Source organism: Alosa sapidissima, chromosome 20 (assembly GCF_018492685.1).
Source record: "Alosa sapidissima isolate fAloSap1 chromosome 20, fAloSap1.pri, whole genome shotgun sequence".
NCBI classification, from domain to species: Eukaryota; Metazoa; Chordata; class Actinopteri; order Clupeiformes; family Clupeidae; genus Alosa; species Alosa sapidissima.
The window spans coordinates 6243603-6315691 of record NC_055976.1 but is presented as its reverse complement, the minus strand read 5'-3'; the positions used below and the strand labels follow the sequence as shown (position 1 = coordinate 6315691).

Here is a 72089-nt window from a genome sequence, read left to right as displayed (position 1 = left end):
TGTGTGTGACTGTCTAATTCAGCACAGACATCACATTGTTTTTTTATGCACAAAATGCCCCTAAGAGCAGCAACCCCCCCCCCCCCCCCTTCCAATTACACGGTCAGGTGTTCCACTGCAGTGGCAAACAAGCATCTTCTGCTCATTCTGACCAGGGGCATTGTCAGATTAGAATGTCCAGGAAAGGTCAGTGATTATCTGCGCGGGTCTGAAATTGAGGTCCCGGCATGGTGGGCCTGCCAGGCAGTGTCCCGTTTCCGCAATGGAATTGGGCCACATTAAATGGTATGCAGCTTTGCACTGAGGGGTGAAACAATCAGATAGGAGCAGGCGGGGGGAGAAATAGCATGACAGCCATGGAGCAGATTTTTTGGCACAGTTAAACCGCACTGGAGAGTGCGGTCAGGATTGTCCTTTCTACGGGTTGTGCACAGGACCGCAAGGTCATTTCTCGGTGTTAAGCTGCTGTGTCTAGCATTTGACATGACAGACAAATACTCCAACGTGACCGTTTTTGACCCGCTGTCTGTCACAGCCACTGTGTGCGAAATGGTGCCGTGACAAAGGGCATTGTGGGAAACCCCCTATTACTGCTATCCTGTGGCAATGAATACCAAAACTACTGGAGAGGCCTGAGCCGGCGATAACAAGGGAATGATTTGTCTAATATGAGAGAGATATCGACACCAGCTGGACACTAAGATCAATGTCAACCAGTCAGCCGTCAACTGGTCAGCATGTTTAATGGTATCTGAATCACCCATGCATATGTATTTGTGTCGGGCAGTTTGTCACACTGTGATATAGACATAAATTAGATTAGGCCAGAGTACACAATGCCTATTTCATGGCATGGAAATTAGATTTACAGAAGCAGCAGTTGTATGGCTGGTGTCATAACAATGCGTTATTATGAGGGCTACACAACTGCAAATTCTCAAATCTATAGTGTTTGGAGGTGCTGAAATCCAATAATGCTGTTGCAAACAGTGATTCATCTGGCGGAGAGGAACTTGAATGATCCTCATTGGAACGGTGTCACTTGTTTTGGTGCCGGAGGCTCCTCGGGATGTTTCAGAGGAAAACTTAATTACTTCATAAATAATTACGGTTCTCCCCGACACCAAGACTGCTGCTGTTGTGTAAACCAGGATTCAAAGCTTGCAAAGTGAATAGCTGGAGCTGGGGGGGAGAAAAATGAACGCCTACCAGCATGGGGATTTTGACTGATGGTTAATTTGTGAACCGATGATGCTTGTACAATCAAGTGCCTGGAGGGCAATGTAAAGATATTGTCTATGGAAGGGAGAAAGAATAAAAACAGATCTGGGTGCCCCAGATTTATGATGCTGGTCTCAGTAGGAAGCAGTGGGTGGCTGCTTGACTTCCGCTGCCTGAAATATGGAGCAATTATGAGGCTGTCATCTCTCTGATGCCAAAAATTCATCTCTATGTGAAAAAAAGATACAACCGTGGCAGAGCAAATCCCTTTTGGAGGCTCTCATCACACCCAACATCAAGCGGGTTTGATCTTAGGGTCTCACCGAATCGCAGAGAGGAAGAGAGAAATTTGGATGACACTAACGGTTCCTTACTTAAGATAAAACACATTTCAGAGATGCAGGCAAACTACCTTTACTGTGCCTGTGCTGAATTCATCATAGTTACCAAAGCAGGGCTTGCCAAATTAGGCTGCTCAGTGAGATCAATGGCTTCAGAGTCAGATGAGGGCAATGCAGATTGGTTTTGCCCACCTACTGAGCTGGAGATGTTTCCCCAGCTCTGCCTGATTTAAACCTCATACAAATTCAGAGCTGCGTTATTGGTGTTGGTATGCACCCCGCTGAAGGACCTCAAAAGGACCCTCACAGAAAAGAGCAGAGAGAAGACATCCCCCTCCACATGCATGCACAAGACAGCGACTTGTCTTTTAAGACAAACACTCTGGGTTTATAAATAGACCGAAGAAGTGGGGAAGTGGAGGGCCAAATATACCTCATTGTTTGGTGCAGTCACTTCCGCCCACATCCAGTGGCAGGAGGGGCACATGTGTATAGGCTGCCCTGCTCCGATCAACTTGGGAGAGGCCTCCCAGGGGACAGGCTGGTCCCAGCACTAGGAGACTTTCTCACGGCAGCCTGGGAATCACTCCCTAGCATACTGCTGTGTGTCTCTCTGTGTGTGTGTGTGGGGGGAGGGGGGGGGGGGGGGGTGGACGGGCAGAAGTGGGTGCTGGATGACTGTCAACAGAGTGCCACAGACCACAGCCCTGTCTGAGTCTAATCCATAGCCACTGCAGTCTCACCAACAGCAGTAAACAGCATCTCTCTCTCTCTCACCTCCTGATGAGAGAGGAGTCACTGATTATGTGCACATAGCGCGCCAAAGCTGCCCTTCGGCACATTCGCTGAGTGGCAACGCCGCCTCTGACCCTGAGATGCAATCAATAAGTGTAGTGCTGCTGTTTAATGACATCAATTTGGCACCAGGGTCAGAGACCAGACAGAGCGGGCAGTGAGTAATCTGCAGAGTAAACTGTGACTGCTGTATAAACCCTGCTTTTGTTTCACAAATAGGAAATTAAGTAGGGGCTAATCAATAAGAGGGAGCAAAGTGATAGATGTGACTTTGGCCTGGTTTGGGGCGAGGTTAAAAAAAAGCCTCATCGTCGATGAGCGAGAGCATGTGCGGCGGATATCCTTTAAAGCACTACTAACTGGTCTCAGATCAGCTGTGGAATACTAAAGGGGTTTAATGAGAAGAACAAGAAAAGGCTCCACTTCAGTGGTGCTGAATGCGAGGCAGGCAAGCAGGCGATCGCTTCCCTTCCCTCCCCTCCCTGTTGGGGAACAAACAGATGTTCGGCCGCTCTCTTCTGAGCTCTGGGTGAAAATGAGAGTGGAATAACAAAACTCTCTGACGAGCCACTGGGAGATTCAAAGAGGAGATGAATTAAATATTTTAAAGCACTTCAGAGGGTGCAGAGACTGTTTCAGGTAAAAGCCAGTTTCAATCATTTTATTTTTTTATATGTTTTATTTTTTTATATTCTGAGCAAACCCAGATCAAAGTGTTTGTAGCTGGCACTGAAAATGGCATCCCCTAAAACTCTGCTGCAAGTGTATAGAGTGTTCACCCTTTAAGCCTAGTTTGTCAAATATCAAAGCATAGTTCAGTTCCAAACTTCCCCCAGCCCACTAATTTTTGCAATTGTCCTCACATTTCTTTTAGATTAATTTCAAATCAACTAAAGGAACTTGAGGGTGCAAAAATAACTTCTATTCAGCATCTATTCACAGTGGTGAACCCCAAGGCCAGAAACAGCTGGCTTTGAAGAGACACAAGGTGATTTACAATGAGCCTGTGTAGATGAGCAAAGCCAGAGGTCAAGCCATGACCCATGACCTTCACAGCATAAGTCCAAAACAGCATAAACAGGCTACTCAAAATCCAAGTTGTGGACTACATTTGCTTTCTCTTTTTGTTATGCTCATGTTATGCTACATCTCATGGGTTATGTCTTCACAACATTTTAAATTATTAATTCAAACACACACCGAGCAGAGAGTAAACAGATACAAACGAAGACTAGGTCGAGGAAGACAGATGTCCTGTTTACTTCAAATATTTCTGAAGTGGTCCAGCCCTACTGGAACACACACGTGATGTGTTGTGACTAGAGGTGTCCCAAACTTAGTGTCACGGTGGTCCCCTTATTTGAGTGTCCCCGGCATCTCAGCAATGCCAGTGCAGGGAGACCCCCCCTCAGCAGGGAATGCAGTGGGACTGTCTAAGCCTGACCCTGGGGGTTACACTCACACAAGATCTCCTCTGGACACCAGAGAGAGGGAGATGCTCCAGGTCATCATAGAGTTCCTAGGATAGCCACCAAGAAAGAGTAGCAAAACGATGAACGATAAACAATGAACGATGAATAGTTACAATGATAGTTATTTTCGAGAACTCATACGCTAGACAACTTTTTCTTAGTGACATTTTGCTGATGTGCATACATAATTCTCAATGACAGTGTATAGAGTATAGAGCTTTGAGACAAGAGTAAGGAGCTACAGTCTGAAGGTGCTTAAGTGTCTAAGAATAAGAGGTTAAGAATACACAAAGCCTCCCACTCTGGGCAACGCTCTCTGGGCAGTGGAGTTTTGCGTGCAACCGGCAGTGGGTCAGCGAGCTGTGCCTCTGGTGAGCTGCGGTTGGCATCCCGGGCGCATCTCCAGCAGCATCCTGTTTGTGTGCCAGTCGCCCCTGGGGCACTGCCATACGTGTCTGCCATGAAAGGTCCGCAGAGGGACTTCAAACGCACATGCCGACCGATTACACGGCTGCCAGTAAGCATATTAACATGCGTGCTACATGCTCCCTCCATGGAAGGAAAGGATTTTTTTCTCCAAACACTCTGTGCGAGGTAAACAGACCAGGCTGGGATATCTGAGGGCTCAGTTGCACGCAAAGGCTGGAGAAGTGCTTTGCAGCGGAACTAATCACAATGGAAGCCCTCAAATCTCAGAGGCAGAGAAACCCGTCCACTGAAACCGTCTCTCAGGTGGAAATAAAAGTGTTGCATGTGAGAGCAACCATGTATTTACAGTACAGCCGCTAAAGTGCTGACATACTTAGTCCAATAGTTAAGAGTGCGCAGTAAACATTTTTATTAATATGGAATGGAGGCTTATGGTTTTGAGATAAAATGTGATGTAAGGGGTTTAACATCTTTATCTGGAAGACCTGATGTTTTTGCCATGAATTATTCTCAACTTCACAACATGCAATCATGTTCCTGCACATTTCTCAAAATGCATTTTAATCATGTTTCACAAACTTTGGTTAAGCCATCTGTGACTTCACAGACAGATTTCCTATCTAAGGCCCTGGAATGGAACCATAGTGCGGCTTCATTTAGTCCTATCAAATTTTAACCCTCCATCCAGACTCATGGCTTGTTACTCTCATTACATTAAAAAAAAAACAGACGGTTGCATTGCATTGGAATCTGTATCCTCCTGCACGCCACAGACTGCAAAACAGGTTGAACATCAAACCCCCTGCTGTTGCGATTATGCGCTCATAATGGGAGTTGACAGAAGTGGAGAAGTGCACAGCCGTGGCACATCCGAGGGGAATTCATTAATACCGAGCTCACGGGCTGTACTTCACATGGCCATCTCTCTTAAAAAACCTCTCCATTATTCATAACAACACAAAAGACAAAAACATATTACAAAATGTGGCCTCCCATCCGCTCGGTTTAATTCCCTCGGCCTCGAGGGGGTTCTCATATATTCTCCTGTGCATACGATCAATCACTCAGCCATGTCACGATGCAGGCTTTTAAAATGGAAGGATAACACTATTAGCGAGAGTGAAAGAAACCACCTCCATTTTTTCCTCAGCAGTCAGCTCAGCACAAACCCAAACAGTATAAACAAAATAAAAGGCTAAAAGGGAGAGAAGGATAGCAGTGGAAGTAAATAAAGACATTCCCAGTGACCACCGCTTATTCTCAGTTTGGCTATTATTAGCGATGAGAAACTGTTAGCCTTGAGTGCCAAATGGCCAATCGATTTGTATCGCCTGCGGTAGCAGGGGGCCCCTCTGCTTTAAATGGCTCTCCATAATCTCAGGATGCCTCCCAATCAGGGAAAACAGCCTGCGCCCTTTTCAACACAGATGGATGAAGGGTCCGCGGGAAGCACAGAAACAAAGAGAGGTGTCGAGCTGAGAGGCATGTGTGGCCGTGTGGACAGGCAGAGGAAGGGTCAGTACAGAGGGGGGCTCGCTAAGTGTTTTTGCTGCAGGCATTAGTGGTAGGCCTAATGGTGTTTTTGAAACGTGCTCAGTGGATTCTCAGATCCCGCCATGCAAAAAAAAGAATTTTGCTGAATTAAATATATGAAGTCAGATGTTAATAGTTACTGATCGGTTTGAGCTTTCAGTTAATTGTATGAATAAAAAATTTACCGTATTTGCCCTTGAATGTCTTAATGCTATTATTTTTTAAACAAATTCAGCAATATAAAAAAAACCCTACAGGTGTATGATGCAATCTTAAAGTACTTTCTAAAGGTGAGGGCATCTTTGGATGAGTAGAAGAATGGTTGGTGAATAAGTTCTGTCTCACAATGCTGAAATTAAGAATGAAAAGTGAAAAATAAGTATCTGAAGGTAAACAACTTTAGGAAGCACAACTTCCAACAGAAAATTAATGTTAATCAAAGCCCAAAATATTCTTTAATGTGCTGTTTTGTTCACTATGCCTAATGACTGCAGGCAACAGACTTGACTTGACTTACAAACACCACCAAGAGCATAGCTGCCACTGATCAAATCAGGCTAGTCGTATTTCAGTTATAATTTGCAAGGCTGCACTGACAGAGCTGTTTTACATTTCAACATAGTGAATAGCCAGGGCAGCCTGCAGGTATAGCATATATGGGAAAAACAGTCTAGACCATCATGAATTATTAGACCGAAGAGTGAAACTGTGAAAAAGAAAAGATGATGCAGTCATTCAGCAGGCCGACATCACCAAGAGCAGAAGATAGGTCACTCTCATGAGAGATTAAGGAAAGAGAGCAAGGAAAGTTTCCTAGCCAGACTGAGGCAACGGTAAGTTCAGTTCATACCGCAGGGCCAGGCCTAGCCCTTCATCATCTTTTCTCCCAGTTGCCAAGGGAACATTCCTGTTTTCACATTTTGCCTGACATATTGTGTTACACAACAATGTCAAGAATCCTCGCCAAATATGGTTCAATTCAAGGAATGCTGAGCCTATTTTCCTGCAGTGTTCAAGGCAAAGCAGTTGGCACTTTGTTTGTAGGCTTATACTTAAAAGAAATGCACATGGTCACACAGAGAAGCCATTGCATTAGCTCACAACTTGTGGGCATATGATCGATGTGTTGGCTGTACAAATAATGAATGCAGTAGCAAGCTCTGTGACAGTGATGGCGTTACTCACTCTGAATAAAACACAAAGCAAACAGCCACGTAAAAGTTCCCCAGCAGCTCGGGAGGTGGTTTGGGCTGCAGGAAAGAGGCAGATAAAGGCTTTAGAAACACTATACTGTATAGGTATAGAGCAGTGAGCAATCTCTGTGCAGAAGTGGGGGAAAACTGAAACATGCTGGTCTGAATCCGAACAAAAGAAAAGGAAAAAGTGATCTGTACAGTATTGAATATGTGAATATATATATATGTGAATATGTGCTGTGCTATAGTGCTGTGATATAGAATTATTCATGAATTCTGTGGATCCACAGCGGTTCGACAACCTATGTCTTTTATGCAAGGTTGTAACATCAAGTTACAATCTCAGCTCCTTGTGAAACAGAATTTTACATCTTAAGACCTTTGAGGATATTCAGAATTTCTCCACTTTCACCTCTCACACCAAACATGAATTACATAACAGCATCCAAAGTAAGTAGTGTTGACATCAGACACTGATTTATGACACGAGATGTGACAGTCACATCATACTGAAAATAGTTGTGACAGCCAGATGAAAACAACTATGTTCCCTCTAAAGTTCAAAGGGAATGCATATCAAGACAACATACTGTTGTAGAGAGGTAGAATATAGCTACCTGTAGATCTCAAATAAAGATTTCCTTTGTGCATTTACATCATGAAATGTGTCAAGTGTTTTTTGAACATGCTTCTTACACGGATGGAGCGGAGTTTTTAAAACAGATGGAACGGAGTTTTTAAAACATTATTGATGGAGGGTTCAAATAGGAGCCTGGTTCATCTCCCCCACATCTCCTGCCGGCTCAGCCCTGCTTAGAGGCAGCACCGCTGCTCTCGGACCCAGAGGCTTTACTCCGCTCAAAAGTCGGACGGAACACAAGTGTCCATCAGTGGGTCTCATTGGCCTGCGGGGCTGACCGACCCAGGCCTCCACCTCTTCATCCTCAGCAGTGCCGAGGATTGGATGAGAGAAGAGGGGAGAACGACAGCCCTGGCCTCGGTGCCCCAGTCAAGCGCTGCCTTCGGAAAACTTCAGAGCCCGCTTGACTTTGAGAAGACACTGATCCTCGCTTCCCTCGTCCTCGACTGCCCTCCACACACTGCTCCGCTCTCCCCCATGCCTAACCCCCCCCCCCACCCCCGCGGCCCTCCCTCGGAGCGCTGCGACTGATCGAGCCGAAAATGGAAGTCTCCTGCCCCGGCTCCCAGCTTGACTTCAAAGCCCAGGCCTCAGGTAGCGCGGCTCGGCGGTCATCAGCCGCTCTTCCTGTGTCAGACGCCTAGCAGAGAGAGCAGGGAGGAAGGGATCGATGGGCCACAGAGGTGCCGCTGCCTGCAGTATCCAGGGCACTCAGTGGAGATATAGATTGAAGCACCTCCAGGGGGGAGAAAGAAAGGAGAGAGAGAGAGAGAGAGGGAGGAGAAACAGAGTGCTGAGTGTTTATTCTCTACTTATCAGGAATGCTTTGCTTGCTTTGCCCATTGATTGGGCTTCCTTGAAGACCGGCAACATGACAAAGTCTGTTCATGTACACGTTGCATACTAACCAATTCATTACATTCTCAATGAATTCCTTTGTCTTATCATATAGCACTATGGATTAAATTATACCAAGCACACTGATAGTTGTTTTGCCATGTTTATTTTCGCTGGCATAATTGGTTTGAACATATTATCAAATGCCAGGCTTTCTGCCAGCCTTTGGCACGTTGATGGTCTTGTAATGCACAGCATCTCACTACCTTCCTATTCAATTCAAGCCATTTAAATTACTGCATAGACAAACCACAACATTTTCTTGACTTTAATGGCTGATAAAAGTAAACTTTCCTCATGCTCAGGTAGTGCAGTGATGTTGCTCGTCTCATCACTCTCTGTGAAGACTTGCTCTTTGGAATGATTAGCCTCAGGGCTAAGTAATTTATTTGCGTTGTAACCTGTTCCATGGTGTCAAGTTTATCTGGGGATCTGGGGACAGTGTGTCTTGATTACCTCTCATAACACTGCCTTTTATATAACACCTCGACTAACTGGAATGTTAACAATGTACTTTCATGACCGTAGAGACAGTATATTTAAGGTACTCTTTATTGACCTGAGATAACTCTTCTCCTTCACTGAGGCAACTGGAAGCCCTTTCAGGTTATCAGTAGGGGAACAGCACCCTCTAATGTTCAAGGAAGCATCGAACTTATCTTATTTTTTAAAGTATTTTTCGGGGGCTTTTTTCCTTTTTGCAGAGGACAGTGAAGAGTGTGAGAGAGAGAGATGGGGTGGGATCAGGTAATGACCGCAGGTCAGATTCAAACCTGGGTCCCTGTGGGCATCTGGACCCGTACATGGCACAGGCGATGCAGCATGTTGCGCCACAGCGCCCCTTCATAGCTTTAATTATGTGAAGAAATAATTATTTAAATTCAGATTGTTTGTAATAAAACATTGATATGATATGATCTTGCTATTGATTGATTCAAGTTTGAATGGTTCTAGTGGTGTGTGGTGTTTATGTAGTCATCTATGGTTCAATGTCTATAGATATACATTTTGTGTTTGTATGTTTGTGTTTCCGTGTCATACATTTCATATATGTATATACATATATATTCATTCATTACTGAGAGGAGATTTGACATTAAATAAACATTCTTCATACTGAATGTTTGATATGTATTACTCAAACAGTTGCTCTAAAGAGAAGTTTGGAGTCCCTCGGCTCCTGCTGGTTTCTGTGGCAGTGATTTATGGGATGCCAGAGCAACCAGGGACAAGACTCACTTCAGCTGACATCAATGTCTGAGTGGCTCCTCTCTCTTCAGGACAGACAATTCATTCAAAGCATCAAAGAGCTACCTGGAGACAGTCCTCCAAAATTAAAATGGTTGGGGGCGATGGGGCAGTGACCGGGAGACCCTGCGAAGCAGTGCTTCAGCAAATTGAGTGCGCCGACTATTCCCGCAGAGGGACCCAGAACAAAGAAAAACAGGAAATGATCGATGGCTCCCTATCTGCACTGACCTACCTGTGAGCGCGTCGGCGTTTACCTCCGACTCTCCACGCCCTCTCGCACCATGCGCCAAAGCTCACTCCTGAGCCGGGCTGGCCCAGCAAAGAGACGGGGTCAACAGACACGCGCCCACGCACAGGGGCCAGGCTGCAGCAGAGCTATCAATCACTCACCTGGCGTGCAACACCAGAGGGCAGCGCTTCCGTGATTGGGCTGGACTTCAGAGCGACTACCCGGGGCCATGGAGCCGGAGCGAGCCCACTGCAGCTGTTGCCAGGGCCAGAGTGGTCAGTGATGCCAGGCCAACGGTGATGCGGACAGGGCTGGAGAGGACCGCCAGCAACACACACACACACACACAAACAGCACTGCAGCACAAACAGCCAGGGAAAGAAACCTACAATACAAGGTTAATCGCTTCCTGTTTATCAACAGAGAACACAAGGTGAATTACTTCTTCTTCATTAACAAAGACTAAGCAGACAATATTTTATTTTGTTCATGATTTAATTTATTAATAAAATGTATTCATATGTGTTCTTGTATTTTGTGTCATGTAATGTGTTGTGCTGTGTTGTATTGTTTTGTGTTGTGATAAATTGTGTTGTGTTGTGAGCATACCAAGGCACTTTCCTATCAACTATGTTACTGAAATGACAATAAACTTAAACTTGAACTTAGAAATACATTTATTCTCCACATGTATGTGTAGCAATCCCTCAGCTCTGGAGAGATGGACAGGCAGTGAAAGAAACACTGCCTTGATCTGATGTCACATGTCTAAAAAATGCCTGGACTGCCTCAGACTGTAGCTCAGCACTTTGTCTGAGACTGACAGTGTGTTCACGCACAGCAGGGCACGGTATGGCTAATTGACCACAGCTGTGGTCACAAACCATGTCATTAGTCAAAATAATTTATTCCATGGAGCTGGAAATGTAAGTAAAAGTGACAGCGAGTGTCTTTGGGTAAGAACTTGGGTCTCTGGGTTGCAGTTTCAGATGACAAGGACACACAGTATTTACTTTCATTCTTCATGCGTGTAATAAAGAAATAATAAAGAAAGATACTTGACATATTTTCACAGCATTATAAGGTATAGTACGTATTATATGACTATAGAGTAGGATGCAAGATGCTGTTCATGGAGGCTTAATATAATGAAAGCAACATATAATGAAAAAAGCTAAACCAATATATCTAGGTCAGGGACTAATGGATGAATCTTATGACTGTAGGACACTTACGTATTTTTCCCATTCACTGGCTCCTCTAACAAAGCAGGATGTTTCTGTAATAGGAATTTAAGGTAAGGCCACAATAGGTTCTCATCTGTGGTCTGTGGACTGTGGTCTGTGGACCACAATAGGTTCTCATCACAAAAGGTTCTCATCATGGCCATCCTCTCATTCAGCTGAATAGAGTGCACTTCCATTTCCAGCCAAAGGGGGGCAGCAGAGATCCATCTCTTGGAATTGTAGCAGCTGAGCAAAACAGCCCCCCCCCCCCTTCACTTTTCTCCTGTCTGTGACATGAAAAATCAAAAAGACTAGTCGAATGTTTCTCAAGTTTTGATGGGAAGTGGAACAGCTGTGCTCTCAGTTGTCAGTTGAAATATAGACGTGTGGTGTCTCCACACACAAAGCACTTCTCACCTGCACAGTAGTAGTAGTTTAATGCTGATAGGCAAACCAATGAGAACTGATGTGTGGAGGGGATCTTTGTATTGTGATAGGCTCACTTAAATGTGCTGAGAGGTAGTGTTTGCAATCGATTAAATGGGTATTCCAACCGCATTTACAGAAGCGTGATGGCTGATTACACCGTAACAAAATGATAATTTTCCCAAACAACTCCATCTCTTGCCATGTCAACTATGAGTGCGAAACAGACTGTTGATGATGGAGCCATTACAGGTTGCAATCATTTCTTTTGATTCAAAACTGTGAGCAGAATCATGTTGCGCTTTCATGTTTCTCCTGGTTTCTTTCTCCTTTTTTTCCACTCACTGGCTCGACAGGAAAGTACACAGCAGGAAGAAGAGAATACGTAACATGGGCCAGACTTATGAGCTAAATAAAAAATGATCGACACTTCTTCTCCCTTGTTTTCGTATGTTCGCTTTGATCATGTGCAGCCTGCACGTAAAGGACCGATTCCAAGCTGTATTATAGATGGTCTTCCTCTCTACATTCGTTCTCCGTGAAGAGCTCTGAACAAACATCGACTGAATGCAGATGCCTGGTGTGGTGGAAATGCTTGAGAGGGCCTGTCTGAAGCCTTTGATCTGCCCATCTATACCACCAGACAGGTTTGCCAATAGTTTTCTAGCTCCATGCCTTGTTTGCCAGTGCTTTCATTGGACGAAACGAGATCCAAAATGATGCGCTATGTTTGTGTTTGTGTTTGTGTTTGTGTGTGTGTGTGTGTGTGTGTGTATGTGTGTGTGTGTGTGTGTGTGTGTGTGTGTGTGTGCGCGCACGTGCGTGTGTGTGTGTGTGTTTTCTCTAAAAGAAACTTGTTTGTGAGGAGCCCAATCTTAAGTAGCTCTTGATGGAGCCATTGACTGGGGATGGATGATATTGGATGGAGTGTTGGGGGCAGAGGTCATTGCGATGGCCTGCCAGGAGACTTTGGCCCGGTCTGAGCGATGCAGGAGGGGAGAGACAGGGTGAGGGAGGGCAGGAGGAGAGTTTGCTCTGATCAGAGCGTGCCTCCTTCGTGGACTGGTGACCTGACCTGGAAGGCTTGCAGCCACTGATGGCAACAGAGAGAGAGAGAGATGAGAGAGAGAGAGAGAGAGAGAAGGGGGGGAGTTATCTCAGGTCAGATGACCCACTTTTCCTCTCCACTGACTCTCTCTCTTTACACACACAACACACTGACACTGACACACACACTCACACACACACACACACACACACACACACACACACACACACAGAGCAAAAACACCCACATTGGAGAGTGGTGAATGGGGTCAGACAGTGATGAGTTACCCCGCATACTTCTCACTGTACTATTTGTGTTTCACAGCAGCTTGTTGAAGTTGAATGCAGCAAAATCTGCACCACATATTAGGTAACCTTCAAAGGCTGTCATTTGATCCCAGCAAATCCCTTGCTGCGGATGGCTGCTTCTTGATACAACTATGAAGTTCTCCCCCAAATACAGTAAATACTCTTTGATTTAACATGAGACATGGGTTGTGTTACCACAGTGGACATGGCAGAGAAATAACAGTGTTGTTATTTGAAATCTAACCCTGACGTGAGGCTCAGGAAACAGCCTGCATCAACATGCAGCTGTCATCTCTGAGCACAACATTAAGGTAATTGTAATTTTGGCTTTCTTATTGTATGGCAATCATCTGATGCAGCCGGACTTTTTGTCCTGTCTCTGCATGGTTAGTATTCAAAGGGTTCCTCTGTTTGTTTTTTCACTGCTTGATTGTCTGCCTGAGGCAGACAGGCAAAGTGGAGAACCATACATTACCGTTGACAAAGCGCTAACTAGGAACTCATGACAATCAGATGTGCCAGTCTGGGAGAGAGAGAGAGATAGAGAGAGAGAGAGAGAGAGAGAGAGAGAGAGAGAGAGAGAGAGAGAGAGAGAGAGAGAGCTGTGGTGCGTGGAGGAGTGTGACACCACCATGGAGAGAGTTTGGAGCTAAGAACAGAGGTGTTGCATTCAGCCCCTCGTGTCCTGCCAGACATAACTGTGGTTGTGACATGAAGTCGCATCTTACATAAAAGCATTGCACAACAACACGCACAAACAACAGAGCTACCGCAATCTGGTAAGACAGATAAATCAATAAATACAAAAAAAGAATAGATGACCTCCTAATGGCCAAGTATGTCCAACATCAAAAATCCTTCGCTACATTTCTTTGCAAGCATGGTCACTACAGGGACTGATGCTATGTGGGGTGCAGCCCTTCAGACAGATGATTAAAGAGCCGTGTTTTGAAGGCCGAGGGCTGGAGACTGCATGCGAACTTTACTGCTTCATGAAAACAATGGGTCCCGGCGATGCCTGCTGAAGTCACGCCGCTGCCTGGTGATTAAGTGCCAGCACATCACTGAACAGCGTAAATAATGAACCCCCCCCCCCAACTCTCTGTGTTACCACACGGTATCATGTCTCATCATCAGCAGCCTGGGCTAACACACACACACACACGCACGCGCGCACGCACACGCACGCGCGCACGCGGATATACACACATGAACACATGGAACACACCCACTCGCATACACACACGCATACACGCACAGTGCCAATAGGGGGCAGTCTTCACCTACAATATACTGGTCGACTCTCGACACCAGCCAACCAATTGCTCAAATGCACCCAACATGTCATGACAGCATTACACACTCAATAAAGCAATCGCAGTTCATCTACTGTTTCACTGAGCAAATTAATGTTCTCTCCCTCTCCCTCTGCTGGGGAACATTCCTATAGTGTTTGACTGAAGAGCCAGAGGAATACTTCAATAAAGCTTGCCGTTGCCAGAAGATAGATTCTGGCCAGTGCCACTCCATACTGGTGTCAAAATGCTATTGCTGAAAATGGCACATTCCCTTTTTTTAAGAAAGGTGGTATGACTATGAGTAAGATACACAATATCATATTTCAGTGTAGTTCCATGTAGTAGGTAGGTAGTGTATGGAAGACAGCATACAAGACAACATGGCTAGGCGATGTAAACTTTTATATGAAGTTATTCTTTTACCTCAATTATGATTAATGAACGCTTATTTATTTTACAGTTCTTTTTACTCTGCCCTCATAGTTGCCTGCCAAGGTCACATTAATCATACCTCCAGCCTTCTTTTGAGTGAATTGGGACCGGCATTGACTGGAAAAGGTGTAGGCATGTGACTAATCACAATAGTATTTTCCATGGAACTGTTGCATTAGGGGACATGCTATTACAGCAGGGGTGGGCAAACTGCGGCCCGCGGGCCTGATCCGGCCCGCCAAGCACTTTCATCCGGCCCGCTGAGCATTTCATTTGGTTATCAGGCTGCTCGCTATTTTTTTCCTGCGATAGAGACGACGTTGGTTAGCTTTACTGCAAACTGCTTTTCACTCTCCTTAGAGAACGTTTACAATGTCAATGTCAAAACATCATGTTAAATAGAGATAACATCATGTTAAACTAAGTTAACTCTTAGTTATCTCCTTTGCAGCAGATCTAACGTGAACATGCGATCCATTTAATTGGGAACGCGTCTGCACTCACGAGAGGGAGAGAGAGCCGCAGGTTCCAGCTGGCTTGTCATAGTTGATAATTGATATCTCCTTCTTATAAGAAACTTTTAAAAGCAAATCATGAAGGCAGCAGTAGTTCCCACTACTGACCATTTAAAAAGTGTAAGAGGGCCATACCGTAGCAGGCAGAAGATCATTGAGAAATAAACGTGAATTAAAGCGACAGTGCACAATTTATACATTTGTTAAACAGCATAAAATTAGCAGTATTTTTAAGCAATTAATATTTTAAAAGAAATATTTTGTCATACTTAATTATAGGCTATAAAAAATGTATTTTTTTATGTGTGTGTCGTGGGGGGGGGGGGGGGGGGGGGGGGTGGTTGTTGTGCAGCCCGCCTGCCAATTTTCAAAACCCAGTGTGGCCCTTGAGCCAAAAAGTTTGCCCACCCCTGTATTACAGTAACCAACTAGATGTACCGCAGAGCGGTACAAAATATGACCTCCCAGTCCTGTACATTCTCACCGCAAAAATAAATCACGCTTGTCATTTTGTTTCCATCTCCTACTCCATTCCTTAATTTTGTGGAAGAAAATTTTGTGGGGTGTGTGGAAGAGGTACAGAAGCTACTCCACTTGCATTACTCCACTTGTACACTTGCACACTTTGCACACTTTGCAACTTGTTGTTGTACTTAGGTCAAACAGAACTACCTCAGCCATTTATTGGCCTGACTTTGCACTATTATATTGACTGTCTATGCACAATTGCACAATTTCAACCCAATTTTGCTGCTCTTATTTCTTCATTGTATGTGCCTTCTTATTTACTTTTTATTGTTTACTTGAATGTTATGTTTGTCTGTGGACTTAATTGGTAAAATATGTCTTGTCTCCACCGTGGGATAGTGAGAAACGTAATTTCGATCTCTTTGTATGTCTTGGCATGTGAAGAAATTGACAATAAAGCAGACTTTGACTTTGACTTTGACTTTGTGTATGTAAATGAGTGTGTGCATAGTGTGTGTTTGTTTTTGTGTATATTTGTGCTTCTGTGTGTGCGTGTGTGTGTGTGTGTGTGTGTGTGTGTGTGTGTGTTTATCTGTGTGTGTGTGTGTGTGTGTGTGTGTGTGTGTGCCTGCTTGGCTGCATGTGTGTGTGTGTGTGTGTGAGTACACTTCAAATTTCGTGCAGTTTTGAATCTGTCAGCCAAAATACCTGCAATTACAATGCCTCATTTTTCATTTTTAACTAGATGGCGCTATATCTCAAATGAGTGGATATGGGACGGGTTGACATGGCCCCTGGAGACAAACATACAAAAATAATTTAGTCATCCTAGGTCCTAAGGTTGTCGGGATATTTACAGAAAACTGTGTCCGCCCTACCCTCCTTTCGGGGAGCCCGTGCGGTGGGCGACAGATCAAAAGATCAATAGATCAATGGTTCCATGTCATCCTTGTGGGGCTACATGCCCACCAAGTTTCGTGCAGCCCGGTCTTTCAGTGTCCCGAGAAAACGTTAACACAAAACTACTGAAGAAAAAAAAATGATTCGCTAGCGCAGCGGTCATAATTAAAGGACAATTCTTGCAATTTTTCACATAAATTTCTGTTTCTTGAGGTTACCGAATACTGTTGGTACGTTGCTGCAGCAGCTAAGCAGCTCCAGTGCTACACTCTGGGGGCATGCACAGTAGCTGTTGGCTAGGTAGCACCAACTTTAAAAAAAAAGTGACCTCGAGACACAGAGATCTATGTCAAAAAATGCCGGAATCTTCCTTCGGAATCTTTGCATGAGCAAAATTAAGTCGGGGAGAGGTTCTAAATGTCACTTTCCATACAATTTTGGTTAATAGCCCAGCCCTACAACACAGCATGCAATATCTATTGAAAGATGTTTAAGAAGAAGACAACATACCAGACCTTATAAGGATGTTTAAAATTTTGCTGTTTAAATCATATGCTTTTGCATATACATATAGCTGTTAGCTGCAGCAACTCAAGCTAGGTAGCACTGACTTGAGAGAAGTGTAAAGAAGGACAAACATCAGTGCTCAGTGCCTGGTTTCTTCCACAGACACCATTGGGAATTTTGGCCATATAGTTCAGTCTTCGTTTCATCAGACCAGCAAAAAATGGCTTCTACCTGTCCACTCTACCATAAAAGCCTGATTGGTGGAGTGATGCACTGATGGTTGTCCATCTTTACGCTTCTCTCGTCCTCTCAAAGGAACTCTGGATCTCATTCATAGTGACCATTGGGTCCTTGGTTACCTGTCTGACCAAGGCCCTTCATCCCGAATTGGCTGAGTGGCGAGATCTTTAGGGCAGCCGTGGCCCACTGGTTAGCACTCTGGACTTGTAACCGGAGGGTTGCCGGTTCAAGCCCCGACCAGTGGGCCGCGGCTGAAGTGCCCTTGAGCAAGGCACCTAACCCCTCACTGTTCCCTGAGCGCCGCCGTTGAAGCAGGCAGCTCACTGCGCCGGGATTAGTGTGTGCTTCACCTCACTGTGTGTTCACTGCAGTGGTGGAGGAAGTACTGAAACTCAGTACTTAGGTAAAAGTACAAATACACAGAGAAATATTTACTTTAGTAAAAGTAAAAGTACCACAATGACAACCCTACTTATGTAAAAGTAAAAAGTACCTGCTTTTAAATGTACTTTAAGTATTAAAAGTAAAAGTATTTGCATAATGATTTATATACTATATTCTAAAACGAAAAATCAGTATGGGCTGTGGCATTTTAATTAAGCTAGTTTTAGGTTATACTAGACTAGATAGTTTTAAGCTAATGCAATTGTGCTTACCATCTGTGGCCCAGTTTACATTCTGACCTACAATTCTAGAGACTGTAATTCTGGTTATCTAACTAGGGTGATCTGCTGAGTAATATCAGTCAGCAAAACACGAGAGCCTGAAGTTTAACGGGGTAGACAAGGGAAACGTCGGGTGGATCGTAATGCCAATTATGCTGATTGAACAGAAAAGTTGCTGAGAAAGGTGTCTTTATGATTAGGTTCAGACGCATAGACATTGAATGAACGCTCACATTACTACCCCCCAATTGTAGGCTATGCATCTTTATTTGATCACACACAATTAAGGAATATTTCCTAATCTGGAAAATGTTACGTTTTTTTCCGGCCACCGGTTCATTAATAGTCTACCATTCATTTGTGCCGCAAATGATCAGACGTGTGACAGAAGCATGGGCATAGCCTATAACTTCGCTGATCCGCGGATAGCAATCTCATCGGAGAGGAGGCCCTAACGCTGCAGATAACAGACAGAGAAAGGCACAGAACACAGTTGCATGTACAGTGTAGCCATGGGTCTGGTGAATATAGCCTACCGAATGCAAATGGCTACAAGCTCACGCTTTGCCTGGTCTAGACTAGAAGCTTATGTTTCTAAGAATGCACGTAGCGCTCCAGAATCTTTGGTAGCAACCCCGCCCCCTGGTAAAACAAACGTGTTTGTCAGAGAGAAAAAAAAACTGATCATAAAATGTATCGTAAAAAGGAACGATGGTGTTGTAGAAATGTAGCGGCGTAAAAGTACAGATAATTGCTGTAAAATGTAACGAAGTAAAAGTCAAAAGTATGCACTATAAATTTTACTTAAGTAAAGTACAAATACGTGGTAAATTTACTTAAGTACAGTAACGAAGTATTTGTACTTCGTTACATTCCACCACTGGTTCACTGTGTGCTGTTTGTGTTTCACTAATTCACCGATTGGGTTAAATTCAGAGACCAAATTTCCCTCATGGGATCAAAAAAGTATATATACTTACTATATATATATATACTTATACTCTAGTAAGACTGTTGGTTGTTCCAAACTATTCAATTTGAGAATGATGGAGGCTACCATGCTCTTCGATTTTATTGTATCCTTTCCCAGATCTGTGTCTTCACACAACCCATGTCTCGCAGGTCTATGAACAATTCTCTCGACCTCGTGGCTTGGTTTTCACTCTGACATACACCATCAACTGTGTGACCTTAAAGAGTGTACCTTTCCTAATAATGTCCAATGAATTAATTTAGGCACAGGTGGACTCCAATCAAGTTGTAGAAGCATCTCTAGGACCATTGATAGAAGTAGGATGCACCAGAGCTCAATTACAAGCGTCCTAACGGTCTGACGGTCTTTTGATTTTTTTAGAAATTTACAAAACACTCCAAACACCTGTTTTTTGTGGACTGTTGGAATATTGTGTGTAGATTGATGAGAAAAACATTGTGCAAGTGCTGTGATATGCACTGCATTTACATGCTTCTATATACATACATACACACAAACACACACACACACACACACACACACACTTTTTTGTATTTCCTGAAAACTAAGTTAGAGAAGCTGACATGCTGCCCTGAAGAACGCACTTCTAATTGCAATTCTCCACCAGCTTCACATGGAGAATCAAATGGTGGGCTGTGTCTGTCTGCGCTGTCCACTCTCCTGTCACTGGGAACAATCCCCAGCAGATGTGACCTCAGTGTTCTCAGTTAGTTTCACTAGATCAGAATCCAGGTCAAGTTGTTTTGTTCTTGTGAAACTAACTCACAAAAAACAAAACAAAATCAAACAGTCCACCCCTTGTCCCTGCATACTGACCTACTGGAAAAGAACCATGAGGAGCAGGGGGAGCAGAAGGAGGAGCAGGAGGAGCAGGGGAGCAGGAGGAGCAGGGGAGCAGGAGGGGGAGGAGGAGCAGGAGGAGGAGGAGGAGCAGGGGAGCAGGAGGAGGAGCAGGGGAGCAGGGGAGCAGAAGGAAGAGGAGGAGCAGGGGAGCAAGAGGAGCAGGGGGAGCAGGAGGAGCAGGGGAGCAAGAGGAGCAGGGGAGCAAGAGGAGCAGGGGAGCAGGAGGAGCAGGGGAGCAGGAGGAGGAGGAGCAGGGGGAGCAGGGGTTGTGAAATACTGGAGAACTGTCACATTTCCACAATCAATAAGCCCTTTTTCTCCCAAACACTGCACTCTCCCGTTTGTTCATAGTGGCTGCGTGATCCAAGGAACTGTATAGAAAATCAAAAAATGGTCGCACTCCAAAATCGTTTCTTTTTACTAATTTATGTTCACATTTAGCAGCAGGGGTACCAAACATTTCGGCCTTGCGGCCTTCGTCAGTGTGTGAATCAATGAGCCGCCATCATAACAAAACGGCCCTTTTGGAACGCAAGAGTACTGAAGCGGCACACCAAATGTTCCACCATGGATTTACTGCACACTTACAACATACCCACTAGCCCATTCCACCCCTCTCCTGACAACACCCCCCCCTCTCTCTCACACACACACACACACACACACACACACACACGCACGCACACACACACGCACACACACACACACAGTCACACAGTCACACATATAATTTTCCCCTTTTACTCCATTTTCATATCTTTCTTTCTCACGCACACCCATACGCTTGCGTGGGTTAGAGGAACACATGAAACAGGAAGTGTGAATGTAAAGCTTCTGAAACCCCTGACTCCAGTCTGACCTTTGAACACCACCGACATGGCAAATGGTTCCTAATCCGGCAGATGCGCATGGAACGCAGCTCAGACGAGCTACTGCTATGTAACAACCATGTGTGAGGAGTGGATATCCACAATGAAGACACCCAGATCGATAATGTGGACACAAATGCACGTTTACGGGCATACTGGGGCACAATAGAAAAAAACACTTGTTGTCTTTATGCATGCGCTCTTGACTGTACGCGTGTGTTTCTCTGTGTGTGTGTGTGTGTGTGTGTGTGAGGGCGTGTATGTGTGTGTGAGAGTGTGCGTGCGTGCATGCTGATGTCTCTCAGTTTCTCTCTCTGTGCTGATGTACCGCCCCTTATGGAGGCGTCTCTGAACACTAAGTGGCACATGTTGAGCAGCATGCTCTCTCTCTCTCGTTCTCGATCTTTCTCTCTCTCTCTCGTTCTCCCCCTCTCTCTATCATTCATTCTCCCTCTCTCTCTCTCTCTCTCTTACGTGTTCACCCCTCCCCTAATTGTGCTGAGGTGGATGGGAGGGGCAGAGAGGAGGAGAGGAGAGCAGCAGAGAAAGAAAGAGTGAAGCGGAGAGAGACGAAAAAGAGGTGGGTCCACTGTGAGAACTGGGCAGAGGCTCTTACCAATCCCAAGGCTGCCCCCTCCCCTCCCCTCTCACACCCCTCCCTGTCTGCTGCTGTGGCTTGTTGTACTCACGCACAGTACAGAGGGGGGAAAAGTGTAAGAGAGAGAGAGAGAGAGAGAATCATAAAAAGGGAGCGAGGGAGAGTGAGAAAAAGAGAGAGAGAGAGAGTGAGTGAGAGAGGGACAGATAGAGAAAGAGAAAGAGAGAGAGAGAGAGCGAGAGCAGTGAACACGTTCTGGTTTTGCTTTCAAACACTCGCTCTTTGCTGAATCAGTGTGTTGCCGTGACAGTTGCCCCACACGTACACACACACCAGAAGACGAGTAGCGTGGCAACGAAGGAGACCCACCAACGGCTGATTCTTTAACCCTGCGCCGTCGGACAGGAGCCGTCGTCCACTCAGGAGAAAGCAGCCAAGCTCTTGCTCCCTCTAGGCACCTGGACACCAGGCACTGCTCTGGGCCTGACCGCACTGCAGCCACCCCCTCCACACCTGCTCCGCGTTCTCATTCTCAGGTAGCCCTTGTGTGTGTGTGTGTGTGTGCGACTCTCCACTGCTGCCATGTCGGACGAGGATTGCCGCTCGCCTATTGGGCTGGACTGCTGCAGCTGCTGCGTGGACCTGGCCAACGGCTACCTCCCGGAGAGCCCCGGGCAAGGAGGCCTTGGCCGCCTGGGCAGCCCCACCTTCACCAACCACTTCAGGCAGCTCCGCGACCAGCTGATCTTCCAGAACCTCAACACAGACAAGCTCAACAACATCATCATGCGGCAGGACTCGCTGGAGTCGGTGGTGCGAGACCCCTGCTACCTGCTCAACGAGGGCATCTGCAACAGCAACATTGACCAGACCCTGCTGTCCATCCTGCTCTTCTTCCACAGGTATGCATGGAGACACACCTTCTTACCCCCCCCCCCTCCAGTCTCTAAGTTAATGTTCCTCTGATGTTTTCTTCTGTGATTTTAACTGTAGTTAACAGGGAAGCTCTCCCCTGTTTAAGTTAATGTTCTTATGATCTGTTTTTCTGTGATTTTTAGCTAGTATTTTGTGTCCGTCACACCCTCTTTAAGTAAACCTGTGATTGAACAAAATAAGGTGTCACCTAATTCCAGATCCAAATCTGACAAGAATGGGGTTTAATTACATGGTTACCAGACTGATCAATTGTAGATTTTAATTGGAAAGGAATGTCAGTCCCCTCTGGCCAGCCTATAATTGAGGACAGAGTAGTATCTCATTTCCCAACTGAACGTGTGTTTAGAATATAACAGTAAAACAGAGTCAGATTACAATGTTTTTAAGAATGCTGTGTGTTCAAGGTAAGTGATTTAGATGGTAGAAGCAGCCTAACAGATGACACATATGAATGGAGTAGTGTGATGTGTGAAATGCTGTGTGAGCTATGTGTTTTTAAACGTGTTTCAACATGACTTTACACGTGGATCAAAGGATGGTAACACTATCTATTTAAAAGTTGTTTAAAATTCTTGTGGTAGACCTCCCTATTTCTCTTGACATTCTCATATAAACTATTGGGCTTTAGTCAAACCAAATCAGTAATTTGCTAGTAAAGGCAAGACTGGTTTGAATACTGTCAAAACTTGTTTTTTTTTGCAAGGATTAAAATGTAATACAAGACACCAGAGGCAATTATCAGCAATTACTCCAAAGCACAAAAGTTAAGTCTCCCTTCAGGTGAATGTGGCAACATTAATTTATATATTTATTTGGTTATTTATTTATTTATTTATTTACCAGAAACAGCAAAACAGGAAGGGTTGGTCTATATTGAGACTCTGCTGGGGGGAAAGTCAGTAATCACACTCATTCTACACAGAGCATATACTGTAGTCAGACCAGTTGTCTAACCTCTAAAGGGCTTGGCTACTGTAAAACTATATGGTCACCGATAACATTTTAGCATATGCTATCATTATCATATAGACTGTTGCTTCCTCTATGTGTCAATATGTTAGTGAAGCATATATTTCGGTTAAAGGTTCAGGATGGACTTGCCAGACATGCAGCTTAAGGCTGTCTGATAAGGAAGCAGTAAAAAGCACTTTTCCGTCACATTATGTCAGAAATGACCCCCATTAACCTTTGCTCAAGTTTCTGTTTTAAGCTCAGTAAAAAAGGGGACATACAACATTAACTCTGACCTCTACCTGAAGTTCAGGGCTAGTCAGACTGACCAGGTATACAGCCCACAGATGTTGTGTACACCATCAACACTAGCCTGGGGAAACAGCTGGCACTGTTGTGCCCACTGAAAGTAAACACAGTTAATTTCATTTTGGAAAAGGAGAGGTTATGTATGCTCAGTCGAAAGTAATGAGTACACAGCTATCTTTTTTTCCACAATCAGCAATCTGATAACACGGGTAAATATTGATTTGCAGTCTGAAATAAGGTGAAGGTTGCACTTTTTGGCCGGCTCATTTATTGCACTGCAATCTTTTTTGTGTTATCTACTATCTGATGTTATGTTCATCTGTAAGGTGAGGAATTTTGATAAAGACCTGATTGGCTGTATGGTTCCTATACGTTCCCAAGAAACTGCATTCACTTACAAGAGCAATGATGCACAGATAATATCTCTTAAGAGTTTTGTGCCAGTTAATGTTTAATCCATCTTATCGTGATGGATGCCCTTTTGGACATGGCTAGCTGGAAGGCTCCAGACTACATCATTAATATAAGGTCATAAATAGCACAGGTAGGACAACAGGTTGATACAGGTTGCGTGCCAGCAGTGTCCGACTGGGAGAATGTTGTCCTTGATTGATTAACTATTAAGCAGCCTCAAGTCTGGCACCTCTGATTTGGCAACTGAAAGAAGTTTCTGTCTTAAGCAAAGTAGAGGAGTCTTCTTCTGCCTGGCACTCATTACTTGCAGAGACTAACAAGGACATTTGCTGCTTCTGATAAGCGATCTCATTTTTCCCAACCATTCACCTTACATGACTCCCCTGCTTTTTTTTTATACTGTACCTCGACCACCAAAGCAAACATCTGTCCCTTTGCTTGATAAAAATCCTTGTCCCCTTTTTTCCTCCCCAGTCAGTGTCCCCTTGATATGTACATAGAGGCCTGTGGGGATTGGACACTGTGTATTTGATATCGCTGCGATAAAGTAGGTGTGTCGGTTTAATAAAGCAAGGGACAGCGAGTTACAGAAAGAAAGTTGGCAGGATCTGGCCATTTCGCAACAGCCACTCTCCAGCTCTCTGTGGAATGTAGGCAAGAGGGGGGAACTCTGTGACCTATTGCTAAAATATAGACGTTTACTCAATGTCCAAGAATGAAAACAACTGGGCTGCAGAATGCAACGGCAAACTCCAGGCCTTAGGGTTCCACTCAATCAGCTTCTGTCGGCCCTCTCGGTCCTCTAAAGTGCTGACACTGTCTAAGAAAAGCATCAACAGGCTTTAAGGATAGTGTGTACTTGCTGCAGCAGCGTATTTACTTAATAGGATTAAATATAAGCGCTTTCATATAACGATGGTAAAAACCTTGTATTACAGCGCTGAATGCACAAAGACTCAGCTCAGCCAGTGTGAATGATCTTTTATATTTACCAAGCATGTAAACAAACACTAGGGCATCTAAATCCACATAAAAATATTTTAAGGGAATAAAACTTCATAATATTCTTTAAGTCAGGTAACATTTTGTGGTGGGTTTTGTGTGATGGCTCAGTATACTGGGAGGATTGCTCCTCTCCAGAGCTCTCAGTGGTCAGCTCTGGTCCTCCTACCAGGTCAAGAGTGGGAGGAGATCCTTCTGTTGGCGTGCGTGGCCCCGAGGTCCTGAAATATGGCTGCTGTTAGTTGGCACTGACCCATCAGGTATACAGCCCACAGCCTTGCACACACTGACCCGGTGCTGCCCAGTGCCGACCGAGCTGTTTGCCAAACAAACAAAAACTTGCAGCTAGAACACTTTGTTCTCATTCTCAAGTGTGAGTTTTCTTGGCTGACTGGAAGGCTCTTTTTTTTCTGCCAACTTTAAAAATAATATCGGATGTCTCTTGCAGCAGTGAGACGCGGAAGAGCGGCCTCCGTCCCATGAGGGGAGACGCCGATGGAGACACAGGGACACGTGCTGACATGTACGTACATGCACACACACACACACACTCACACACACACACACACACACACACACACACACACACACACACACACACACACACACACACACATATTAAAGATGGCGCCATACACACACATTCACAAATACATGCACATACACACACACACACACACACACACACACACACACACACACACACATGCATTGACACACAAACACATACAGATAATGTGTCTGCAGTGAGCAGGAATAGGGCGACAGTCTGTACTAATAAAAGGCACCCCAGACATCACATGTGAAAAGAGGGTGGAAACAGTTAGACCAGGGTCATAATAAAACTGATGTCTACCACATGAGGGCTCAGAGCGTTTCTCAGCACAAAACGTCCCAGGCACAGGCCCCAGTGTTCAAACGTCCCAGGCACAGGACCCAGTGTTCAAACGTCCCAGGCACAGGCCCCAGTGTTCAAACGTGTGCTCACTTATTCAAAGCAAAAATCCACAATAGCTCTTTACAGGAGCCCAGTCAATATGTTGTTGTAAGAAGAAATGTCAGTAAAATAACAGGCGGTGTAACATCCATAGCTTGCATGCAGCAGGGACAGATGGTACACATTTGACTGTTTCATAACTGAAGTCATCTGGCTGCAGGCCTTAACTCAACCATAGGGCCACGGTAAAGATATAAGGCCTTAATTATGGTTTGCGCAGCGTGGTTACAGTAACTAGGCTTCACTCTGGCTCTTGGTAACAACCTGATGTGTACAAAGAGCATGAGACTGGGCGGCATCGGGGCGTGTGTGTGATTATAATCCAAGATGCTTTTGTGGGGATTCTCCTCGAGTTGGACTGGAATCTCAGAGAATGTAGGCAGAGGCAAGCTGTTACGTAAAAAAAAAAAAAAGTACACAGGGTTCATGGATGGCTGCCGAGAGCTCTGTGCCGGGCAGACCGCCTTTTTCCTTTCCGACTTCTTTGGGAGGGAGGGAGTGAAAAACAGAAAGAGGGAATTGAGAGAAAAGAGCCCTGATTTGGTGGGATAAGTGTGGAGGAAATCGTAGGCTTTTGAGGAGCTCTGAGGTGGAATCCTGGCAGGATAACTCGGCACCTCGGGGCGTTCCTCAGGGTCGCCGTGGCGAACCTGTGGCCACGGTGCGAGAGGGAGCCTCGTTCGTCCGTCAGCTGCTTGAGCGGCCGAGGACACACTGCCTCCGGCTTCCTGTGTCAGCAGGGTGAGTGGGAGATTCAGGGGAGTTTGGAGTGAGTGAGAGAGAGAGAGAGAGAGAGAGAGAAAGGGGGACAGAGTCAGAATGACTGAGTCAGCATAAAAAAAAAGTGAAACAAAAAAACTCAGGGCACTCTCCAACTCAGGAAATACAAAACACATTGCTCCAGGAGTTTGCAGAGATAGTCAGCTAGATTCTAGAGAGGATTGTGAGTCACGGTAGACAATCTACTTATAATGTTGTCAGTCAAGCTATGACCTGACAGATGGATTTTCCATGCCGTGTTCCAATAGTAGCGGATTTGCATACTGCACCTCTGCCACACAGGCGACATTCAAGGTTGAACAGACACACGGACACACCCGTGCATTATACTAAACAGCCTGTCTGGGAAGAGACAGACAGCACCAGACTGTCTGGGAAGAGACAGACAGCACCAGACTGTCTGCGACACCAGGCAGCATTTCTGATGCTACAAATGAAAAAAAAATGGCGCTTCTCAATATTGAGAGTACAAGCTACACATTTAGATTTGACTAACAGCTGTGCCGTCTGATCACTTGTCTTTTCTATACGAGGGTTACAGCACGGACAATGGCACCACTGTCACGCACACAAAAGCGCTGGCAGAGGTGTACAACGTCTTCTTAATTGACTGCTTGAATAACAGCATTGTTTTGACTAGCTGAAGGGAGGTTTGACTGTATGCCAGGGGCTGGATGGAAGCCTGCACTGTGTTCATGTTTAAAAGGTGGTCTTATTCCAAGAGCTGCAGTGGTGGGTACTGACAGATTCAGTCCTCATAGGGCCATGCTGTTGGTGTGCATGTCTCTATTATGTGACATGGGGTGGAGCGCACGTGCTGTCCGGGGTGGGTGTGTGGGCGCATCCAGGGTCATAGTTAACCCAAACACAAGCTCGCACGCAGTGGCCGAAGCGTGGCACGCAAAGGCATTGGTGTGGACAGTCAGCAGCCTCACGGTGTTGCTGGTGGAGCCAGACAGAGATAAGGGCTGTACAGTCGCACTGATGCAGTGCGACTGTCTCTTTCTCTTTCTCTCTCTCTTTCTCTCCCCCTCTCTCTCTCTCTCTCTCTCTCTCTCCGCCCTGCACCATGACAGTGGCACTATGAACCAGTTGAACCTGTTCCCCGCTCAAGACACAGTTACACAGATCAAGAAGAACGAAAAAACAAACAAACAGAGAGAGAGACAGAGAGAACAACATGAAGAGAGGTGACAGAGGTCATGAGTGGTCATTAGTGTAAGAGCAGATAAAGCCACCCATTGAGTGGAGTGTCTGGACTGGAATGAAATGAAACGTGTTTGACTCCTGAGGAGAGTTTGCAGGGCGTTCTCATTAAGCCATCTCTGAAGACTAAGACAAAGGTCATCTCAGAGAGCAGCTGAGCAGCACAGCACTGCTGTGTTGACTGGACACAGATGCTCAGACAGGCTTAATAAAGTTTAGCCCAGAGGAGAGGTGGACAGGAACGCGCGCAGAGCCGACAGCCAATAGAGAAACAAAAGGTCTCTCTTTAATGCGAGGACGTCCAGTAAGGCTCTGCGTCAATCGCCCTACAGGCGTGGAGGATAACTGGAAGGAGTATGAATCAAAGACTTGGCATGAAATAACTGGTGTGCCTCGCTAATAATTCGGTGTCATGACATGGCTGTTTCTAAGGCACAACAGCACATCATGAAGGATTCGTGTTTACACAGAGATTATGCTACAGGGCAGAAGGTGAGAAGGTTGCGCACTTCGGTAGCTGAAGGGGTTTATGGGTAACAGGAAGTTAATTTTCTCCCTCCAGATGATGACCTTAGTTGAACCCACAGAACCTTAGCAACTGCAGGTCTTGATTTTGAAAGGGCTCAAACAGGTATCTCCGGTGTGAGCTTCGAAATCTGCCGTGATATCCAAAAAAGGACACAAAATCTCTCTCTAGCCCGCCTATTTTTAGAGAAGGACCAAACACACAACCGAATGGCAGCATCAACAGCGCCACATTCAAAACAAACTTTGCAATGCCACAGCTCCAAGCTAAAATCAATTACACTGACGGATTGGAAGCACAAAAAAGGCTCTTAGGGAAACACTTGCTTGATTTCGCCCACCAAAGAAGTGCCTGGCATTCACACGGGGGCATTCACTCCCCATCTCAGGCCGAGTTTGCTTAGCCCGCTTGTCATGCTGTCCTCCATCTCATAGTGGCGAGCTGGCACTGAGTGTGTGAGTTATATAATAGGCCCGTGGCTGAAGATCAGCGCTGGGAAATGTGGCACACTGCTGCTGGGCCGCAAGCTCTTATCTGCCCGTGCTCAGGCTCTGGTGTCCATTAAGATAATGAGTGGAGCTGTCCACACACACACACACACACACACACACACACACACACACACACACACACTCCGTGCTCCCTAAATTCTCTCACTCCCACTCCCCTTCGGGTTGACCAGCATGGGACCTGGCAGGCATCTGACCGAACTAAGCATGAAGAAGTCCCTCCTCAGTGTGTCAGCACCGAAAATAAAAAAGAAATTTCACTGGCTCAGTCTGCTCCCATGTGGTGATAGCTGCAGAGATACAGCTTGCCGGCGGTCTGCCATGAGAGCATAGTTATCATGCAGTCAAAACACTATTAGGGTGTAGCCCACCCAGTTCAAAGGCTGACTCTGGCTGACACCTCAAAGTGCTGCTGGTCAAATGATGAAACAGCGAAGCCACAGTGGCCAAGACAGCAAGACCTGACACTTTTTGTGACCGAGACGGCAAGACTTGCCGCTTTTTTGTTGGTTGAAGTGAGCCAGCTACTGTCCAGTCTTTGTGAGCCAGCGGGTGATTAACTCCGACAAGCCCTGGCTAGAGGGCAGTCGGCTCTTGAAGGCAGCCACAAGAACACTCTGTCCTCTTGTAGCGGGTCATGGGAAAAGATGATTCACCCACTCATCCTGGCTGATCCCTCTTGCTCCTCTGCGTCCCTCCATAATGCCCCTGCTGCTAAAAGGGCATCCATTTGGAATCTTTGGCTGGTGTGACTTCACCCTGTCTCATGGCCTGGTGTCTTTTGTCACCTTCTTAATTCGGGCCGCGTATGACTTTGATGGACCTTATCAGATCGGTCTTGCTTGCACACTCAGATGTCTCGGGACACAGAAAGTCAGCCAGCCACACACACACACACACACACACACACACACACACACACACACACACACACACACACACACACACACACACACACACACACACACACATACCATCGTGTGCTTTGTGTATGCACCGTTGGTTATGTAAGGCGTTGTTTTTTTAAAGACCATTTTTCCAGGACAAACAACTGTAAAGACAAAACTGTTTTTGTTTTCTCTGCTTTGTTTAATTATAGGAGCACACAATTCTAAAGGGTTCCTCTCACGCAACAGGCATTATTATGCAATACAGACATCATTGTCTTCAATATTTCATTATTATATTTTCTATCACTTTGAAGTGTCATAGTTATTCTACCAAATACAAACTTTGTAAGTATACTGCTTTATATTAGCTGTATACTGCAGTTATAAAAACATTTATTTGCATATATGATACTGGTACATTTGACATGACTCATGGAACATCAATTGTCCTTAAGAAAACATCAGCTTTAACTGTGTGAAAAAGTCAACGAGGCAAATATTTCTGCTGGAATGCCCTGACTTGTTCATTCCAATCTGAACGAGAGGATTGCGCAACATCTCCCCCCTCCACCCTGCACTATGTTCTTCTCTGCCCAGTCTGTGAAATAACAATTAAAGGACATGTGCTATTTCACATCCAAAAACATCCACTCCCTGTTTTGGAAAGCACATGCAAAAAACGAGGGATGAGAAGCCCCTCAAAAGAGCCAGGAAGAAAACACTTGGCCGAAGGTCACACCAGGACATGGACGCTCAGTGTCCCTAACAGCAAAGGGAGGATGTCTTGGGCAACCAGTTCACAGGGTGTGCTGCAAGCTGTGGTTTCTTCAGAGATGTCAGGATGTTATGTGGTGGTGTCTTCACCTCACAGTGAAAAAAAAAACACCCAAGAACAACACACCCCACCCTTCAGATTGCTGCCTGATTTTCAAAGATTCATCAAAAGCTTGCCCTAACTTGACACTAGTTTACAATATTGGACAGTTAACTGCACACAGGGCAGTGTGCTCTCCTAAAAAGAGGAAAAAGGAAAAATCAGTGAGGTCCTCGATCTGCCTGTCCAAAAAACATCCATATGGTTTTAATTGGTGCTTGTTTTTCAGCAGTGGTCACTGAGCACTAACATATGTTACTGAGGGGGATCTGCTGCCAAACTGTCACATTCACACTCATTCATACCATCCAGTGTTTACTGCAGCTGTGGGAAAATGAGTGTATGGGCATTAGGAAAGAATAGGCAGCTCTTAGGTAACACTGCCATGATTTACAGGAAGCCCTCTGGCCTCTCGGTAACATTCCTCTAACAATATGGTTCTCTCTTTTTCCCTTGATTGGGGTTCTTTGTCACTCATTACTAAAACCCAGTTCAGACTTGATTCTGTGTTCCTGTGAAAATGAAGAAATAGAGAAAGATTGACCAAGCATTGGCTATTAAAGTGGCAGTTCATGCGGCGGTGGGTGGGTGAGGTGAGGTGGGGACAGCTGGGTGGGTGGGGGGGGGGGGGGGGGTGTAAGAGTAGAAACGATTGATTTGCTCCTCTGAGCTACCCGGTGTTCATTTTGAGCTTTTTTTCTTTTTTCTTTTTTTCGCTGTGCAGACAAAGATTGCTCCAGTGGATGCTTGCCAAGTTGTGTTTGATTGTTCTTGGCTAATACCCAGACCTTCCACTGGCAGAGAGAATGAGCAGGCAGCAATTGCAAACAAGAAGCATCCTGTCTGTGGCCACACTCCTGAGCATTGTTTACAGGGCTGGTGCCACACAGAGGGCACGCCATGGACTCTGGGTACGGTGGGGCGCTAACTTCACCGCTCGCTTGTGCCCGTACTTGTGGCTGCCATCTTCGCTAATTAGCCGCTGCCATTTTGTTCCTCCTGCGGCCGCATTCTTTCCGCAGAGATGTCATGGTGGGGTGAGTCATCCTCACGGACGCGGGCCCGACCTGTTGTTAGCATGTAAATAAGCGGGGAGAAGTAAACACGGGTGCCTAGGGGACCCAGGAGCTCCGGCTCAGGCAGCCGCTTTAGAGCCAGGGAGTTTCTTCAGCCAGGAAAGCCAAGACAGTGGGGGGCTGGAATGTGCAGCACACACACACACACACACACACACACACACACACACACACACACACACACACTCACACACACACACACACACACACACACTCACACACACACACACTCACACACACACCATGCACTCCCTGATGCAGGCATGGGCTTGCTCTTTCACAGGCACACTAAAGCCTCGTCTGTCAGGACGAATCTCGAGTGCTAGAGTTTCTGCATCTGGTCCAGTTACTGGACACGGTCCCTAGAGTCTCATTCGAGCCGGACTTAGGCTTAATTTCCTCTCCTCCCTAATTTATCCCTTCTCTTCACCCGTTGAGTCCCTCCGCTCCAGCGTTGCAGCGGTCGGCCTGATGTGGAGAGCTTGCTGTTGCTGTTGCTGGGCATAGGGCTCATGGAGTTAAGTAAGGTCACGGCCATGGTTTAACTCAGGAAGTCACTTTGGCAAGCTACCCCACCCCTAGCCCCGGTGCCACCCATTCTTGGTTAATGTGTAGAATCAGTGAAGCGCTTCCTGTTTCAGTGTTCTTAAATAAGTCACTCACATATCGCTGAAGACTTTTTTTTAACCGTGCTGCTGGCCAGCTTGCTGTAGCGTGGGCCGTGGCTATGTTCCTCTTTGAGAACAACAAGCAGCCCCCTGGATGGTGGGGTGAAAAAATCCAGTCAGGATTATCTCTGCAAATGACACTGTTTATAAACAAATGGCACAGGGCCATGTGGGCCATGTTGACATTCATTTAATCCAGAATTTCATGCTGACAAAAAGAAGGATTTATGGTCACAGCGGAGACTGATTTATAGCCGAAACGAACGGTTAATTTACTGAATATAATAGGACTGTGTCACAAAGCTGCTAATGTTGACTTCACGCTATGTGGAAAGAATAAGCAGTATTTCATCTAGCTTTGTGCTCAATTCAAGAACAAACAATTGGATGCTTGCCTATTGGGTGTCCAATTTTAACTACTGTCTTGAGTGGCTCTGTCAATACAACCAAGCACAATGAACATATAATAGTTGTGACGTAACACCTCTTAAAGCACAAAAAGAAACAAGGCGAAATAAGTGAGCCAAGTGAATCATTATGTCACCACTACCAATCATCACTTTCTGAGGTGGTTCATACGATGACCGATTTAGTGTCTTGTCTAGTTTAGTCTAGTCTATTTTTTTAGAGAGAAGAGAGTGAAAATGAATGCTCAGTAAGACACAGGGTGACTGGTTGACGGTAAAACTCTCTGTCCTATTTCAGCATACATGGCCATAGCCCAAACTAAACAAGAATCCAGCTGTCAAATGATGTAGTGCACAACTACTGATTTGCAGAACAGAGTATTTCCCACTCATTCTGCTGCTGCCCATGCAGCATCACATATGCTGTTGTGTAGGCTACATATATATATATATATATATAGAGAGAGAGACAGAGAGAGAGAGAGAGAGAAAGAGAGATTTGCAATCAAAAACACCACCGCAGTCTAAAAGCTCCTATCCCATGTGGGATCCGATGAATTGCTTTTTAGGCAGACATGTTCCTTCATGTTTACCTCAGTCACCATAGCAACAGTTGCCAAAGATGGCCGTGGACCCTGGCAGGGTTTTTGTTCTTCTGCATTAGTATTCCAGTATAAGTTCCCCTAGCTGACGGCCTGTTATGTGTTGACGCTGGTCTCAGGAACCATAGACAGTGATTACAACAGCTTACAGAATTAAAGGCTGCCCAGTAAGTCTATGATCCCATGTTAAGAAGCTAATGGTTTTCCCACATGTCAGCATATTCTCTATATATTAGAGCTCTCAATGTTTGACACGTCCCTCATTTTATGTGTCATTTACACAAACATTTAAAATGAAAATAATTCAGTTAACATAGTAAACATAATAAAATTCAAAGGATAAAGCATTTTATGTTTGAATTAAGAATAGTAATAATTATTTTTGTAAAGGCACCATATTCAAAAAAATAATTAAAATAATAATTGTTAAAATAATTGCTCATGTCCACGCCTGGTTGATCTCTGGCACCTCCTCTTTTTTTTTGTTTGGAGGGAAAAAAAGTGTCCCAAGGTAATTGTGTTTTCTACAGTTTACCTAAAGAACTGGGAGTACAGCCAAGTCCACTATCAGAGGAAGCACAGCAGAACAACAGCTGTGAGAGCCCTCCCTCCCCTCCTCTTTCTCTTCCTCATTTTTTTTCATTTCCCTGTTTCGATCTCGCTCTCTCTCTCTCCCTCTCTCTCTCTCTCTCTCTCTCTCTCTCTCCTGCTCTCGTCCCAGAATCTGGACTCTCTTCACACGCTTCGAGTTACACATTGTCTGGCTGATCATGACTCACTGTCTGTGAAAGCACACATGACTTCAACATTACACCCATGTGTGTGCAGTTCCTAACTTTCAGACATGCTCCACTTTGCGAATACGTTTTTTTTTAAACAATTTTTTTTTAACTGCATTTACTTTAAAAGGAAATCAGATATCACATGAAGGTCTGTATCGAGCTTTGACATCAAACAGGATGCCCTAGCTTTGATATCAAACTGCCTCCCCGCCCCGGTGTGAAGGGAACTGCCGTCTGAAGTTCATGTTGTGAAACATGCGTGTGTGTGTGTGAGGGGGGCCTCTCAGACATGCTTCCATGTCTGTGACACTCATGCAGCCCGGGGTCTAATAATAGGAGTCGAGTCTGCTTCCTTGTTGTCCTTATGTGAGGGGGTCACGCACAGTCCCATCCTGTGCTCACTGTTGACTTATGGGACTTTCAGGAAACCCTCAGCTCTGGTGTAGAAGGGCGATTGAAGTATGTTTTTTTTTTAAAAAAAAAACAGCATAAAATAGCCTTTTATATTATGATGCACTAGCAAGCTGCATTAGACTAGATGAGCATGCATGCGTTGAGTAGTTGTGTGAGTGTATATGTATGCGTGTGTGTGTGTGTGTGTGGGTGTATGTGTGTGTGTGTGTGTGTAGGGCTATCTGTAAGTTGGTATGGGTGTGTTTCTGGAGGTGGCGTGAGGACAGGGAATAAGAGGGCATGCAAATAGTGATGGGAGGCAGGGCACAGCGCCGCTTCACAGGTGTGGAGACCGGGTAAATACACCACTCTGCTGGGTAAACAGAAAGGTATGAGAGAGCACGACAGTGGCGGGGTTAGTAAGGGTGTTGGGGGGGGGGGGGGGGGGGGGGTTGACTCACCTTGTTTTCCCCAAGCAAGGCACTCTAGCTGTCAGCAGCGAGTTGCCCCACGCCTGCACCTGTGCCAGAAATAGCTCTGATCCAGACAACACGCAAGGCGAAGACACCCTAATTATTGCCGAAGCTGGCAGACGAAAACATACCACACAGTAGATAGTTTTATTAACAATCTGCTGTCAGTCTATGAAAGAAAGTGGCATGCAATTGGTGTTGACCACCACCATTACCACCTTTGGTCCAAGTAGCCGAGAGTGTTGAAAGCATTTGTTTGGAATAGTTTGACAGACTTTGTACACAAACCGGTTGCCAGTAAGTGGTAATCTCTGCAAAGGTCTTGTTTTTGTCCCATGCAGCCTCCATTAATCTGGACCTCCAGGCACTGCAGCTGTGTTTTCTCCTCACGGTTAAACTGTACTAGTTTTAGGGACATGCAGATTATAGAGGCCCACTGTAGTGTGTGCTGTGTATGTGGCTGCTAATAGGATTCGACAGAGAAATAAACTACGGCGTTTCACATCTGAAGCCAATGTTTTAACACGTGTCCATTACACACAGCCCTTCCATGACTGTGTAATATTAGCAAATGAGTCCAGTGGTCAGACAAACATTTCACTGATTTTGTCAGTGCACTATAGTGTCACTACCAGTCAAAGGTTTGGAGTCTCTTTTCCATTACACTCCATTATAGACAGAATACTTGCAAAAGGGTTCAATGTTTTCTCAGTTAGCCTTTTAAAATTATATCAGATTAGTGAACAGAATGTGCCTTTGGAACATTGGATGAATGGTTGCTGGTTGGGCAATGTAGATATTACAACAGTCAAGAACACTTTTGCGATTATGTAAGCACATAATGTAATTTGAAAACTGCTGCCCTGATTAAAAAAGCAATGCAAATGATCTCAGCTGGTATTCTGTCTTTAATGGAGTGGAATGGACATTTCTAAGTGTCTCCAAACTTTTGACTGGTAGTGTACATTTCTTGCCTGTCAACCAATCTGAAACTTGAATGCTGAGGAGGGCGTAGATATTTATTATATTTATTATAGTTATAGATATGGACATGCAGAGGCTAAATACGGTGACCCTATCTAAGTTGAAGTAATGAGTGATTACGTAAGGCCGACTTGGCATTTTTTTGTTCTTTGTAAAAAAAGGAAGGAAAACGACTTTCAGTGTTACTTCCTCTCAAATTTAGGCATCAGCATTGAAAACAACATGCATGTTTTTTTTTAAACCGATGGACCCTAGATAAATGCAAAAGGATGCAAAAGGATAAAATGCAAAAGGAAAAAATGGTAATAAAAAAGCATGAAAGGATAAAAATGCATAAACCCCCCCCCCCCCCCCCCACACACACACACACATTTAACCATTATGACTCAATTCCCTTGTGCTTGTCCATTAATGCATATCCTTGCACAATGTATGACCTCCTGTAATCTATAGATACAATCCTGAATGGGCCATGTCCTCATATGCTCACAGTGCAGAGCTAGCTGTAATACACTAACCTATAGATACAGTCCTGAATGGGCCGTGTCCTCATATGCTCACAGTGCAGAGCTAGCTGTAATACACTAACCTATAGATACAGTCCTTAATGGGCCGTGTCCTCATATGCTCACAGTGCAGAGCTAGCTGCTGGTATTTGCTGATTGCTGCACCGAACCCAAACATTCCATAGTAGGCAAGGGTACGCAGAGCTGTAGGAATGTCCAGACTTTACCTCTTCTGACCCTCCTCTGCTTGCCTGTTCAGCTGAGTGTGTTGCATGGTGGTGGCACTGGGCCAAGGCCCCTGGGAACCGCCTTGGAGCGGGAGTGAGCTTTGCGATCGGGGAGGCAGATAGAGGGACAGCTCGCTTGGCTGTTGCCTCTGCCTACGTGGGTGCCGGCAGTCGATCAGCTAGAGCCATCTCTCTCACAAGTCCTGGCACCTGCACACCTTCGCTCTTGCATGGCCACCTGTGATGGCGCTGACGTCAATCCGCGAGATGCCTTCACGGCTTTTTATCGAGAACACTACTCAAGCACAAAACCGTTTTAAGTCCTGTTTTTTGTGTTTTTTTTCTCCTGCCTGCAAAGTACAGTATGTTGACTTGATTTGATAGCAACATGGAGTGTTGCACGCACACACAGGACAGCACAGCTTCTGTGCCAGATTGGTCTTTTCCTTTCGCTTTCCCTGTCACTCCCAGGCTCATGCAGAACTGAGGAGCTCGGCATGGACTCCTCTCTTCATCTCCCAGGCAACAGAAGAGAGAGAGAGAGAGAGAGAGAGAGAGAGAGAGAGAGAGAGGGACAGAGGAAGAGGGAGGAAGAGAGAAAGTGAGCGAGGAAGAGAGAGGGAGACAGAGGGAGGAAAGGAGTGTGAAGGAGTGTTGGCCAGGTGTAGTAAATCAGAGCTGCATGTGAGAGGCTTAGTGACAGTGTGTTGGAAAACTACTCAGCAGCACAGCCAGGCTCAGACTGAGCGGCCACGCGTGCTGCTGCCACTTTACGACTCTGCTCACTTCTAGCCCCAATAAACGTGCTGTAAAGTAGAGGAAAAGATACCATTCCAGGGAATGCAACACACACACACACACACACACACACACACACACACACACACACACACACACACACACACACACACACATGGAAAAGTTCTCTGTTTTCTGCACACCCTCACCCCATGAAAACAATAACAGCCCATCAACCAATAACCAAGACAGAGTGCTTTCTTCCAACTCTGAAAGCATAGACAATGTGAATTCATTGATTACTAAATACACAAATATTATGTTTTTAGAGTAAGGGAACATCTTAACCTACATTGTATGACATACTTTTCATTTATATAAGACCATTACCAAATATCAAAGAGTCCTGTCTCTTAGTTTTCACATATCTATCACAATAATGCACTTTTTTATTTTCCTAATAAGACTCTAAATGAGCTTGCTTCAGCAGTTAATCATAGGGTGGACATGTTGTCCTAACCCTAGCAGGTTCTGACAGTTCATGTCTGACATTACAAAAATGAAAACAGGAAAACCATGCTTCATGTTAAAAGTCATCATCCTTCCGACCACCAGATCTGATATGGTACTCTGGGCACAGACAGCAAGGAGTGGTGCATAAGTCTGTTATTGTCAAGTGTCTTAACGATTTGTTGTGTCCTCTAATGATAATAATTTAATGCTTCACGGAGATTCACTGACATGTGCAGATCAAAACGATTTTTAACAGGGTTTCCTTGTTCAGGGCCTATTTCCCGTTTACTATCTACAATTCATAAGGCAATTATGAATGATCACTGAACAGTCCTTGATAAGTCATACTTTGCTATCCAACAACACAAAACACAATATCCTTAGTAATCCACAGTATTTAAAATCATGCTCTGACAAAATAAACATCCTCATTGCTTGTGCTCCTAACCATGATAAATAACTTTCTCACAACTTCCCAATTATGGTTATTACACTCTCTGAGTCAGAGTTAATGAATTCATTACACAGCGGCTGTCGAGAAAACCAAAACAAAAATATTTAATTTCAATTTATTTCCGTTTATTTTCAAGCTCATTAACTACTGCAAGTAAATGTTTGCTCCTTGAAGCGAGATTAAAAGTTGGGCTCTCAGAGGGAGTTCTCTGTGGCTCCCGAGCTTGCTGATGCCATGTGACTGCATCTGACGCTGATGAGCTGGGTTTGAGATGTGAGACGCCAGGCTTCTTTTTCTTGGACGGTTCTGTCCTCGTGCTCTGTTCCCGCGCTCGCTTTGCCAGCCCAGCTTGTGCCAGAGCGGATGCGCCGTGGTGTGCTCTGACATCAGAACCCGAAACATCCCGCTGGCTCCTGGCACGCCGTCCGTGCCAAGCCCAGGGCCCCGTCCTGCCCATCCTTCCCCCGGGAGCACTAACGTCAACGAAGGTGTGGTCCCTGTGATGTTCCCGCCTCCGCCATGGGGTGCCCCACCGCCCCCCCCCCCCCCACCCGCCCCCTGGAAGCCACTCTAATCAGCATGTGCCATTCAACCACTGCACTCACAGTAAATACATCAAAGTGACCATGATTACAACATTAGTCCCCCCCCGCCCCAATTCCCTCTTATTTAAAGACGAGAGGTCATACTCATTTGGACTGTGCTAACACCCATTTGTTTGTCTCATAAAATTTTCCATTCGGCTTCGGCCAAGACAGACTGTCACCATGCTGTCACCTGCTGCAGGTCCACAGGAGGCGGTGGGGAGGAGTGAAGAGCAGGAAGCCAGGGCTGTGTTGTGTGTCACATACGGGCCATACAGGTTTTATGGGCCAGGCTGGGAGAGTGGATTGAAATGCTTTATTTCTCCAGACCTCTATGCTGCACACTGGGTGATTTATATAACCTAGTGGTCACAGACAGACAGACAAACAGACAGACAGACAGACAGACAGACAGACAGACAGACAGACAGACAGGCAGGCCAACCATCAGACCAAGCAGGCCCAGTTTCTTGGTTGGGGAAGCTGTGCTGTGTTTTGCTGTGGGCGTCCCCATTTCAGGCAAACAAGCAGGAGGTCAGTTGTGTAACGTGACGACATCGATCAGGCTGGCTGGTTTCTCGGGCTGCGCGTGAGTAACGCTCCCTGACAGTTCTGGGACTCAGCTGAAACCACTACATCATTAATTGGGGCCCAACCTCTGGCTCACGGATGCGGCCCCATCTGGAGTGTGCCCCGACCCCTTCACTTGTGCCTGGCACCGTGGGGGAGGCTTCAGAAGTCGGACGGTACGTACTGTACTCTGCTCACTCATCTGGAGCCTGCTTCTCATGTGCTGTACAGTAACATGGAGCACATCCATTAGACCACTCCGTACATTCTATCCTTAAGAGTACCACTTGAACCGGTTCTGTGAAAAAAAAATGTGTTGAACAAATTTAGCACATTAGCATGTGTAACTCGCAAATGCTATTACATTACCACACTTGACTTTGTAAAGCAATGAAATGAAACATGACTGGCTGATCAGGGAGCCTCCTTGTTAAGGCTGCAAACGGATTGCTAAGCATTGAATCAATTTAGTCTCACACCCAGAGCACTGCAGAGGGAAGCTAATCTGATTTACAAAGCTTGTTGTGATAATTTGTTGCTGGGCTCCAATTCAGTGCTTGAAGTGTACTGCTGTGCTGGAGAGAAGCCCTGCGCGGCCTCCCAGGGACCGGACCGGCCCACGCTGTGGTCTCACTCCCAGAGACCGGACCGGCCCAAACTGTGGTCTCCCATCGCAGTCCATTCCTATAGGGAGGTGGGGAGGTCAGTCGGAAGGTGATGAGTCTGTGTTTGGCGTGTGAAACCATGCTGGATTGCTCCTGCGGTGATGGCCCTCGGCCCACGCTTTCTGCTGACTAAACAGCTGACACCCTCAGCCTCCCACTGCCGCTGTCTCACAGGTCACCTGGAGGTGAAGAGCACTTTCTTTTTGTCTTTCCTCCTCTGTGCCCCATGCCCGGAGCATCCCCTGGCAGAGCTTTGTTTCTGTGTCAGCGCTCCGCTCAGTCAGTGATGGGCAGCAGGTGCGTGTGTGTGTGTGTGTGTGTGTGTGTGTGTGTGTGTGTGTGTGAGTCCTATGGGCAGAAGGAAAGGGCCAGGGCCAATGTGAACAGGAAGAAGGGGGCGCGGGGCGTGCGAGTGAGGGAGAGCGAGACAGAGAACTCCCCTGGCTGGAGTGACACTTGCCTGACACATTTTTCCTGACGTGAGAGCACAAGAGCAGACTGGTGGGGGAGTGCAGGGGGGGGGGGGGTAGTACACCTCTTACACTGGGAGCACATCTTGTTCTTGGGCTGAATGCAGCCTCCTCCAACACCAAATGTCCTTACTTGGAGTGACCGTGGAACATGTTGGGGTGTCAGGAGACCCAAATGTTGGGGTGTCAGGAGACCCAAATGTCTGGTTATGACCTTGCAAACTTCTCTTCTGGGTCTGGGGCTCCATAAGTCACGCCTCCTCCAGGAGTTTATGTCAGTTGAATGTCATGCTCCAGGCCAGAATATGATGGATGCACGCTTTGCGTGTTAGTATCACCTGCGGGACATTACACTGCGGGACATTACTTGTTCCTTGTCAGTTTATAGCAATGGTTAATTGGGCAATGTTTTAGTGCACAATTTGTCTTCTGCAGCAAACCAAAACATTGACTCAGACCAAAGCCAGAGCACAGCTAATGCATGTTCAGCCAGAACGATAAGGAGGAAACTGGAGGGGTCCTGTTGTGTAACACTGGGTGAGCCTCGGCGGAATTTTCCGCATACCTTCAGCTCTGACAGAAGTAGCAAATGAGCCGTCCCGGTCAGTGAACCAAGGGAGCAGCGCGTTTACATAGCACAGATCTCCGCTCGCATCCGGCCAAAAAGGCAGCGAAGGCCTCGTGCTGCTCCGAACCGTTTGAACGGCGCATAAACCTCGGAAGTGTTTTCAGTGCAAACAAGGGCAGGCGCTCATGCGCGGCGGAGCTCCTTCAGGTTGCTTTGACAGATGGGGTGGCCTCCCGTAACACTGGGGCTCTGAAGAGGGTGAGAAAATGGGAGCACATGGCAGGTGCAGGCTAGTGGCGTTGGGGGAAATGACCGCAAAACCCTATGGGAAATACCAGGAATCCAGATTCTTTCTAGCAATGTGAAAGTCAAACAAAAGCTAGGCTAACTGGTCAGAAATTGTACATTTATGTTTGACAACCTAATTCTGTCTTATAAAAGCTGCTCATGAAAGTATCTTTTCAAAGCCTATACAGTAAGAATCAGACATTTCAGGGAGCAATATGTCCATTTTGCAGGACAAAGGGAAGGGTTTGGATGGAGGTCTAAAAAGAAGGGGCAGTATTCCTAGCCATGTAGGCTATTGTTTCTTGTTCTCGCTCCTGCTGGAACGGCACACTGTGATTTCTGCTTCATTTGACCCTAATGGATAGAGGCTCTCTGGTGCAGAGCTAATGCGAGCCAATGCACAGAATGTTCTCAGTCCTGCTGAGCCCACGGCACATGCTATTGAATGTGGGTTAGTTGTATAAGTTGAGGGGCCAGATTCTCTGCTCCAGCTAGGCATTTGGAAGGAGTGAGCTAGCAAACAAGACAGCTTACAGTTGGGTGATGCTGGATGCTGAGCGGCCACTCCTGGAGCGTTGTGGATACACACACACACACACACACACACAAGCGCACATAGAAAACACACACCTGGCAAAATGACGGCTCGGAGGCCGTTTTGTAACTATTCAAATAGAGTCGTTACATAAGTGTCTCCCTGGTGTCATCAGATAGTGGTACGCAGGCGTGATCGGCACTGCACAATCATATTTGCCTGGGCAACCGCCGGACTCCATGAGAGCCATGGCGTGGGCGCCAAGCTGGAATAATGAGCCTCTTTCTCTCACCTCATTTCGCTTATCACAATGCATGCCGTCTTTAAGCCTTCTGGCAGGGAAAGATGAACACGCATTAGGGATGCACAGTTTCGTTTTATGATCTCCTTGGTGTCTACAGACTACTTTGCCCCCTTTGTCATCCCCTTTGCTCTCATAGTCCACACACATGTCACCTGTACACGCAAGGGCAAGGTTGGACTGGAGATAGATGCCTTTCTGAATCTCCATTAAACATGTATCCATGACAACAGGGAGAGATAAGTGTGGGTGGACACATGGCGATCCACTCTAGCCGTGGTTGTGAGCGGAGTTCAGAGGGTTTGTGGGAACAGCAGAGTGTCATGGCAAAACCCATACAGAACTCACTGAACTTTGAAATTGAACATTGGATTTGTTAGTAAAATGTAGGAAAATTCATCTGCCAAAATTATAGGATATATCAAAGTGATTTATCTTAGATTAAATGTTATATAGCTTCTTATACACTCATACTGATCATTTCATAGTTTTAAGTAATTCCTTGATACATCCAAACAGGTCTCTTAGGCATATTTAACACTGGAGAATATTGTTTCATAATTCTGAAACTGTGTGGGCACATTATACATATATATTAGGACATATATATTAGGTAATTGCAGAACAAATTTATTTTACTGCCAGACATAACATATAGTAACAAATACTTTTTCAAAACAGCTCAATTCATTATTGTAGTACAATCAACAAAAGAGCATTGTTGAGGTGGGTGTTGTAACACGCACAGTCCTCAATAATACATCAAGCGTCGCCATGATAAAAAGAAAAGATTTATGGGGAGCTATGAGATCAGTACAGGTGATAGAGAGCAAGACCATTAAAACTGGGTGTGTTGGACACATTCCAGACAGCCAGACAAAAGACGTCAAGAAACCACATACCTAGCCTGACAGACAGCAATAACAACAATTTATGATGAGTGTAAGGCATTTCACTACATTGTGACAACAAATATGGTAAATTGCTCTATTTCAAACAAGTCTCTATTGGTGATGTTTTTTTTTGGTTTAGTGATTCAGTGATGTAAGTACCATTCCGTGCCAAGGAGACCAAGATAAAGAGAGAAAGGGAGAGAGAGAGAGTGTGTGTCACAGTTCAACTGACCACCCCGCCCTTGCTCGCACTTGGGGTGCTTAGTGGCGAGCTACCCCAGCTCTCACATTACCCACAATTGAAACCACTACTGCGAGAGTCATGAGTTACCCACCCCCTTACTCACCTAGCCTCTTCAAGAGGAGAGATCGGCGGTAAGTAAGACTTACTGTGGTCAGGTTTCCATAGTGTGTCATTAGCCGTGACAGCTGAAGGTGATGGATTGGTGTGGAAGGGTGAGAAAGTCAGGAGCATCTTCAGAACTGATGATAGGGCAAATACGCTTACATGGAAGAATAAATAGTATGGCAAGGACACATTCTACATAACTGTCACTTTCTCCTGTGTGGTTTACAATTAGCAAAGCTAGTTTTATCTCAATTCTGTGTTAAACTGTTTGGATTTATTGACCTTAGAAATTGAATGAAATTTGATTTGTAACGGTATTTGGGCACATAATAAAGCATTCAAAGGGGTAATAATACACATTATTATATGTAGTAATACTGTACACATTATTATCCTAAGCCAGTAACAGATGAGGTGGTGTATCATTACTAAAGCAGGTCAGGTAAAAGTAAATACAATATACAAGTACTTTGTTATCATTAAACGATTAAGGAGACCATAAACCAGTTCCACTGAATCATTACGTGACTACTGAGATAGAAGTCGTGATTTGGCATTGTACCTGCATTTTCTGTCGTGATTGACTGTCATTCATTTTTGCTATTAATGGCACCATTTACAGTATCTTTCCGTGCTTTAAAACTTGAACAAATCACAGACATCTCATCCACATGCAGAGTATATGTGTGTTGGAGCCATTGTGTTGGAGACGTCTCCACTTGTCTCCATGATACTGAGAGAGGCTCTCAGTGGCATTGTGCATCACTGTCACTGTCTTATTGTGTCTCCGCTGTCCTTGTTGTTCTCGCAGCTAAACGCATTTGTTCACGTCTCAGACGTGGATTGTTATGAAAACATAATACATACGAAACACGGCAATAAGGCATCTGAAAGGACAACTTATTTATAATACAAAAGAAGCATGAGACTTTTTGTTTACACTGTCTTTCTAGGGTTGTATTTGGCCAATAGACCATATCTCTAGGCTCAAGCACATGCCCAGTCTTAAGAGGCAGTGTAAGTTGTGACTAGTTCATGCTGTTTATTGGTATTATGGAAACCTCTGTCATGGCCACAGACGGTCTATCTCTGAATTCTGGAAAAAGAATGTCCTCTGCTTATCTAACATGAAGTATAGAGAAGAAAGCGGCTCTGTCATTCACACTGCTCTGCTATTCACTACTGGTGATTTGTGGGTGAGCTACTGTAATTGTTTGACACCAGGCGTGTTTACTGGTGATGATGCAGGTCCTATGTTATGTGCTCTACCTCAGCTATTTACCTACAGAGGAGGAATGCACCCGGGCATCAGGAATTGAGTCTGGGTAGAAGTCAGTGGGTGTTTATAACTCAAGGGAGCAGATGGAATCCCCTTCCATCTTCCACTTTAGCGTCCTACAATTGAATCTGGCAGCTTTACAGCCCCCCTGCATGAAATGGAAACTGACAGAGTGCATTGACACTAATGCTTGTTCAATGCCTTTCTGCTAAATCTTGTTAGTAGAGATCAACTTAGAGCCCTGTCTCACAAATTGTTCTTGTAGGACGCTTTTGTAATTAATTCTTCCTTATTTGGGGGAAGATATTGTCACTCATTCTTACTGTAATGAAACGGTTGCAAGACCACTGCTTTTAATTTAGTTGGATGTGTCGGTTCAAAGTAATATTGATTTTTTTCTTAAAAGAGCTGAATCAGGAAAAAGAAGATGAGAGGCAGGACTTTGGTGGTCAGCCAAGCCATTGTTTGTGCTTCCACAGGATATAAACTAACATCTCTTACCAAGGCCTGAGTATCATGGGAGAGATAAGGAGATAGGTTCTAAAAACAGTATCCATAGTGGGTGATTAATCAATCAAGAGGCGCTTGAGATAGTACACCTTCTGATGAATTCCTCAGTCTTGCTTAATACGTCCCTGACAAATACAAATAAAACTACAAAAGAATGCTCCAGGACCTCTGCAGGGTGATGAAAATGTATTGATTATCTTCCTTAAACACAGGCATGTGATGCAGATTTTAGCTGATGTGTGCTAATTTTCTTACATGAATAGCCTATAAACATTAATAGCCTATAAAAGGCAATGAATCTGACATGGATGGCCTGATAACAGGCAACCATTTCCATCTAGAAATCACATCCATCACAGAGGCCATTACATGTGTAGAAATCTTAAGCCCCTTGACTTTTTAACGTCTTGAAACTGTTTTGCTCACCTTCTCAGAATCTTTTAAGTTAGGTGTAGTAAAGCATGACCCAGTTAAGGAAAAAAGAGAGGCCCTTTGACAAGAGGTTTAATAGCAAATAAATGAATTAATTATATTGACTCATTAGAATCATAACATACATTTACCAGACCCAATGTTTTAGGGACTTCTCTTGTAGGCCTAGGTCAGTAAGTTCTGGTTACAAATTGCTAAATGTCCACACCCCTGCTATGTGGTATTTCATGAAGAGTACATCAAGTTATGTGTGCCTTGGGTGATTGGATTAGTGAAGTTAGTCACACCATGTTTCCCTTATCACTCCACCACTTGTCATGGTGAGGAACGCACTGTGAACTGTTGAGACCTGTGTAGGCAGCAGACTGTAGGCTAAGCTCTTGTGATTTCAAGACTAAAGTAGTCATATGTGCACAGCATTTACAGTTACTCACTCAAAAGATAAGGTGCAGTAATGTGTAGTTGTTTAGTGCAAATTTACCATTATGTCCTTATTTAATCTATTTTCTGACATTTTCCGATTATTTCTCATTTTCATGACAGTCCATAGGCTACGAAACGCTTCTTTGTTTACCAAGAATATGTCTGGGCAGAGTAGTATTCCTTGTAATATGATGTTTCGTCACTAGAGGCCGACATGTGTGTGACAAAGAAAGGGGAAAATACTGGGATTAGGTGAATGGAAAAATACCTATGAATATTCCCACACATTTATAGGTGGGATACATTGTGTACAATTTACATAGATTATATTTTCTTGTTTGTCTGGTAGATTGCAACATTTAAAAGTTTTCTGGAAACAATAACAAAGCAGGTATTTTCCTCCTGCAGTTTTTGAGAGGTGCCCATCAGCCTTATTAATCATTGCAAACAAACAAGCAAAATGATTAGGTTAAGAACCGTGGAAAACTGTTGGAAATAGGTCAAGGGAGTAGAAAAAATAATAATTTCATAGCATAGGGTCCTTGAAGTGTGAATTGACTATGATTGACAGGTATTGCTATAAATGAAAGGAACATTTTAAAAAGCAACAAAAGTCGTATAAGAATTGTCATTGAAGTGTCATTTTGTTTAGTTTCTTCATATGTTTATGGTGTAAATTGGTGCGTGTTTGTATGGACGTGCCGGGTCAATTTAAGCTTAGATCTCTCCTCGAGTTCAGGGAGGGGGCAGGTGGAAAATCTATGCCAGCAGCCTCATTAACATAAAATATGCACGCGTCATGTGACGTCAGAGCACAGCTTAATATATTACCCACACTGCAGCCAAAATAGAATCATTCTCTGACTGCGTTTCTCTGAAACCGTATCGTAGGCTCTAACCACTTAGCTGCCTTAAGCGCCTCGTAGTACGAAAACATTAGTAATCTTAACTACTGAAAGACCACATCCAATCGCAAACGTGGCGAGAAGTATTATTCAAACGGGTCTTGTCCTGAATATGAGTACGGAGATGCTCAAAACACCAATGGAAGTGGCTGTGTACCAGCTGCATAACTTTTCGATTTCATTCTTTTCCTCGTTATTGGGGGGAGATGTTGTATCCGTCAAACTTGACAACAGGTAAACAGACTGGCTTGTTTATGCAATATTGTGGTGGCTTTATATTGATATGAGATAAATTGTTTATAAGATTGTTTTTTCAAAGTGAACGCAATCTTATGGTTATGTATGCTTTTAAAATGAACGCTGCCTGGGAATTGAGACCGAGGAGCTTGCTGTCACCAGTTAGAACCAGTGTTAACTGTTCTTTGTTGCAAGTCTTGAAAGCTAACATGACGTAACATTAGCTAAGTGGGCTAAGAAAAGGGGGTATCTACCTAGCTACCCTTCTAAAAATGTATCCCTGTTGTCAGAACGAAGTTTTATACGTTATTATCATTCAAATCATGATAATCGGGTCAGGTAGGACACTGTAATAAAGCAATGTAACGTTATCGATAGCATGCATTCGTAGGCCCACATATTACACTAAGTTTGCTATCAGTCGTTCCTTGTGATGACATGGCAGTGTTATCATGGACCAAGATCATTTGGACACCCAACTGCAAACGGACTTAAGACATGCACAGGGTCGCTTGGATTTATTATCAAACCATAACTTAGGTCCTCTGTGTCACAGCTTCACGTACTGAATGGCAAACTTCATACATGTATACGGTTTAAACGAATGTGATTGAAAGACTCATGTATTCTCTTTTCTTCTCCTACAGTGCCTCAGGTGCTAGCGTTGTGGCGATTGACAACAAGATTGAACAAGCAATGGTAAGCTACTCTTCCAACTGCAGAATTTGGCAAAAACAAAAATATTTAGTTTGACAGTGACTGCTCAAAGGTTTGGCTATCCTTCCTGTCTGTGGCTCAGATTAGCAAGCTCGTGTTTGTAATCGATATCTACAACTTCATAAGCAGTAGTCATGCAGCAGGCCAGTGCTCGTTGAACGTGCACAGCTGAAAAGAACTTTTGGTCACGTGTAGCCTACTAGCTGTTGTGGCATGGTAGCCTTTGAAAACATATAGATGTTTAAATATGCATAGATTGTAGATATTCAGATATGTAAAGATTGCCTGAAGTATAGATACTGGTTGGCACCTGGTTGTACATTCTACAAAATGTAACCACTGTTCTTTGTCTCTGTGTCTCTTCAGGATCTTGTAAAGAACCACTTGATGTATGCTGTTCGAGAGGAGGTAGAGATCCTCAAAGAGCAGATCAAAGAGCTGGCGGAGAAGAACAACCAGCTCGAGCGTGAGAACAGCCTACTGAAGAACCTGGCCAGCCCCGAGCAGCTGGAGAAGTTCCAGTCGCGGCTGCCCTCGGAGGCCCTGCTTCCCCTGGACATCCAGGATGGGAATAACCCCGAGCCTATGGGCCAGTACAGCACTGGCTCTGCTGTGTAAGTGGCTCTGCCTAGGGGCGGGCAGAGCCACTGCCTCACGCGAAATGGACCTCCAGTTATATGGTCGTCACAACACGGAAGCTGGTTGTACAGATGAAACGTGACCTGAAAGCCTAAAAAGACGATGTTCCAGTCGGCATAACCTGTTCTGTAATATCCGACAATCTCTTCGGACTAAGGCAGAAAAGAGTTCTCTAGATGCCTGCGGTTACATCGGGACATTAAGAGACCCTCCCCACACACCACCACCTCGCTCCCTATTTTTGAAATCCTTTGAAGGGGGTTTATGTGTGTGTGTGTGTGTGTGTGTGTGTGTGTGTGGTCGGGGGTTTGCCCAGCTTTGCCTTTCTCCCTCTGTCTGGTGAAGACGAGTAGAGGGGGCTTGTGTGTGTGCCAGGGCTGGCCCAGTAATCCAGAGATCTGCGCCCGGTGCGGATGCCGCCGCGACACCGTCCATGGTCCTCGCCAAGCCAAGGACCCGGACGAACCTCCAGAGACGTCCCTCCCGTCTCCCCACAGCCCCACGTGGAGTTTTTTATATGTCCGGTCCTGATGCAAGCAAGGTTTTTTTTGGGGGGGGGGGTTCCAGACTGACTGTCCACAACCTTCACAGTTTGTAATGACAGAGTTTTGTTACTAAACTCAAGGACACCAAGATGCTGTAGATGAGTACCTGAGAGTCAAGCAGGAGCACTACTCCAATCAGTGCCTCACTCAGCCGTTGTTTTTTTTTTTTTTTTTTTTATCATCATAACCGTTTGCAAACATTTGCTTGTATTCTGTGCAGTTGGGGCTTGCTGCTTATGGGGGACAAATACTGCTTTGTTTTGTTTATTTGATGAAACTGAACAAAATTCACTTTATCATTAATAATTGATGTATAAAGCTATGATTCAACGGAGATAGAAAATCTGTATACATTTGCTTAATTCTGTAAATTAGTACATTTTGTGTAAAGTGAAGTGTTTTATTTGACATTGCAGATTTTGAGCTAAACAGCCGATGGCTGTTGCTGCAGATGCACTCCCACAATGATCTGCCAGACATTTGCGTTCTGTTGACTACATGCCAACTTTGTTCCTGGCACAATGTGTGTATATGTATGTTTGTATGTATGTATGTGTTTGCGTGAGCGCATGAGTTAACGTATGAAGAAAACCATGTTTTCAGAATGGACCTTGCGTTTTCTAACTACCAAAGACTTGCCTCATACTCACAAGCCAACCAGGACCATGTGTTACTTTCACAGGGAGAAGTTTGACCGCAATAGTTTGGGAAAATAGAAAAAAAAAAACGTGGGGTTTTGTTGCTCTATTGTGTCCAGTGGGATGGGTGTTCACAATGATGTACGGATACAAAATGCACACTGCAATAAACCTTATGTTTACACTAGTTCTTCATCCTCTCTGTGTTTTTTTACCAAGCTCTTGGCTTCTTTATTTGGATTATTTATTTGTGTAAACTAATCATCTCCCATTTGAGTCAAAATAGTGAGCCTCTTTACTGATAAAGGTTAATTAGACTTCCTGTAGCTGGTGCAGTGCTCTACAGTCTGACCTCTATAGATAATGATTTGTTGGAAATATATTTGGGCCAAGCAGGCCACACAGTCCAGTGGATTGCCAGCAGTGTGAGCATCTTCAGTGTATTGCTGTTCCTGCTTACAAGTTCTTCTGTTGTACCTCCTGATCTTAGTGTGCTGCATCGTTATATTTTTAGTCTGTTTTGCAGCTGCAGCTATTAAATCATTGGTGGAAGCGTGTGTTCTGAGAACATTTCAGATGGTTCTGCTACAGTACATCACATGCATGCCATTCTCAGAATGTGAGCTCCTTAAATGATGCTAGGTGATTCGGGTTTCTTCTCAGGTGCTGTAAAGCTTTGTACCACAGATCAGTTCTTCCAACGCTCCCCAGTTTCTATTCCTATCCCTGACTGTTGGACGTAAATCTCCTGCTCATTGCTTGGTAATATAGGCAGTTTTTTCTAGAGCTTGGCAACGTGAATAGGATCTACTCTATGAGACACCCAGAGCTTTCTTTGGAGACGATGACTCCCCAATGTGGTGGCCAACTTGAAATAGGAGCTGCCCTGGGTTTCCTACAAACACCCGGGAGTGAGACTGGAAAACCTAAGTCAGCAGCAACAGCAGCAGTGCGCCATGTTAGGCAGTGAGGGTCATGAGAGTATCTGGTCACTTTTTGTGGTCTCAGTCTAGCCTTGTTCTGTTCCCCTACTTTTTCTCACCAAACCCAGTGATTGCGTAATGCTTTATTATGCAGCTGCCGATCAGTTTGTGAATGTGGTCAACCTCAAAGAAGCATGGGAGATACTCAGACTTTGACATCATGAATTCATTGACTTTTCCCTTTGTTTTCATTTTGTTTTTGGTTCAGTGTTTTGCTGTTCGGTGTATCTAATATTACTTCAGTGTCTACATTTTCAGTGGAAGGGCTCAGGCCTGATTACTGTGATACAGACTGGTGTAACATGCATCTTTGCTAAGGCTTTATTTGCAGGCCACACACTGTAGGTCTGGACTATTGTGCCTTGTTTGAACTGTACACCACTACTCTGGTTGTTAGTGGGATGGCCAATCGCTTTTGCAAATGCCCTGGGGGGCTTGAGGCATGTGAAAAGTAGGCTAATTGGGCTATGGCTAAAAGTCAGTACAGTGAATTGGTCATCCAGTGAATGCCTTGGCCTACATATCTTGGGATTTACAGCAGTGAAAACTGAAGGCCTCTTGATGCCCATGAAGCTGATGTCTGGAAGCATGCCACAAGCCGAGTCAAAAAACCTTCTAATGTTGCATGAACTTAACACAAGGAAGCAGAATTTGAGTGGCGTGGAATCGGGCTTTTGATTAGGGCCACTTCCTGCACTGGCGCTCCTCGTGGGCTGCAGGGAAAGGCAGCTGCAGGACGGGCTGTTATGCAACGACACCAACATCTGTTTCGGCTGGAGCAGTTGTAGGCGGGTTTTGGATATCGAGCCTTAGCCGGAGTGCGGTTGGGTTTGCATGCAAGGAGACACTTAAGACTTTCATGCACCCCCACGGACCAGCCATGTTTGTCCTCGCTGCAGCTCACACAAACACAACATTACAAAGGAGGATGTTTGTGCCCCGCTGCACAACCCCTGCAAATACTTGGTGTTATTTAAAAAAAAAAAAAGTATTTTTTCCAGTGCCTCCATAATGGAAAGTCATTGTGAATAACAGCATGGCAGCCTTTGTAACCAGGAGCTCTTAGGTCAGGTGCATCCTGTTGAGACACAATGATGTAAAAAAAAAAACAGGAACGCGAAAGGTGTTTTCATCAGGAAGGACCGCTTTCGTTACTAAGAGGAAAGCTCTTTGTGAGGTGATAAACAATGCGCAGAGGTATGAAGCAAGTTAAATTAGAATCCCTCAGACTAAACACTTGGATATCAGTAATTGGTCCTTATGCATCATACTGGCTCAGGGCAACCCCTGTTGCATTGTCTTGTGGTAGCACATGAGCAAGATGGAAAATATCCAGAAATGCATTGTGAGCAACTTGGACCGAATTCAAGTAAATTTCTCTCGCAGCAGGATCAAGGACAGAACATTTACATTACATTACATTACATTACATTTGGCTGACGCTTTTTAACCAAAGCGACTAACAACATGGTAAACAGTAAGTTTTTAGAACAATTCTCACAATTTTAGGACAGTTTAAAAAAAAACATTAGAGTACAGTAAGAATAAGTGCGTCGGTGAGTGCTGTTTTTAACAGTTACTTGTCAGTTTAAAACGGCTGGTGAGTGCTAGGATCAGTAAGACTTGTTGTAAGTGTTGCTATGAGAGTAGATGTTCTCTAAAGAGCTGGGTCTTCAGGAGTTTTTTGAAAGTGGAAAAGGATGTCCCTGCCCTTGTAGGAACTGGCAGTGTGTTCCACCAACGAGGAACAACAGATGAGAAAAGTTTGGTTTGGCTTGAGCGTACCGGTGGTAGAGCTAGACGTCGTTCGTCAGAGGAGCGCAGCGGTCTGGAGGTAGTGTAAGTCTGTATGAGGGCATTCAAGTAGGTGGGAGCAGAACCGGAGACTACTTTGTAGGCAAGCGTTAGAGACTTGAATTTGATGCGGGCCGCCATAGGTAGCCAGTGTAGCTGGATGAGCAGCGGGGTAACATGGCAGATTACGGGTATCATGCTGGATGGCCACACATGGTGGAAGGCGGATCTGCATTTACTATGGTGTATACAGCTTCAGACATATAATCATGCTCAAACCATAGAGCTTAACCAGGTTATAACTATGTAACATCTTTGGGCAGTGGCAGAGGTGAACATTACAATGTTTATATTAAAGTGTTTTTAAAAAGTGACAAATGGCACTTTTGTTCACATCTGAGTAATTAGTGCAGAAAAACAAAGAATATGTCTTATTTGTATTATATAATTGTTCTTATAATTATCACAATTATAATTTAGAATTAACAAACATAACTGAGGATTATGTAAGTGTGCTGAGATGGCTGTGACTGCCTATGCTTTTTAAAGTCTTTCCACTGAAGTCTGCTCCATGCTTTGACTCGTCTCAAACCAGATGGAAATGAATGGTGGTGCTTTGGCCTCTGCTGTGTCTAGGATTCATGCTTTTCTCCTCTTCCCCATTTCATCTGCAGCTAATTCATATCTCCCTCAAAGATCTGTACATTCTTGGTTTGCAATAGTAAACACCCTCTGGGGTAGAGTGATGGTTGTAGAAAGTGGGGGGAGATCCCTATTTCTCTGCATAAAGACAAGAACAAAGAACCGTTTCTTCATGCAAATGTGCACAAATATGTTTTCCCACTCTCATGATAGTGCATTAAGGTTGCACCAGGACAATGTTTGGCAGATCGTTAGCACATACACCATGCAGTGAAATGCAGTATGGGCGTTGGCACACCCTGTGAAGACATTCTCCTAGAAGTTGCGGAACGTTCATGGAAAGAGGATTTTGAAAGCTGTTTTAGTAATATTATCCCCCCATAAAGGGATATTACCACACTTTCTTAAGCAGACTTTCAAAACAGTGGGTAAAACTTGGAGACTGCCAGTCTACGCAAGGATTAGTTTTGAGTGGGTGTATACTGGGTACTGTGTACTTTCATCTAAGCTATTTATAAGTTATAAGTTACTGTTTTGTAGATGTGTGATTGTGTATTATGGTCCTAAAAGATCTCTACGACATAATGTTGTACCAGGAACGTCATTGATGTTGAAGAGACAAACAATGTCTACTGAGGGAAAGAGTTAATAAGTGGAGTGAGCCTCACAAATGAGTTGTGTGTGGGTTTTCCAGGCCTGACACAGACTTTGACCTCTTGTTCCCAGGGGATTCCTTGTTATGGTGCGGCCTGGTGCGATGCCCCTCATGCGTGGTCCTAGCCATGCGGAGAATGTGGCTCGCTCAGAACATCTTATTCAAAACAACTGGGGCAGAACAAAGGGCACCAGCGTGTGGCCAGGGATTTAAGGTAATACCACAAGTTCGCGGTTCCACCGCGGGACCTGCACAGCTAGGCTCGGGCCACAAATCAGAACGCGTTTGTGTTTCTGCAGAGCCATGTGGCAGAGTGAAAGGGTTGGGGGGGGGGGGGGGGGGGTGCAAATGGAATTACATAATCACCACAGTTCCATGGCAATACATCTGTGACTCCTTCTTAATAGCTAAAGGCAACAAATGAGTAATTATGGGAGAAATGGAAAGAAACAGAGGGAGAAATGAGAATGTGGCAGATGAATGCTGTAGGAGGGGATGTGGTGGAGGGCGTGGGCCAGAAGACTGAACACTGGCTCATCCCAAAGACTCTTTGTCTTGAATAGCAGTGTGGACATGTTTTAAGTACACTCTGTGCTCAGTTTTTTAATTTTATTTTGTTGAGTGGAATGACATGCAAACCAAATGTAAATACAAATTGGATAGGATACATATAAACGTGTCTGTATTGCACACAGCATACTTTAATCTCAAAAGAAAAGAAAAACTTTACTGTAATTATAAGAATCATATTTATCTTAAAAATAAATCCTCTGTTTTCAGGTTTGGTGAGCTGAACACTGGATTCTGTTTTATAGTGAGGCCCATAAGAAATCAAACAGACAGACTGGAATATGTTGCAACCTAGTGAACATTTTCCTGGGGCAAAGAACATTTGTCAACAGCAGTAAACACCAAGGGCAGTTACAAAAACAAACAAAAAAATCCATGTAGAGACAAGAAAATGTACATGACGACTTTTGATGACATTAGAGAGAAACAGGTACAACCAAAGTTCAGCAATCAGTGCAGAGATGCAACAGTCCCTGCAGTAATTAGTAAAGCTTGCACAATAGTCACTGTAACGGTGTTTTCGGGAAAGCGAAGGTATTGAAATTAGTTCCAGCTAAACATAGAGATGGCACAATTATCGTGTCAATCATTATGTGTAAGAACCCTAAGGACTAATTGGACTCAAGTTACTGGAAAATATATTCTGTAACACAGAACACCTCAGACATTAAGAAATAAAGGAAATAAACGATCATCACTGACTAAATTAGACTTGCCATTTGAGGTGCAGCAAGCACTTTTGTCAGGTGCACATTCTTTCTGGGGACTGTGCCTGAAATGAAGCTATACCCTACGCAAGAGTCACCCCACCTTCTGATTTTAGACATTTTCCACCCTCTTGTGAAGGCCTACGGGGGAAAACAAAAGCTGTGCCAACATAAAACAAACAAATACCTGCCCATTTTTTTCCTTTGCTGCTGACTATCTGTTTTGAAAGCAAAGAGTTTGGAAATGGATGCTTTTGTGTGGGCTGCTAATCTTTTTGAGCTTCCCTGTGAAAGAAACCGTCAAGCACAGCCTTTCTTTGCATGCACACTCCCACTGTGCCCCCCCATCACCCATGCACACACAAACATGGAAGACCATCACATGGAGTTACATGAGGGGAGCGGTCATGACTGGATTCTGACCAATCGGTGATGAGAGTCCCAGCTAGTGATCAATCACAACAGGGCCCTTTTCGCTCTGTCATCTGTTGTCTATTCAGGCCTGCTAATAGCCTTTCCCTCTCACACACTATGACAATTATTTTGGCCCATCTCTGAGGTCTCGTTTGTTGGATTCATTGCAGGCTTTTTGGTCATGACGGCCATTTACAGTCGGGAGGCCACCGTTCTGACGAACAGAGGATCCATTCCCCGATACGCTGTGACCCATGGCAAGAGCCAAAGGTTTCATAACAGGCCATAATCGTAACAGCATGACTCTTTAGCAGGAATCACTTGAAACTATTTTTTTTCTTCTACCTCTGACGACAGCTGAAGAAGATAACATAAACACCCTCAGGAGGTCTGGGTTTTTCTTGGGTGGGATGTGGGTTATGCTTCAGGTCGGTCGGTAAAGTCATCCCGTGACACGCTACTATATGAGACAGATTGGATTGTAAAAAATACAAAATGTATGCCCTGAATTCTTTTGTTCTTGTTGCCTTTCCCTAATCTTCCTGATAACACTGCACACTAAACACAATATGTGGTCTTATGCAACTGTGTGTTTCTGTTTGTATATGTTTTCAGTCTACTGCCATTGTGTTATAAATAAAATGCCTGCCTACTCCCTCTCACCTTCTTTCTGCCTTGTCACCCTGTCTCAGGAAATGTATGGCTGTAAACAGTACAGGAAGTGACCTCAAAGATGAGTGTTTTAAGCTTTGTTTTGAAAACAGACTAACGAATATTTACTTCTTATTCCAATGTGGGACAAAAACTTTTCGTCACGTCAGCTCTCCCTTAAATAGTCTTCCAGGTACTGAGTGGAAAAAAGGGGACATTGATGGCAAAACGTATTGAGTTGGCTGTCAGCCACGTCCTTAATATTCAAGAGTGGAAGACTTTCCTTAGGCTTTGCCATAACCTCAGATCTATTTTTCAGGGATGTTTAGTAGGCCTTTTCCATAGAGTTTTAGTCGACTCAGGATTTATGAAATGGGAGCTCTTTGATGGCTTGTTTGGTTATGGTTGCTAGGCGTTGAGGCACAGAAATGTGGTGTCCCCTACTAGCAGGCACTGGGAAGATGTGAGTATTCTGTGGTGTACTCAGGCTATTTTTAATCACATAGCAACTAAGTTCCCCTTATTGTATGTTTCCAGACGTGGAACCAAGCTAAATATGACCTGAATCTATTTCTTCGTTAAATTTGTCATGAAGCTTAGCTACTGAAGAAAAATGTCCTTCTGCTATTTAACTGAATGAAGTAAACACTTCGAGAGTTCATCGAACATTCATCTACACTTACCATTTCAAACTTGCTATTTATAAATAGCCATGTCAGAGACTCTTTTATACTGGGCAGTGCCTTCCTACCGGAAATATTACTTCAGATTTTCACACAACTGATTTGAAATGCTGCTCTTTTCCCACGGATGAGTTGTATTATGAAAGATCCTGTTGTTCCATGCACTACTTGTGCAATGTGGAAAAAAAAACATAAAGAGGGAACTGGGTGGTTGGGAAATAAAAATGTGTTAAAAAGTTGAGTATATGTATAAAGATACTTCAACATATAGAACTTACGAAAAAAGCTGATTAGCAAAGTCTTGCTTTTCTGACTAGGCATCTTGACTCCTGTTTTTTGACACCACTAAAGTCTCCTCACAAAGATAGAGTCAGTCTCCAACTTTTATAATGATACATAAGCGAATGCTGCTCCCATATTGCCAAAACACGTAGAGCTGCAAAGTTGGGAAGGCAGGGCTGCACAGTGCATGGAGACAATGAGGCCGAGGCAAGGTGTCATAATGACACAGGTCTCAAACGGATTACAGAGTCTGCAGGGTCATTATCCATGGGCTGGCCATGGGCTGGCCTCTTCAGATGTCTGGAATGGGAAGAGATGTGGAACAACTGAGGCATTATGCAACGCCTCTCTCACCTGCATCCTCAGATCAAGTCGGACATGCGTTCCACCTGGGTTTCATAGCAACGCGGCCAAACCCTAGCCACCGAGAATTTTAAACCAATCAGACATGAGAGTGTGGAAAACTTTTCTGCTATTAGGGACGTGTGTTCTTGCCTCAGGGTAGAACAGGTTTGGCTTAATATCTCACAGAGGAATCCCCTGTGTGTTGTGAATGGAATACATAGCTTTCATATTTTCTCTTATTGACTTTTCAATAATTAATGCCCGAACCATCACCACAAGAGAATATTTAATATCTGTATAGATTAATGAAATTATTTTGTCCTCAACTGAACTCTTTGGTACAGCAAATGGCAGATGGTACCATGGGTAATAAAAAAGGGAACCATCACAACAAACAGCATGCGTGAGTAGAAAAATATAATTGCCCCGTGCCCCAGTGGGCATGGCGTCAGTGGAGGCGCTCAGAGGCCGCATTTCTGTCAGCGCATAACGTTTTAGGTGCTAATTATCACACACCTGTCTTCAGGTTCCACGCCGGCTGGAGAGTGAGGCAGCTTTTGAACTCGGTGTGCGGGGGGGAACAGTGTGTTCTCTCGATACAGTTTACGACTTTCCTGTGGTTTCCGCGGGATGTGAACATTATCAGGCCATGTGTAGTCTGCTGTCACCCCACTGACTTACATTAAATGCCATGGCAAGAAAACAGTCTTGGGGCAAAATGAACCTGGGTTGCTCTATAGAAATAATTGCACGCCACCCAGCTTTGTTTACCTGTGCTTATATAACTTTATGCCTGTGTTTGTTGACAGCAGATGGGCAAGATGTCCCAGTTTACCAACGGCAGCTCGCACACCCTTTCCTGAACACACAATGAATATTTTTGCAAACACTGAAAACCTAATAGGGCTGAAATGAGCAAAAAATAAAAAAAATAAAAAAATAAATAAAAATAGGAAAGGGATTATTTAACTCAAAAGTGTTTATTTTATTATCAAATATTTATTATTTATTATAATAAAGGCATACTGGATGGTTGATTCAGGATATTTATTTCATTGTACAGTATATGTCATTGAAAGGGACATTTGGAAGGATTTTAAATCCAGTATTGTTTATATACAACTGTGCTGTATATAATGTACAAACACATAATGTACAAATTTAATCAAATAAATGCCCAAAAATTGACAAATGACATTACTTATTGGCCGTAAAACAATTGTCAAAAAAGGCCTGGTGGACACACAAATGCAGCAAATGTCAGTGGCTTGTACAGTAGCTGTCTGTCGTGTCAAGATCCAATACGGAATGTTCCAGTTCCCAGAGGCTGCAGGTGCTTTAGCCATGACACATGTAATGCTTTAAGCAGCCCTGAGCAAACAAACACACAGTGAGCGCAGACCCAAACACCACTACCTCTTAAAACATGACAGATCAAAACTGCAACAACCATACTTGTATTCTCTGAAATATCATTCAATGGCAGGCATATTTTTCATATAATTTGTTTGGAGAGATCTGGACAATTTCCTCATAAAATTACTGACATATTGCCACAATACTAACTGTGCCAAATGCCAAACAGACCATATTTCATTGCAATAAAATAATTTCCTACCCAGCGTTAATTAGTTTTAGAATGTGCAGTTCATTACATTCCTATCATATCTGGATATTCCAACACCTCTGTCAGTCAAGAGTTTCATAACTTTTCTGAGCACGTCTCTGTCACTGTGAAGCTACGTGCATATTTGGCTGCAGTGTCTATTCCACAAGACATTAGTGAAGAGAACTGACATTAGTGAAGAGAACTGAATGAGCAGGGTCAAGAGGACTGCACTGCCAGCCCTGGGCTTGAACTTACACAGGAAAGGGCAGCAAAATAACATTCTCAGCTGTTGCACACCACCTGTCTGACAGACAGTTCACACACACAAAGGTCCTGACCAACAGGCATGGAGCACGATTGGTCACTGTAGGGGTGTTCCCCACAGGTGACGTAAAAAAAAAAGGAATTCCAATGAATGCCAATGCAATCGTCACACCTAACCGATGCATGCGATGACATTTCAAAATACAACTAAGTTCCTTCAATCTATCACTGACAATACACAGGTACAGATTGAAAACCATTTGTGCAGTGAAGAGGATTGAGGGTTTTCTAGCCAGAGGGTCTAGGATGTAAATACACTGACACAGCAACAACGACTAATCATTAACCGCACTCCACTGGCACCACCACTCACGTCTCGTCTATCTTCTGCCCTCGCACAGAGCAGACATCGCTTACTTCCAAAGTGAATGCCTGGACAGTGTCCAAGTCTGCCACATTTGAGGTGCTGAACATTTCATTCTAATTCAGTGAGGCGCTTTGGCAGCCGCTTGGCCGGCAGTAAGCAGGGCCCACTGATAAGATGACCATATAAACATGATACGGGCTCTGTTGTGTTGCCGGGGCTTCGCCACTGTTGCAACAAGTGCAACAGTTACATTACATGGCACGCTCTCTCACAGTACAGTTTTATAACAGCCCAGGACCAATCAGAGCGCCTCAACGAGTGAGAGAGGGCAGAGGGGAGAGATTAACACATGCAGGAGTGTTTTTTATAATAATTATGGAACTGCAAGTGGAGGCCAACTGGGAATGGTGGTACAAATGGTGATGGGAGTGCAGTTGGAACTTATGTGCAAAATAAATGACATTAATAAATAAAAAACATGGATCTGTCCTAGCCTCTACACACATACACACACACAAACACACACACACACACAAAGATGTATGTAAGCACACAAAGACGTACGTAAGCACACATGCACGTGCACACACACACACACACACACACACACACACACACACACACACACACACACACACTGTGATATAACCATGACACTCAGCCAACGCTATGGATCAGCCTCAAGAACAGGCAGGCTAAAGAAGAGTATTCCCCATCCCATATGAGAAGCATGACCTACAGTACACAACGCATTCCTCCCCTCAGCAAGGAATAGCAAAAATGCCACAGTTGACAGACACTTCGTAATGACTACATACTCCTCCTTAAGGGCTTGCAGTGTTCTTCAACTTGCTTACATTGTGCTGACAGTTGTTACTTAACAGTTTCTTTTAAACAAGAAAAACAATTCTTCTGATAAGTACTTTATGAGTGTTTTGACAGACCAAACTAGTCTGGACCGGTATCTCTTTATTCACCTTTATTCACCTAAAGCTCTTTAACTTGTGCTTGTGCTCTATTCAGTTCAATTACAAGAGACTTACATTGACTTGACAAGAGACTTAGAATGCTTGATAAATACCCTCAGGGAAACTACTGGACATAAGACATCAAATCTGCATTTCATCCTCATTAGTATTCCTGGTGGATTGGGACTATACTTTACAGAAATGGTGCCTATAACATGAAACTTTGTATTACATGAAACCAAAATTAAGAGTGCATTTGAGTTGACCTTGTCAGCTGAAATCAGGTGTCCAAGTCCATTTCTGGATAGTTTTTTATCTGCCTACAGAATGTCCCTGTGGAGCTATCCATTCTGTCTAATGCCCCCCCCCCCCCCCCCCCACACACACACACACTCACACACACTCCTGAATCTGCCTGTGGCTGCACTGAAGTCTCCTGTAGATGTTTAATCCTTGCTTTGATTGAGCTCCAACACAATGCTCTCACTTGTGCAAATGTGTCTGACCCCTCTGACCTACTGTTCCTTTTGCGGAGCGGCCACACAACACATAGTTAATCCTGCTCCCTATATTTGTGCACAAATTAACTTGATTCTGGGCGCCCACCGCACAAAAAACACACACACATACACACACACTGACTTTGGGCTGAAGGGGGTCCTTTGATATGAAAAGGGGACTTTCAGAACACATTAAGGCACATGACAGTAACGCTGCCACCCCCATGAACACACACACGAAATAGGGGGATTAGGCCAGCCCTGGAAGAAAAACAACAGCACAGGATACTCCTCTCCACTGGCCCGGTCACTGCACAAGAACTCAGAGGCCAAACCTCCTTCCTCACGAAGGGCAACAACAAGGTCTCGAAGACTGGTTATAGCGTTTGCGTGTCCAGTGCCGACCTTGCATGAAAAATGGAGTGAGACAGAGAGCGTGACTGAGATGGATGGACGGATAGAGACGAAGAGAGGGAGAGAGGGAGAGAGGGAGAGAGTCAACTGAAGTGCAGCATTGATGCCTCCCAGACCGGCTGCCACCGCAGCTGTGTTCCCCATTTGTTGCATGTGAGTGTGTGGGTGTGTGATTCAGGCCCGCGCGGTACATACTGTCCTACTTGGAGAGTTGCCCTGTGGCCAGCAGCAGAGCAGTGTGCGGCGGATGAGCAACGTGCCGCCACCAGCACCGCCGCTGCACCAGCCCAACTGCCTTTCTGTCGCTCCTTTTTCCCTTTTCACCCCTTTGTCTACTTTTTTGTGTTGTTCCTTTCTGTTTTCCCCTCCTGGGCGTCTCCTGTTTCTCGCGAGGCAAACCCTACACCTCTGGACGGCGCCTCGCCAACAACGCAGCTGAGGGTGTGCAGGAAGAATACCCTTTGGCTGAAACGTACCCATGCACATTAAATGGAGCGTTTTACTATCCATTTCTTTCTGGGCCACTCTGTTTTTTGTCCCGTGTGCCTGTGTGTGTGTGTGTGTGTGTGTGTGTGTATGTGTCTTTATTTGTCTTTATATCTGTCCTTAACACAAGATATATCAACAACACTCTGAGAGCAGGACTCCTGTTTATCCAAACATCACCTCAAGGACTGTTGGCTTTGGCACGTGTGCGTGTTTGTTAAGAGTGGCACGGCGCTGGCTTATGTAAAGAGAGAGAGAGAGAAAGAGAGAAGGAGAGAGATAGATAGAGAGAGAGCGAGAGAGAGAGATAGAGAGAGAGAGAGAGAGAGAGAGAGAGAGCAGAATGCAGTTGTTAGCCGAGTACTAGAGAGTACTGATGTCTGCGGCTAATGCATCAAGCAGAGGTGCGCTCAGAATGTGTGGCAGCCGAGCGAGTGCACGCTAGGGGAGTGGCAGGAGAAGGCCCTGGGTCCCCTGCTGCTAGTGACAGGCCCCAGATGAAAGAGGACGAGCTTGACAAAGTACTCCACCCTTCTCCACTCACGCACACAGTCCACTACACACACACGCACACACACACACACACACACACACACACACACACACACACACACACACACACACACACACACACACTTCTCACACTCCATATTCTTACACATTTCTCCAAACGCTCCTTTTGAAAGCGGATACGCAAAGGGATAGACCGCGCAGCCCGCGGGGGCACGCAACTCTGGATGAAACTGGAACACCTCGCTCTGGGAGCTTATGTAACTAGCGTGCAGGCCCAGGGTCTGGGGAATGGGGCAGAAAAAGCAATAAAAAAAAAAAAAAGACGAGGCAGGCCAACGCACGATGGAGGAAAAAGCCCCGCGGGGCCAGAGGGGCTGGAACCGGCCAGCGCACAAAAGGAAGCGAGAGCAGTGCACAATGAGGACCACTGGGTGCATTGTGGCGGCGGCCGTGACCTAGTCGAGAAGGGACTGTTCTGTACTGTCCTCCACGCAGCTCTGCTGTGGTCCTGTTTCCTATATTTACATTGCACCCTAAATAAACCAAGATTCCTCCCCTCGCACTGCACATTGTTCCTTTGCATTTCAGGAGAGTTGCTTTTGGATTAGCGAAGCCAGCCATCGGTTTGGCTAACTTCTGAAGCACTGAAGTTGTCTTGGACGGCAAAAAGGAAGGAACTAAATTAATTTAACCTTCACTATTTGCCATATAGGATTATGCTGGAAAGTAAAGCATTTTAGTTTTCCTGGGCTGGCCCCTCAGACAAAAATTCCACAGTGCAACACAAATATACAATCATAATAACTTTGCTTTCGGCTCTCAAAGAAACCTCAAACCTAAGAATGAGCTAATGACCCACACAACTCAAAAGTAATTTTACATGACATGCTTAATCCCGTACAGTGGTAAACAAACACATGTTTCTTCAGACTGGCATTGCATTGCAATGCAATTGCATCTATTTTTCTACAAACATTAAAGGAAAGTGAGGGAAAACAACTACATGTAACTATATATACATGCATGTACACACAAAGGCCTTTATGGTGAACTAATAACTTGCTATATATGAGGCAATGCATAGGAATAGGTGTCTGTGCCAGAGTTATTTTTATCAGTCAGCTTTTGTGAGCCAGAGCAGGAGCTCAACAGCTTTGAATCTGTCAAACAAACACAAAACATCTGGAGTTGAGCAAGCAAGCAATGTCTCTCTGCGCTACAAGTATAAGTTGGTTTTACAACTCTGCTCTCCAAAATAGCTGTGTGGCTCAGAAGAGGTATATGCATATATGTTTCTAATTGGAGTTTAAAGCCTATTATCCAGCTTTTTTTGTTAAGGACAATAAACACTGTGAAAGCTCTCAAACAACTTTGGTGGTCCTTATTGTTTATTAAAAAAGATTGTGTTTGAAATCAGATATTAAAGGAGACAAAATGGGTCCTGCTGTAGGTATAAGCTTAACATGCTCTATATTTGGAGTTTATTGAGAAAAGGGAATGCCTTTCCCATGATAGGACTGCAGAAACTGGTAGCTGTGGCTTGCATAAGAGGGCAGTTCTGAGGTTGGATGTCTCGTGCGAGAGCCAGCATCAAGAATTTCATTTGATTCCTGCTTGCTGAAACTAGAGTCGCGCATTTGTTGACTTAAGACTGTTTTCCCATCTTTGCCTCTCAAGATCGCTGGCCAAGCAGTCACTTGAGTTGAGTTCCCATTCTGTGCTCATGACTGCCAGAGTACAGGCTTCATTTCTCAACAAAATAATCTGAATAGATGCTGAATTCTGTGGTTATGCCTTAAAAGAGCATGGTTGTGCTGGGGTGGGAGAAAAAAAGTGTACCCTGCTCAGAGAAAAAGATGAAAAAAAACCCTACCCATTCAGCAAAAGCACGGAAGAGCCTATTTCTTTAACACACCGGCTCCATTTTGGATGGAATATGCAAATAGCCCCTCCAGCGGCCAGCCAATCAGAGTCAGGAGAGGCCCATGGGGTGGGAGGTCGAGGGAGAGCGGGGGGGGGGGGGGGCAGAGCCACCGAGTTATGTAACGGTTCAAACAGACAAACAGACATGAGAAAAGACATCCGTCTGAAAGTGCAGACGGTGACTCCACATGCTGGGGGGGGGGGGCAGAGGAGAACTCCGTGGCGGGAGCCGCACCTCCTCTGCAGGGCAGCGCTCAACAACACGGCCCCAGAACAAGAGAGCCGCAGCAGCTCGTCCCTATTATTATTTTCTTAAGAACCAGCTTTGGCAGGAGGCAGTCGAGCGGCACTGAGTCAGTGCTGGCACTGGGGGCTGGACAGGTGAACTTGTTTGTGTGGCTTCATGGGATTGGAACACCTCTCCAAGTTACATTAAAACCTTTTTTTTTTTGGTCAAGCAGAAATAAAAAACTCACACACAAACTCACACACAAATGTTTGGACAAACATTTTTATACAGCTAGATCATTCGCTTGAACAAAATAAAGCAACACTCACTACTGGAAGGAACAGGAAAAAGCCTATTAGTTTGTACCTTCCAAACACATAATATTAGTTTGTCCCTTTCAAACACGTAATATTTTATTCCAACACATGACGCCTTGATGAAAAAATCGAGATTGGGACTGGCTGTACGTCAGCTATTCCAACTGGAGGAAGTCATCAGGCAGGAGGAACAGAAGTATGAGGGGGAAACACAATAGCTGCTGGTTCACCTCATAATGCCTTCTGTGTGGTCTGGCATTCGGCAAGGCCGAGCATTGTTAATAACATTTCTACTAGCTCGCCATGTTTGGTGATGTTGGTCTTTGTTGCAGGACCACGCAACAGATGCCTTCCATGACATGCTAGGGAACAATATGTGCTTTCACACTCATACTGTGCCCTGCAGAGAGTCTGGCCACGGGGAATCAAAGCTCTGAGCCCTGGAATTGCAGGAGAGGTTTGGCTGCACGCGTGCATAATCCTGCTCTATTTTTATCTGGGATTTTATGTGTAAAGTGTTTTAGGACTGTTACACATGTGATGACAATGTGTTTTGACAATTGTGCTTATTAGACCACATATGCACATTTTGTGTATGCTTTTATAAATGATCATTCTCTGTAAAGGAATGATCACTCATGAAAGAAAGTTGATAAAAGGGTATATATAATGTATATAAAAATATAATGAATACTGCATTACACATACAAAGTAAACAACAATTTCTAGATTATGTAGAGAGATGTATCTGCAGGCATTTCATGCTAGAATTAGAAGTGTTTCTCTGCACAGGTGTGAAGTGGAGGAAAAAACACACACTCTCCCACTCTAAATACCTTCATGCTCACTTTAGCATCAAAACCACTCTGTCCAGTACTGTCCAGCAGGAAAGACGCCACTGAGTGCCTCCTGGCAGCCTTCAGCACCCTCGTTCAGGCGCAGCAGGCAGAGTGAGTGCTGTGCGACCCCTTCCCACCCCCCTGCCGGGAGCTTCAATGAGTCTCTTTAGCATCTGCTCAAAGGCAGCCTGCAGGGCGAAGCACAGGTTCAAAGCATAGCTGACTGGCCGTCTCCTTCACACACACACACACACACACACACACACACACACACACACACACACACACAAGAAAACACACACAGACGAGTTAGGCTTGTCCAGTGACACAGTGGCCAAATACAGTGACCCACATTCATCTGCGCCGTACAGTCACACGCTCTTTTGGAAGGGACGTCTGAAAAACAATCGGAGCGCCTTTTGGAGGGGGCCCTATGCTCAAGGCTGCACATTCTTACAAAGGCATTGATAATAAGGGAGCGAGACCCTTTTGCCTTTGGGTGAAGCTTAAAAGCCTGCTGTATGTGTGGACTGCAGTGTAGAATAACATGCGTCAGGGTCATGATTTCATAACTCCTTGGCTCTCGTGGTGCGGCTCGCGCGGGCCATCTGGACTCAGTGCAGGATCCCACCACGGTATCCTGCTGATGTATGTGTGCTCTGTTCCCACGGGACCCAAATCCATCGAAGGCAGGACAGGTTATTCCCAGAGTGCAATGCATCCGAAGTGCATACTGTATGAGTTACCCATCAGGGTTGTGCACAATTCGAATTGCAATTCTGCTTCCTGTTTGCTACCTCAATTGAAATGCAAGTGAAATTCATGAATTGAATTGGAATTTAAGAGCCAGTTTCAATTCAATTCTGGAATTTTGCACAAGCCTGTTACCCATGGGTGAAAGTCGTATATTGTGTTCCACATGGGGGTTAGACTAGATTAGACACCTGCTAAGTGATGGCAGCCAGAGTGGACTGTAGAGCTGAAGCATCATGAATGTTTCATCACTTTGATAAGAGTCATCATTATGGCAATTACCAGTAGATCATCACTGCATTTAGGACTACATTGTAAGGCTGGGCAATCATTCAGTGATAAACTCCATTACTTGATGCACGGTGTGCAATTTGGTGCACGATGTGGAAGATGCTGTGGTGAACTCAGGAGACCCGTCAAGCTAATCAGTGCACTTAGACCCAGTGCGAGGGGTGTTGGTAGTCTGGAAGCTTTATTGACGTCAGGACAGAGGTTCTTTGTGTCTGTTTGATTGACAGATCACCCTGGAGTTGATTAGAACTAAGTACCTGCCAGACAGTATGCACCCACACACATACACACACACACACACACACAAAGACTGATTATATACACACTGATTGTATATTATTGTTCTCATATTAATGTTATACTTTGCACCATTCTAATATGTTGAGTCAATCAGCTGCATATCTTTCACCTTATCTACACATTTACTGCAGCCATTTAGAGGAGAGAAAATAACAGTCAAAACACTGAGGTCTTCACTGAAGTAGCACCTCAGGCGATGCTTATATTGTAACTTAAGTAACAGGATTTGTGAATTGTTGAAATGCTTGTTCTTAGACTTTTGAGCTCCGCCATCTTTCTTCTGCAAATACTGCTGAGGCATGTCAGTCAAGACATACAAACCCCACATCTACTCGAAAGGCCAACATCAAAGCGTGGACTTGAAAGGAATGCCCAAAACACATGCACCATCCCAATCACTCCTCTTGGCCACGGCTGCAGTCAGAATGCTTAACCGTATTACGCAATATGTCTGCAGGATGTCTCCTGACATTTCCTTTTCAGTTTGATGTGCACTGTCTTGTGGCGTGTTTGCTCAACAACTTCCAGAGATTTAAAAAGATTATGTTTTCTGCCACCAGCAAAACATGCTGCTGCCACTGACATAATCTACTCTCTTAGATAGGCAGGTCATTCGGTTGTTTCTCTGTATCTATTTTATGCTCGCTAACGCTGTGTCGGCCGGTGAGAAGAAGCATGCGTTGACCTGCAGATCCTGAACTGGACAAATACTGCGTGACTGGACTCTGCCCGCTCTGATCAGTACCAGCTGCTGTCTTTGTCATGCAGCCATGTTTATATTGGCTGCTGCCGGAGCTGTAAGTCACATTGCATAAGCGAATCAAAGCAGTTGATTTCGCTGTTCGCCGGTGATCTGTGCCGTCTTTGACGGCATGCGAGATAGTCTCGCTATGCTGACAGGGAGTCCCCAAAAAACTATGCAGACAGAGTCATCGGATGTCGATGCGAAAGGCCACAATAATCCCCATGGGAACCGTCCCAAATGTCACGCTCGTGGAATTGGTTTCTGGTGACTCTAGCCATCAGAACAGACCGTATTAGGGCAGTGGTTTAGTGGTTTAACCCGATTTAAATGCTACTGGAACACTAACCAGAGGCTGGCGGTGTGAGGAATTAATGAACTTCGAACTGTGGCGGTGATCTAACCAAAGAGCACTACGTAGTAAGCCACAACACAGAAACACACTGCCTCTCAAGCTGAGTAGGTGTGGAGGGTTGACTTGCAGCGTTGGATCAATAAAGCTTGTTACCATGCCACCAATGCCTGGGCGCTGGCTGTCTAAAGTTTAAAATGCATCTTAAATTGTCCCCTTTATCAAGGTGCAGAGGTGGAGTGCTTATGTCTCATCGCTTACGCTGAGATAAAGGATCAAGATAAAGATGTCCTGTTATGTTTTCAAGATCACTAAATCGCTCAGTGATGCAATAGGCGAGGCCAAGCGGGATGGCCCGTGCGGGCAACACTTGGTCGTGCCTGCCCGAAGGTGGTAAAGCTGCTGATATAACATCATTTCGGGTGCCTTGGTACAGCACAAAATCCCATAAGACCTTGCAGCAGGAGGCCCTTTGGCCGGCGTCCAAGACGTCGATCTCATGAGGATCGGCTAACCCTCCATTACATCTGGAGCTGTGCAGCTCTGGTCTTAGTCAGACATAGCCCCGGGCGTCGCACAGAAGGAGGCCGCGGTCCCCGAGCTCTCCCTGGGCCACTGTCTGTTTGTTCAGGTGCCAAGTATCCACAGATAAGCCTCACCAAGAGTTTATGCGAGATTAGGCAAATTAACTATATTGTGTTAATGTTATGTAAGCTGCATCTGGGTGAATGTGCCATTATTTGTTGGATTTTTCAAACCTCTTTTCTGGGTGGGAATTCACAGTGGTTCTCCAGGATCTCAAAATAGCTGAAAAGAAAGAGAGAGAGAGAGAGAGAGAGAGAGAGAGAGAAGAAAGAGAGTGTGTGATCTGTGAACTTGAGCCCTCTGCTATAAGCACTGGCTCCTGGCTCGCTTTGCAAGGCTGGGTTTCAGCACAGCGCAACGCTGGGTCCTGTTGATCAGGGTCTAATCTAAAGGCCTAATTCCTCCAGTGACACACATCTGGGCTTAGCTGGACTGACATCTGTTACCAGGGCCTGACCCAGTTCTCCCCTTAAGGAAAGTGTGAGCGGTTTTAAGGTCCAGTAGGGGATCTCTTGGATTCCACCATCTTCAGAGGCGTTCATCCCTCCATCATACTGCTATTTTAGATGATAGCACTCTCTCCCTCTGCAATGGCCTTCTCTCTCTCTGACGAATACTCTCCTCTGTTTATTTGTGCCCTGTCACCGTCACCATGGTGACACTGAGGCTGGATGGTATTATGTAAACAGAGAGTGTGAGGTAGAGTGACAGAAATGGAGGGAAATAATGTGTCAGCATTGGGTGACTCAACAGTGTCTTGGGCCTTGTTCATATATGGCTCTAAACAGCCTAGCGCAATGACAACTGCTAGTGATACATTCAACCTTCCTCCAGCTATATCTTAGTGCCAGACAGAAAGTGAAAGTGAGTTTATATGTCTGCTAGTATGCTAGTGATAATAAGAGAGTGAAACAGAAAGAGAGAGAGAGAGAGAGAGAGAGAGAGAGAGAGAGAGATAACAACATAGAGGGGAAGTGAGAGGCCAGGAGAAAAAGAGAAAGAGACAATATTAATCCTTTTCATTGCTTTGAAGCTATGGCCAATCCACTGTGTTCAAGGCAGGCTCAGCTGGAGAGAACCCATTCTACCCCACCCTACCTCATTCGCATGGCACAGCCAAGTCTTGGCAGGTAACGTGCTAAGGCGCACAAAAGGCTGCAGGAATGTCTGGTGATAGATGATCCTAATTCCTGTAGGGGAGAGCTGCTGCCTCAGAGCGCTTTAGCTGCAGCATAAACACACCATTCCCTCTGGAGTCTGGGGGGAACTGAGAAGGCTTTTATGGAGCGCTTCTAATGGGGTGATTCAAGGACAACCACCACAGCCATTTTGAATGCACAGCAGTGCGGGCCTGATGAAAACGATGAGAAGGACTAGGGATATTTTTTAGAGGTTATTGGTTGACAAAATGAGTCAAATATGTAGATGCACTGTTTATTTTTCTTTTCCCAACGGGCTCTTTGTTTATTAAATACAGCTTAGGAGACTCACACTGTGCATAAATGCGAAACAAAAATACAGCAACTGTAAACTATGGAAAAATCACAGTGACCCTACAAGATGGTGCAGTTGAAAATAGTTCATGCACCAAAATTGTGTTATAGTATAAGGGGATTCATGGACTTCATCATTCACTTGTGCTCACAGCTCTTAAAATAACGGCCCAGTTCCTCACCACCATTGATATACCCAACAGGGATGCAAAGACGTATTTGCCATCAACATTCATGCGCAGGCAAAAATAGACGTTCTCTGTGCAGTGCGGGCCTCTATTTGGTGGAGTAGAGAAGGGTGGGGCTCACCTCAAGAGTTTTCATTACAACATGGAGAGTTTCAGAGGCACTCTACATGAAACAATACCAGCGATCTGAGCATGAATCATAGATAGATAGATAGATAGATAGATAGATAGATAGATAGATAGATAGATACTTTATTGATCCCCAAGGGGAAATTCAAGGGTCTCAGTAGCATACAGAGATCACACACAACATGCACTTACAGCAGAAATGGTAATATAAGTATAAGTATAAACATATAACTAAACTCCACTGTACAATAAAGACAGTAGAAGATAAGAAAACTAACAAAACTAAATACTAAATATACTATATAAATTAAATGTAAAAAGTCCAATGTGCTTGAGGGTGATCAAGCATAAGATGCTTGTAGTGACAGGGCCGGGACTGGTAAGGTGCTCAAATGAGTGAGTGTCATGGTGAAGGTGCAAAAAGTAGTCCAACATTAGTCCAACAGTGCAAGAATAAGGGCTAGAGACCAGCATAAATAATATGGACAAATAGGAGAGTAGAGTATAGTGTAGACAAGGTGATATAAAAAACCGTGTCAGTGCAAGAACAGGTTGAGGTAATAGGGTTAAAGCCATTCAGTATTGTAGCAGAACCCTGACCGCAGATATTGATCATGTGTGCTAATATAGCATGAAAAACAGTGTAGCAGTAAAACAGTAATGAAAACATTAGGCTATGGACATTAGTAAAACAGTAGTAAAACAGTAGTAAAGCAGTAGTGGGCAGTCAGTACTCAAACATGGAGAGGGTGGAGAGGCAGACAGACTAAGCAGAGAAGTCTATCTCTCCTCTTCCCTTTAGTGAGGCATTGAACAGTTCAATGGCCCTGGGGACAAATGACTTCCTCAGCCTTTCAGTTGTGCATGGCTGTGAGCGAAGTCTCCAGCTGATCAAGCTCTTTTGCTTTTTAATAGTGCTGTAGAGTGGATGGCATTCATTGTCCAAGATGTTGATCAGTTTGTTCAGGGACCTTTTGTCAGATATTGAAGTGATG

At 44.8% G+C, this 72089-nt stretch overlaps 1 protein-coding gene across 2 annotated transcripts; it reads left to right on the top strand.

Annotated features, from left to right (window-relative positions):
* The first annotated feature begins 21490 nt into the window (after nucleotides 1–21490).
* On the top strand, nucleotides 21491–50293 carry tsc22d3 (TSC22 domain family, member 3). Of its 2 annotated transcripts, XM_042074089.1 has the most exons (4): nucleotides 21491–22243; nucleotides 25402–25476; nucleotides 48215–48266; nucleotides 48651–50293. In XM_042074089.1, the coding sequence occupies exons 1-4, from the start codon at nucleotides 21924–21926 to the stop codon at nucleotides 48900–48902; spliced, it is 699 nt and encodes a 232-aa protein (XP_041930023.1). In that variant the 5' UTR covers nucleotides 21491–21923; the 3' UTR covers nucleotides 48903–50293. The 2 variants fall into 2 exon arrangements, with proteins under 2 accessions (XP_041930023.1, XP_041930024.1); XM_042074090.1 differs by lacking the exons at nucleotides 21491–22243; nucleotides 25402–25476 and adding an exon at nucleotides 47269–47564.
* The last annotated feature ends 21796 nt before the right edge of the window (nucleotides 50294–72089 follow it).

What these genes read in the sequence shown, in the direction of transcription:
- tsc22d3 (XM_042074089.1), top strand. Translation starts at nt 21,924, where the DNA reads ATGTCGGACGAGGATTGCCGCTCGCCTATTGGGCTGGACTGCTGCAGC. An exon ending in ACAGGGACACGTGCTGACAT is followed by an intron (nt 25,477 to 48,214) that starts GTACGTACATGC and finishes CTTCTCCTACAG; the next exon opens with TGCCTCAGGTGCTAGCGTTG. An exon ending in ACAAGATTGAACAAGCAATG is followed by an intron (nt 48,267 to 48,650) that starts GTAAGCTACTCT and finishes GTGTCTCTTCAG; the next exon opens with GATCTTGTAAAGAACCACTT.